Source organism: Cryptomeria japonica, chromosome 10, assembly GCF_030272615.1.
Source record: "Cryptomeria japonica chromosome 10, Sugi_1.0, whole genome shotgun sequence".
Taxonomy (NCBI): domain Eukaryota; kingdom Viridiplantae; phylum Streptophyta; class Pinopsida; order Cupressales; family Cupressaceae; genus Cryptomeria; species Cryptomeria japonica.
Genome location: NC_081414.1, coordinates 424,506,311 through 424,578,399, shown reverse-complemented (window position 1 = coordinate 424,578,399; position 72,089 = coordinate 424,506,311). Strand labels below are relative to the sequence as shown.

The window sequence follows — 72,089 nt, the reverse complement described above, 5'->3', positions numbered from 1 at the left end:
AAAGTTCCGGGGTTGCTAAACAAGTGACCTCGGAACTCCGAAGTTTCAAAACTCTAGAATAAAATGAAACAAACACAAAACCCAGAGTGTGAGACTTCGGGGCTCCAAAGAGAAGGGGAGCCTTGGAGTTTTGGAAACCCAAAATCTTGAGGCAAAGGCAAGACAAACAATAAGACTTCGGAACTCCGGAGTTCTAAAATCAAATGAACAAAACAAGGAGAAACTAGGATTCTGGACATCCAAGATCCCAGGGCTCCAACAAAGAAACAAGACAAGGATTAAAGGTTCCGAGAACCTGGAATATCGAAGGGTACAAAAAGGGAAAAGAGAAAGCTTTGAGGTTTCAAAAACCCGAAATCCTGGAGTAGAGAAAACAAAAAGAATAAAGAAAAGAAGAGAAGAGACCCTGGGATTTTGGGAACTCGAAATCCTAAAGAAACAAAACAAAAAGAGAACAAAGAACTTTGGGGTTCCAGGAACCCGAAATCCCGAAGGAGGTAGAACAAAAAGGAGGAAAAGAAAAGAAAAACAAGAGAAAACAAAAAAGAAATAAAAAGGGGGGACCCACATTTTTGAACAACAAAGAAAATGATGGGGGAGGATATGCAGAGCATAACAATAACTTAACAAGAACTTGTACTAAATCCTTGGCACACAGATATAAGAATTAATAAAACAATAAAAGTATTTCAAGTCAACAAAGGAACACCACTACATCACATAAATTGGCAAGTACAACTCATAAATCAATAACACACGGCATAATATTCCTAGCTTGTAATTTTAGCAAAAAAATCAAATGAAATCTATTATGTAAAGGGCTCTCACTATGCAATAAGAAATTTGCTTATAGAATGCTAATGGGGATATAAATTGGAAGTGCAACCATAATTGGGAAACCTTAAGGAATAAATAAAGAGTATATAATTATTGGTAAACAAAAGTTAAGGGCTAGTAAAATGATGATACACATGGGAACCAAACTATAAACTTGAGTGAATGAACTTGGAAAACCAATCAATGTTAACATCTTCATCACATAACACTTATCATAAGACTTAGAAACTTTCAAACTTATATGATTCATAATCTCAAGTGACATATTACATGAAGCTCCTAAATATAACATACAATTATGTACCAACCATCCTCTTATTAGCAACATGTAGAAAGGCCATACATCTATTTGACTATTCATATATCCAATACCAAGGTAAACCTTAGATGTCTCTTGGGTTTAAGTCTTAGCACTCACATCATTCTAGGGATTATTGGAGGATTACGTAGATTGATCAAACATAGTGAAGGGCACACAAAATAATGATGGAGGGGGGTGAAGTAGTATATGCAATTTTCACCCATTCTTGAATATTAATTGCCTTAATTAACTTCTTCATATAATTATCAAATCTACCTATCTTATGTATATCAATGATGTAACACACAAAGAATGTAAATCAGCTCACATTCACACAAATAACACCATATATATGTGGAAACCAATGATGGGAAAAATCATGATGAGAATAGCTTCTTGGATCTACTGCCCAAATCTAGTCTCACAAATACTGAATCATTTAAATAAATTTATAGGAAGCAACCTATTAGAGACGCTAATCCACTTGAGCATAATGAGAACCAACCCACTAGAGACACCAATATCAAATGCCTATGTCTGAGTAGCAACTCAGGAGGCAAGACCTCAATCTCAACAATATAGAAGATATATAATTTTGACTTTCAAAATACAACTTTCTTTTGATTTGCAAGATCTCCTTTGTCACTTATGATATTCTGATAATGGTACACGTGAATCAAGAAATCTCCATCTAACTCATTCTCCAACTCGCATTATATGAACTTGTAACCTTAGAAGTACTACATCATCAAGAACACCCCACACAATGAATCTAGGACACTCATATATGTGAGTCCTATCTATAATCACAAGCATCAGTTAGTCACAGACATAATTAAACAATTTACAAGTCAGCGTCACAAATTACTTTACCAAACGTGTGGTAGACTAGGTCCTAATTGGCCCATACACACATCAATACAAAAGGACATGAAACATGTTTCACAAGAAATCTTAATTAGGTTCAAAATTTTATCCTTGTGTATTCTTTGGTAGATGCACACGCAACACAACTTTCATGGGTTGGTCGTATCAAACATGCAATAGGTCTGACCCAAAACTTACACATGGCTCCACATAAGGAAGATTGTCATCCAGATCCATTTGAGGATCAAACTAATCATAAGGAACATCCATCCTTATTTTTTGGCATCCCACACTCAAATAAACTATCACATAATTCTAGAACACACATTGGGTTTGTCAACAACATAGTAATAAACTAGTAAAATGAATGCGTTCTTCCACTACACAAGAGATTTGGAAACACAATATATAGATAGAACATATGTAGGCACACTCTTCTTCCAAAATAAAAGTCATAATTCTTAATCAATGACAAATATGGGTCTCTGAAAGTTACCAAAGAGAGCATTATGACTGGGTAACGACAACCAACTTTATGGAACATACTTTCAGAGTACACCTAACACCATGAATAGATTTACCATGATAGAACATGCATGTATTGATCAATTTGTAGTCACATCAATAAATGAGACTGCACCACCACAACTCAAAATTAATTGACACATGACAATGCTAGTAACACAATTATCCAACTATTCAGATACATAAAAAGTAGGTAGTAAGACTACAACAAAATCTTTCTTCATCAACAGAAACTTCTATCCAATACTTTTCCATCGATGAAAACTTTTGTTCAACAATCTCCTTTGTCATTGATGGTAAACAACAAAATGTTCAACATATATTAGAGAAATCTAATATGTCAAGACCGAGTGACTCCCACTATCTGTTGTAACTTATCTCCATTCTTTTTAGCATTTGAGTTCATTTCTCCCGCTTTGACATAAATAAAAAAGTTGAACACACAATTGGGGAATAATACATGATAAGGGTTTCTTCTTGTGTTTGGGGTTTGAAAAAATTATCCCACTAGTACTTGAACCTTGAGTTGGATCAATACAAGGGCCATGCCAATGGAAACATATATTGGTAAAGGGGTGGACAAAGGTATAATTATGATATGAATTTTAGAGATAAATGGCATAACTTGACCACTATTAGTGAGGTTCTTTTCATTGATAATATTGCTCCTTTTGTGGTATCGTGTCTTTCTTGTGATATCACCTTTCATTTAATTTGACACTTGCATCCTTTTCTTTATAAGTCTTATGATTTCCTGTTGGTATGTTTGCCGACTTAATGTTTAGGACATACTTTTTCTGCATTGTAGGCTCTTGTATGGAAATTTATTTCTTATCCCCTATCTTTTTTAACAACCATATTCAGTCTTTTTTTATCGTACACTTATTATTATCCTCAATATTGATCCTTTATTTTTCTTTTTCTACATATATGTCTAATAAAATTAGCCTAATGGTTATGCCAATGTCATTTCTAACAACCACCTTCTTGTTTGTAAGTTGATATCCACTTTACACATGTGTGATAGTTGCATCAAGAAGAGATTTAATGGCTTAACAAGAAGTCCATATAGTTAATAAGTAGGATCAAAATAGTTCATAATATCATCATTGTAGTACACACTAAAATTATCAAATTTTTCCTATGCATAGAGGACCTCATTTTTAGCTTCTTCAAAGTCTTCCACAAAATGTAACATTTTATTTTCTCTTTGTAATTGGACTAATTTTCCATTTAGTACTATAGTAGAATATGATGGGTCCATTTGATTTTTGCCACTCATTGAAGCTACCAATAACATGTCACACTTCATAGGACAATTCATATTGATTATGTTCACCATGAATGACTTGCTAGGGTATGCAACAAGTCGCACTTCTACACCAATTCCAATAACTTACCTTCCAAAAAATCATTGCCTCACACTTATCATAAGACTTAGAAACCTTCAAACCTATTTGATTCATAATCTCAAGTGACATAACATTACTTGGAGCTCCTGAATCTTGCATACTATTATGCACCAACCATCCTCTTATTACAAATGTGTAGAAAGGCCATACATTTGTTTAACTATTCATAGATTCAATACCAATGTAAACCTTATATGTCTCTTAGGTTTAAGCCTTAGAAATTTCATCATTCTAGGGATTATTGAAGGATTACGTAGATTGATCAAACATAGTTGTGGCAATAATGCATGATAAGGGTCTCTCCTTGTGTTTGGGATTCGAAACTATTCTCACACTAGCACTTAGACCTTGAGTCAGATCAAGACAAGGGCCATGTCAATGGATACATATATTTGTAAAGGGGTGGACAAGGTTACAATTATGATATGAATGTTAGAGATGAATGACATAACTTGGCCACTAACAATGATGTTCTTTTCATTGATGATATTGCTCCTTTTGTGGTATCATGCCTTTCTTGTAATATTGTGTTTCATTTAATTTGACACTTACATCGTTTCCTTTATAAGTCTTATAATTTCTTATTAGTATGTGTAGCATCGTAAATTGTCACTGAGCCAATTTACACCTCATGTTTGTGCCCCTACTTTAGCCTGCCATATCCTCATCACCTTTCTAGGTCTGTTTGTGCCTATTCTCCAACTTTGAGGCCATGAACAACCTTTTGTGGGTCCTACCATGGGATGACCACTCTATTTAAACATTGTTTTGATCCTGATTGAGACAAGACCAGAGCGTGGAATGCCCTAGTCTGGACCATGGCACCCCAAAATGCCATTGTCCCACTTAATCAGGCCCCAATTTAAAATGGGGTTGAGGCTATATCTCAACGGTGATCGGTAATTTACCTAGAACCCCTTATATAAAGAGATTTGATCAACCTAATTTCATCTAAGCATCATAAGTTGACATATCCTAGCACTCTTGCATCCATGAAGCATTCATTTTCAAGCATTTTCAAAGATCTTCAAGGCTGCATATTCATCATCAACCATTGTGGAGCAAAATTAGTTCAATCTTATGCAAGCATGTGTGTGTGATTAGGGTTTTGAGTTTGTCATGAAATTTCATACAACATTTGTGATTACATTCAAAGAGAAAAGCATCATCATCAACAAGTATAGATATAAGGTATATCTAGCTAGCATTTATTTCAGTATTTTCATTATCTAGTCAAGGTTAATTCCTAAACCGAGGTTTGAATTAGGCAAACCCCTAAAACCAACAATTTCCTCTTTCTTTCTATGTGCAAGAAATAGGTACAAAGCTTCTTTTGGGAGGATTAACAAGATTTGGAGAGATGAACAAGTTCATCTTTTGATGGTGAGAAATTTAGAGGACCATGGTGAATTGATGAGCCTTGGTCCCAAAAAATCAAGCCGAACTTCTCGAAACAAATCTGAAACATCCTATTTTGCCTAGATCTAGGTTGGTGTCTCTATACAACAAATGTAGCTCATTGTTTATACTCGATCTCTTCAATAATCACCTATTTTACCCTAATTTCAACATTTTCATAGTTCAAATTAGAAAGAGGAACTAAACCCCAACCAAGGTGAACCTAATGAGAATTTTAGAATTTTTCCCATTGGGATTAGGCCTAGATCTATTAGGTTGAGCCTTTTTTCAATGTAATGTTTAATTAAGCAAAAATAGTGGTTTTGTTACCTTAATTGGTGAAACCCTAATTTTCATCATTACATTTTGGTGAACCTGACTCCTTACACCACTATTTCCAATTTATGTTCTCAGATATGATTTGTAGGCATTTTAATTTCCAAATTTTCACTCAGATTATATTTTTAATCAAATTACATAAATTTAGAAGTTAAATTCATAAAAACCCTAATTTATTTTGGTTAATTTGATTTGTGGGTTGCAGATTTTGTAACTTTTTTTTTTCAGATATGATCTTAGACATTCACAATGTCACTTAATAGATCTTATTTATTTACCATTTCATTTTTATTACATTTCTTTTCACTTATATTTCTCATAATCATGTGTTGTATAATGGTTTCTTTCACTTTACATTGTTTCTTTTCATTCATAACACTTTGGCATATTGTATTTTTAGAATTTACAAAATGCTTCCTATCAATCAATTAAATTGTAAAGCTTTTATCCATGATGCATGTCGTTTTATGGTGATATTTTTAGGAAAATGCATTACATATGTAGATCACATAAAATATTTGTAGATAATAATCCTAGAGATGCTATTGAGAAACCTAATACGTGTACCTCTTCTAGGGTATCTCATGTGAATGAAGAAAGAGCCAATACTCCTATCAATGATCTCTCTAATGGAGAGAAAGTATTCAAGAGAAACATGACACCATCTTCTTCTCATGCACATACCCTAGCACAAGGGGGGGCAAGATCATAATGTTGGTGATGCTCTGCAAAAAGGATTAGAAAATTAAGTGGACAGATTTATGTGACTACAGTTGGTATATCAATCTCTCTAGATCCCCCTTATTCTCCTAGATCTTATCTTAACCATCAAAACATTTGTAGAGAAGATGTTGTTATGAATTTCATCCATGATCTATTTCCCATATAACATTAAGTAAAGATGAGGCCTTAGATGATAAGGATCTTCCTTCCCAACCTATCAAAGAGGATATGCACGATGATAGAAAGGAAAAAATTCTTACAAAGGATATTAATTCTTCATCTATTTCTCCCTTTGTTCCTTCTAGATATACTTACACTAATTTTTTAAAGGAAATTAATTATAATACTCCTTCTTCTCAATTAAAAATATCTTATAGGAGTGGCTATAACATAATATCAAAACAAGGTTAGATAGGACAAGGACTTGGAAAATTTGAACAAGGAATCAAAATCCCTATAAACCCTCCTACACAAGCTAGTATCGAAGGTATAGGACATCCTCATCATTCACCTATTGATGATCTCCTTAGGATTCAAAACTTTAAGGAATATCTTGCAATACATAGAAAGTATCATCCATCTAAAGGTGCTTCTTCCTCAAACACTCCTTTTTTCTTACATCATCAATTAAACTAATGACCATGATACTAATGATTGTCCGGATTTTCAAAATGGAATGCAAGGACTCATTGATAATGGCATAGTCAAAATCATAGAAAAAAATCCATCTTCTTCTAACTACCCTTGTCCTACATCTCAAGAGACAACACCTACTCCTATTGATGACCAAGAGAAATTAGCTACTAGAATATTTTGGATATTGAAGTTTGATAAGAATGTTGTTTTTCCTTTCATTAAAATTAATCACAATCATAAGCACAAGGAAGGTGATGAACATTGTCCTTTTCATAGTAGTTATTCTCATTATCTTGGAAAATGTAAAGCATTTAAAACATTTGTTCAAAACCTATTTGATAGAGCTCACATGGCTCTTACAACCGATCTTGCACTCTTCCTTGGTGAAGAGGTAGTGCCTTAACATTCCATCCACCCTTCATGTTGCTCCTCACCCTCTGAAACTAGTGGTTAACTTCATTGGGGGCTCTTTGTCATAAGAGGTGATGATTTTTCAATTACAATCATCTTGGGGCAGCAACAAAATTCATTTTTTCCTCTATGCTTGGGGGCAAGAATATTATCCTATTCTTTCTCTCTAAGGTTTCATTATTTCCTTTAGGGGTTGCATTTTTTGTACTTTGATGTCCTTTCTTGCATGGAATGGTATGTATCTTATGATTAATTTCTCCTTAGGGGACTGTGTGATCCTTCATCTTAATCTTTCCTTCTTTCAAAATTACCTCTTCTTTAGAGTTGCATTTTGCATATTTTGACGTCTTTCTTGCATTGAATATTCCTTCATGCGAGTACATGTGTGTTCCTTGTTTAGGACCTTTCTTTGCTTGGAATAGTGCATTCTCTTATTTATAGTCTCTCCTTAGAGGTTGTATAATTATTCTCATTGTCCCTACACTTTGGGGGGCATTGATCTTTCTTATACATCCTGAGGATCCTCCTTTCCTCTGTTGAGTGGTGTTTGCTTATGATTTGATGTCTTTCCTTGTGTGAAGTTGTTGTTTTCTCAAGGATTATCTCTTATGCAAGAGGTGTGTATCCTTGACTACAACCTCTTTTACACTTGGAAATGTATATCTATTATAAACAAACCCTTCACTTTGGGTCAAAAGTGTGTCATCCTTCATCTAGAATCCCTTTACCTAGCAATAGGAGGAAGGTAGGCATTCTTGTTCCCTTTCATTTCTTTGGTAGAAGATATGTTTTTTCAAGAAACTCCTCTTGGAGGTATATGTATTTTTAGAGAATATATATTTTCCTCCAAGGATCCTCTTTACACTTGTTACAAGATATCTCTTTTTTTCAACCATCTTATCCTTGCTTGTAAGAGTATTGCCTCTTTAGCCTGGATTTATGAACATAGTTGCCTAAAAGGATATCCTTGGTGTTGAAGGTGGGTATCCTTGTTTATAGCTTACTTAAGACATCAACATAGGGCTATGTTGACAACTTAAGGGGGGGTAAAGCATATCATCCTCTTTGTACTATATTTTTGCAATGTCTTAAATGGGGTGTTCATTCTCAAAACCAGAGAAAACAAACTCTTACACAAGATGCTTCATACATGAAACCAGAAACAACATTGATATATTTCTTATATGGGGTGCACATTCTCAAAACCGGAGCAAACAAACTCTTACACAAGATGTCCTCAAAACTAGGCATATATTTGTCTTACACGAGATTATACATTCTCAAAACTAGAGAAAACAAACTTTTACACGATATTTTCCCGATACCAGACACACATTTACATTTGCATTTCATGTCTTACACATGTTGTTTCATGCTTGAAACTAGAGAAAAAAAACTCTTATACGAGGTGCTTAATGCTTAAAACTAGACAATTGCATACACAACAGGATGAGTGGAACTAGCATAACATAGCTAGAATATTCCTACTCTCCTCCACAACATGAATCACCTAGAAAATCACAACTAGAATTTGTATCCATGTCTTCTCTCATTATTCTTCTCATGGATCACTTAGAAAAACACAATTAGAATGTGTATCCATATCTCCTCTCTTGTCTTCTCCACAAGAGCTCATAGCTTTGCTATTTGTAGTTCATGGATGATGCGTGCTCTTGCTCTTTTTATGTGATCGCTTGTATTCTTGAGATGACATTTTGAAGAATGATATTAGTGGTTGAGACATTTTGATATTGAGGTCTCTTCAGCTAGTTGACTTGAGGTCTTGCTTTTGGTTTTTATCTTTTCTATTGTGTGTCTTTTTCCTTTTGTCTTTGTTTGCCTTTTTTGTTTTTATCTTGTTTTGTTTGCCCTTGCATGCAATTGTGCGAGTTAATATTTTTAAGTTTGGGGGCTTGGTTCGTTGAAATTAGTGATGTCTTATGCTCCTTGTGATTGTGCTCCTAATTTCTCCTCTCTCATCTTTCATCTACTTTACCGTGAGTATTTGTATAGGCTCATACTCTCGTTAAAGTGGGAGCTAAATGTAATGTCGTGAATTGTCAGTGGGCTAATTTACACCTCATGTTTGTGCCCCTACTTTAGCGTGTCCTATCCTTATCACCTTTTTGGGTCTGTTTGTGCCTATTCTCTAGGTTTGAGGTCATGAACAAACTTTTGTGGGTCCTATCATGGGATGACCACTCTATTTTAACATTTTTTGGGTCTTGATTGAGGCAAGACCAAGGTGTGGAATTCACTGGTTTGGACCATAGCATCCCAAAATGCTATGGTCTTTCTTAATTAGGCTCAAATTTAAAATGTGGTTGGGGCTATATCTCAACAGTAAGTTTTGATCTTCATGGCTTCGCATGACCGTTGGAGGTCGGCCTAATCGGTAATTTACATAGAATCCCCTATATAAAGACATTTGATCAACCTAATTTTATCTAAGCATCATAAGTTGACATATCCTAGCACTCTTGCATCTGTGAAGCATTCATTATCAAGCATTTTTAGAGATCTTCAAGGTTGCATATTCATCATCACCCATTGTGGGGCAAAATTACTTCAAAATTATGCAACCATGTGTGTGTGTGATTAGGGTTTTAACTTTTTTATGCCATTTCATACAACATTTGTGATTACATTCAAAGAGAAAAGCATAATCATCAAGAAGTGTAGATCTAAGGTATATCTATCTAGTATTTATTTTAGTATTTGTATTATTTCATTCAAGGTTAATTCCTAAACCAAGGATTGACTTGCAAACCCATATTCCCAACAATTTCTCCTTTCTTTCTGTATACAGGAAACAGGTACAGAGCTATGTTTGGGAGGATCGACGGGATTCACAGAGACAAATAGGTTCACCTTTTGACAACGAGAAATTTGGAGGACCATGGCGAATTGATGAGCCTTGGTCTCAAAAAATTAGGTTACACTTCTGGGAATAGATCTGAAACATCCTATTTTGCCTAGATCCAGGTTGGTGTCTTTGTACCATGACTGTACCTCACTATTTATGCTCGATCTCTTCATTAATCACCTATTTTACCCTAATTTCAACATTTTCACAATTCAACTTATAAAGAAGAACTAAACCCCAACCAAGGCGAACCTAATCGAAATTTCAGATTTTTTTCCCATTGGGAATAGGCCTAGATCTATTAGGTTGACCCCTCTTTGAATGTAATGGTTAATTAAACAAAATTAGTGGTTTTGTTACCTTAATTGGTGAAACCCTAATTTTCACCATTGCAGTATGTTTGCCAACTTAATGTTTGGGACATTCATTTTTTGCATTGTAGGCTCTTGCATGGTGTTTTCTTTCTTATCCCCTATCTTTTTTGCAACCTTATTCACTATTTTTTGTTGTACACTTATTCTCGGATTTTATATTCATGCTTTATTTTCCTTTATCTACATATATGACTAATAAAATTGGCCTAAATTGTTATGCCAATGCAATTTCTAACAACCACATTGTTGTTTGTAAGTTGATATCCACTTTGCACATGTGTGATAGTTTCTCAAGAAGAGCTTTAATGGCTTAACCTAAAGGATTTTTTCTTTTGTATTATTGTTGTATGAGTTCTTTAGGATGTTGAAAATAATGTTTTGGTAACATACTAAGTTATAATGCAATCATGATCACATTGAAACAATTGTTAGGCAAATGGTGTCTCGACCTAACAATAATAATGAAAATTATATTGGTGTGTTTAGAGTGTTTAGAGTGATGGATAAGAAATGCTCGATTTTTCTTACTAGTGCATTATGTGTGCCAAAGAAGTGCTTCTAGAGTGCTTGATAGTTGATAAAACCACTCTTTATGCATAACTTATCATTATAAATATTGACCATTTATCGTTAGGTCATAGATCTAACGGTGGATATCTTGTGTCTTTGTTTTCCCTAGAAGACAACCCTATATTATAGGGGCATTGTATTATGGCTATGTAGTGTGATGCATTATCAGAGTCTGATAGCTGTTGAGTTACCTCTAGATCTTCATTGGTGATACTCCTGTGAGAAGATTGTTCTACAAGTATATTGTAATGTGTTGTTTATTTTTGAGTAATATATTGGGCGACTTTTGGAGTCTGGGGTTTTTCTCCCAAAAGGGATTTTTTCATGTAAATCATTGTGGTGTGGTATGCATGCTATTATGTTTATTTCTGTTAATTTTATCTAATTATCATAAAGATCTATAAGAGTTTTTCATTACCTGCCTCTCAAGGTTAGTGTAGGAAGTTGTTCCACTACTTAAAATAATTAATCACATTCATATGCATCAAGTTAATCTATATCATTATCCTCATAATATTTAGGGCCCAATCTTCATTGGGAATTATCTCTTTTAAAGTGTAATGACAACAACACACTTCATTAGATTATGTGGTAAATAGCATGCCCCGCTCCAAAATGAATCTCCTTGGATATTCACATGATCTTTCCTTAAAGGATCAAGAGTATCCTTGTTTTGGTGACTTGAATTTAATTTGTTAAAAATTATTTGTTTATCATTCAACTGAAGTTTACTAGACTAGTCAGTAAATCAAGGCATATTATGTAACATGTGGACTTCATTGATACATGTAGTAGTGTTGTTAAGAGGTAATACTTCCCATTTATTACTATTGGCAATTTGGAGGAATTGATTATGTGTTGCATTGATGTTTGTCATTGATGTCAACACTAGCTTCTTTGGTTATCTATCGGGTTCCAGTAGAGTGGTTGGTCTTTGATGATGATCAAGAGATTTGTCTCTGGTATATTCTAATTGGTGGAATTGGTTTGGTTCGGTTATTCATGTCATTCATATGCGTGTCACATTTAGTTGGTTCAGGATTTGGTGATTCAGAATCTATCATATGTTCTAGTAAGCCTTTTGGTTACCGGTAAGGGTTCTACAGGCAACGCTTTGTTGAAGATCTTTTGATGGATTTGATAAGTGGTGTTGGTGCAGCTTCTAGAAGGTTTTTGGGATGCTGATGGTTATTGTGTTCGTGTTCCATTTGATTGGTGGTATTGCATTTAGTTTATGGTGACCTATTTTAGGTCCTGACTAAATGCTATTCTGTTAGATTATGGAACAGTTTATGTAACGTGTTGGTGGATGCTCTCGATGCGTTACCAGTTGGATTTAATGTTTGGTTAATGTTGTTTCGGTCTTAGGCCGACCCAGATTATCATTGGTTTACGGGTTTATGTAATGGATTTATTGTATTATCTTGTAGGTGGCCGACCTAATTGTTTAGGTCCTAGGTTGGTATAAATATGATGTAAGATCTCTTTGTAGATCATTGGTCGTGGTTATGGGATTATCAGTGTGTGAATAAAGTTGTAATCATATGTAGAGGTTTTGGTTGATCATAGGTGATCGAATTGGGTTTGTGTAAGAGGTTTAAGATATCCAGCATTGAGCTTAACCAGAATTGTACTCAGGCATATGAGATGTTATTCTTGAAGTTCATTCTTATTTCTGGATTGTAGTCTGGATATCTTTGGTAGTCCATGACGCTCCTTTGTGATGAGAAGTGCGCTCTAGGCTATTGGCCTTCCTGCATGTGCATGCCCCTTATTATAATCACATACTTGCTGCAAAAGTATCATCTGACTATGGGTAGGCTTCCCACTGTGGTTTTTCCCTTTACCGGGTTTCCCGCATACAAATCTTGGTGTTATGTGTTGTGGATGCATGGTATTTGGTTTATGATTTATGTTTGCACTTAATTGATATATCTGCTATTTTGGTATTTAGTTTATGCATTCTGGTAAAAGGTTTTATGTGCTTAAAGTTTCATAATCTGTTAAGCCCCGTGGTAAATTAGGACGTAAACCAATTCTTCTAGTCATTATATTTTGAGGATTAGGTAAACTCAATTTTTAAACATGTGCATCATAAGGCATATTTATCTCTTCCATCACATGCATTGTATCTCTTTGTACACTACAATCATACCTATGAATTCTCTAGCTAGTCTTTGTAATGTCATTTATTGAATCATCTCAAATATGCTAATATTGGTCTTTCAAATCAACAAATATGTCATCTCTGAGGAGGTGGTTTAGTAACTAGAGGAGGTCTAGTAACCATACCTATATTACTAGATTTCCAAGTGATACTTTACTTTCCTACTTATGCTAACATTGAGTGTCTTTGTCTTTCCATCATAAATTTCTCACTATAGCCCTCGGTTGGTTTTAGTTTAGTAGAGTTGCCACTCTTCATTGGGAGAGAGAAAATAATCCTTTCAATGATCAATAAATCAACCAACTCTTGATATGGTCAGTAGACAAGACATCAAATATCACAAATATTCAAGGGGTCCTTGCTAATAGTGCCATTATGTTGGTTCTCAAAGTTGTAGATTCCTAGATCCCTAAAACCAAATTATTCCTAGGTTCTAAGGGTGTCAAACTTGGGACAAATAGCCAAAACTTATAATTATACATTGACAACAATTGACAAATTGATAAGGATGGGTAATTATATTTTTTACTATAGGCTTTGTTAAGCCAAGGGGAGTATTACCTATAGTGTATTATTTAATATATTCAAAGAGAAATAAAATGAGAATGAACCTTGAGACAAGCCATACCCGTTGCATAAACACCAACTTGACTATCACTAAGCATACATATGTTGATTTGTTAATATAAGGACTTCATAATTTATTATGTAGATCCACAACCATGTAAGGAGCCCAAAGATATTTCATTGTTAACTATTAATGGTATTCACCTCTTGTTGTACACTAATACATGGCTGCAAAAAGAACAACAATGTAGATCTCACTTAAGATAAATCTCATAAACATACTTGAGATTATAAACTGTCGGTACACTAATCACGCTATGTTAAGATTTTATTTTTATTTTTTTAAAGTGTGAAGGTATGATGAAATCTTGAACATGTAGAAGATGGTGTCTTTATCTAGTAAGGGGAACACAATCTATGTTTCAAAACTAGAGGATAACATGAATATAACCCAATAGAAGACACGTTAATGAAGATGACACAAGAGTTATGTCTTTTAATCACAAACACAAGCTCAGTGTTATGCATGTATACCGAGAAGAACATGAAATCGCAATATATCTATTTGAACACACCTTATTAATCCATAAATAAACACACAAACTTCAAATATTTCTTTGATAAAATACCTTATTAAACCTTTGCAAGGAATTTTATAGTCATCTAGATTACAAACTAGTTAAGAACAACATTTAAATTAGTAAATGTGACCAAGAAGATCAACAAAACCATCAAAAGTTCATATAACTCTCATGGAGAAATTCAAACAGATATCAAATCTTCACATTAAATTTGTCCCTTAAAGATAGTCATTTACACCATAGGAGAGAAACCTAGAAAAAATAACTAAAATGTTTGCGGCTTACTAAAGAAACAAAAAAACAACAATCTGCAACCTCTTTTCTTCCCTTTAATCCCCAACCTTGTCACCAACACCTTACACAACTGAAAATAACATATTGAGAATAAATGTGTGTGTGTGTGTGTGTGTGTGTGTGTGTGTGTGTGTGTGTGTACATACACATACACATACACATACACATACACATATGTATGTATATATGTCTATATACATATATACATAAATACACACACACACACATACGTACACACATCCATACATACATATAATATAACAATATCTTCAAGTGGTCATGGGGAGTAACAGGTCTTCTACAAGTGTACATAGCCCATATATGTTAGCATCATCTTCACATGAAACCATATACATGAATCGTGCCCTCTACATCACCAAACATGTACATTTGTTCATGCACAATCTTAGTGGGGCCCACAGGTGTTGAGAGTTGTTTAAAAGTCATCCTTCGTTTTATCACATTCATCCAAGGGCATTAACGATTCCTTGCTCATCTAGGGAGGTAGGTGAAAGCCTAGGTTCAAACAATAGAGGTCTCAGGAATTTCTTCTCATAGAGGTGAATAAAGAAAAAAATATTCTGAAGCAAGAGTTCAAAATTTTTCATGCGGAAAAAGGGGGACCGGGAAATAGGGTTTAGGGATGCTAAGATGCTAAGGAAAAAAAATTGTAAGAGGGAAGGATGGCAAGGAAAATCTCAAAGATATGAGTGTTGAAGGCATAACGAGGGATGGGAGTTAAGAATACAAGATACCAAGTACCACAGGGGAAGATACTATAGGAGCATTTGTGCTCACAAGCAATCTTTTATCACGAATGAAGGTATCTTATTTTCAAGCTTAATTTTTTCATTTTTGGTGTAGGTTTGAACTTTAATGGCATATTTTGGAGTGTTAAAAGATACAATATTTTCTTTATCAATACTTGGCTTCCATTTCAAAAATTAGAGGCAAACAATGTGATTTTAAAAGTATTTTATTGCACAATTTCAAGGTTTCAAGGGTTGAAGGGATCCATTGATATATTATAGGTTGGAAAAAAAAATTTAATCAATTTGGATGCCTACAAACATTTTCATAAAGAAAGTAATCTTTGGCATTTCATTCTTGTCTTATTCTTTCAATTTGGGCACTTGAATGGAGGGAAAAGGTAGTGAATTTTGAAAAGATAATTAATGATCTTCAAATTTCAAAGGAGCATGAATTGATTGATGATTTTATCCATTTTCATAGACATCTACAACAACAAGGTGTTGGATATGATATAGCAACTTTGGAAGCAAAACTATGTTTCTATTTCATCCTTTGTGAAGGAATTTCAAAGGTCATGGGAAATGAAAGAAAATTTTTGGGGGCCTCTTTTTGATGCATCACAAAGTTTTCAACTCTATAAAATGCAAACCTTAATGGTGTAGCAAACAACATCAGCAAGCTTGGAGAAAGAACTTGCAGGTTGTTCTAAAGAATTGCATAAGGAAGAGTGTAGGCAATTGGCTTGCCATGAGGAGAAAAATAGAAAAGAAAGAAGAATTTGTAGGAGTATTTGTTGGGTTCAAGGCAACCATGAGAGTTGTAGGATGAAGTTAATATTAGATTTCAAAAAAATAGTGAAGCCAAGAAGGTGCAAAGGCTTGAAGTTTTGAAGACTTGTAGGCATGAAGTGCCTAGAAACATTCTAAACTTTCTTAATTTTGTCACTCATTGAAATTCTTCATAGATTTCATTATTCTTTAGGAATTTAATTGTATGAATGTATATATGAAGGTTCAAATAAAGATAAGTTTCAGATTTTGTTTCCATATAGTGCTTTGGATGGGATATTAAGACAACAAGATTGAGCAGTTTGATGAGACCCTCCAATCTTGTTTGCATCAAAAAAGAAAAGAGGAAAGGGAAATCTCAAAGTCTGAAGAAAGGAATGACAAAGCAGTAGGATCTAAGATTTCAAGATACCTAGCACTAGCAAGGACAAAACTTTGACATATGACATATCCAATGCCAATAGGGAAAGAGATTTATGATAGAGACTAGAGAATACTTAATGTGAGAGATATAACAATAAATTTGGGAGCAAGAAGGCATGGATTAGACTTCCAAGATACTCCATACCAGAGGAGATTGAGTATCAAAGATATGGCATACCTAATACCAAAAAATGAGGAAGTGGGGATTATGGAAACAAGATGCTTTTTCCTATCCGCAGTATGGGAAAGGAAGAGGAAGCATTGTCAATGTTCAAGGTTAGGGAACACCCAAAACAACCACCCCCAAGGTAAGGTGGTACATAAAAGTTGAATTTATAATAGGATTGATGCTCAAGGAAGACAAAAACTCCAAGATTAGGGTAAAGGAAAGCTTGAAGGTCTAGGAAGGGATGCACAACACCAAAGTTTGGAGTTCAAGATTACAACTTAGTACAAAATTAATTACATCCCCAAAGGTCCAAAGCACAAAGGCATAGGAAATAGTGGTTTGACAAAAAGGGAGAAAGGGATACAACATGGATAATCTAAAAACTTCACGAATAAAGAGATGTAAGAGTTTTGAGGATTGGGTAATAGAGTGAAATAGTACCAAGGTAAGCAAAAACTTGAAAATCCATCTGAAGCTAGAAAATTAATCCCAATGCCTTAGAAATTTACCTTTTGTAATATTTTGGCACATGAGAAGAGCATGAGGGGAAGCAAGCCACATCACCAAGCGCAATTTTCACCAAAGGGGACAACTTATGATTTCTTAGATCCATTATCAATAATGGGTAAAGTGAGGCTAAGGCATCAAAGGGACCACCATACTTAGAAATTCTTGAACTTTTAAAATATTTTGGCACATGAGATGAGCATGGGAGAAGCAAGCCACATCACCAAGCAGAATTTTCACCAAAGGGGATCACTTATGATTTCTTGGACCCATTATCAACAATGGGTAAAGTGAGGCCAAGGCATCAAATGGAGCATCATGCTTAGAAATTCTTGCTTTTTTGAGGTAGGTACCAACAAGATGCATGCACAACTACTACTTTCAATTATTCTACCTTTTTTCACTCTATCATTGCATTTAATTCTCTTAGGCCAAGGTGTTTATTTTTTCTATTATTTTACCTTCAAAGTTTGTGCAAATTGTGTCAAAGGACAATATTTGTAAAATTCTCATTTTTATACTAGCCAAAAATTATTACTAAATCTCCTATTTGCATTAAGCACTACAAGAATGCACAATGAAAATTTGAACTCCATCACCACCCCGAACAAGAATTATGTATCATCCAACAAGTTACATTAACAACATATTCAATATGGCCTTAGTAGTGGAGCTCTATAAGGAAGTTGAATATATTCTTCAAATTAGACTCCAAATTTCTAACTATGCATATGTATGTGGTGGTCAAGTTTATACTTTCCCAATTTTGATCAAATAATCCTCAATGTATTTCCCATCGAATCATAAGGAAATTTAATTGTATGCATGGCAAATAAATTATCATATATTATAATTGCTAACTTCTTACTATAGAATAGCACAATTAACATTAAGACGATCTAAGGATAAGACTCGACCTTCACAACTATACCAAGAATCAAATCTTTAAAAAACTTTCATATAAGACCTACATTCTATTTGATTGCCACTGAAGAATAAAATGTAGTGCTTATAGTTTCATTAAAGGAACTAATTTTGTTTCAAATGCCACTTTTATTGGGGAAATTTGATAAAAAAACTAATATACCTCATATTTGTGCACAAAAAACTTTAATGATGATCCTCACTTGTCTTTTCCTAACATACCCATTTGCATATATTAACAGAGCAAACGTTCGTTATTCGTTTTTCTTGACAGAAAGACCCAAAGAGTCCACATTCACCGCAATCACAACTCACCAGTGAGCTTTCGCTCCACTATCTCAATTCGATGACCCATGCTGATCAAATTGGCTACTTGTTGCTTCAAGTTTTTTATATGCTTTTCGATGAGTTGTAAACCTTGATTCAGCAAATTCAAGATGATCCAGAGAAGATTGAGGATTAAAGGAATAGCATCCCTGGTACCAAGAAACGATGAAGAGAGAATTAGGGAAATGTGATGCTTGATACTATCTGCACTAAGGGGAAGGAAGAGGGAAGGCATGTCAAGGATCAAGGCTAGTAAGTACCCAAAACAACATCCCCCAAGGTAAGCCGGTAGATAAAAGTCTGAGGTTTGTAGTAGAGATCAAGACTCAAGGATTAGGGTTAAAGGAAGTTTGAAGGTTTCGGAAGGGATGCAGGCCACAAAAATTTGGACCTCAAGCTTACGGCTTACTTGGTACAAAATTAATTACATCCCCAAAGATCCAAAGCACTAAGGTGTGAGGAGGAATAGTGGTTTGATGGAAAGGGAGAAAAAGGCACATAAATATGTAAGGCTTTTATAGCATTTAGTTTCCTTGGAGATAAAGCTCATAATAGATTGCCACCAGGTATTTTCTATTTCACCATTGGGCCTGGGCAAAACCTCATAGCATCTGCAACCTTAAATTTCCTGACAGGAGGACCCCTCCAAACCCCCAACAAAACCACTTTCATACTTGTACACAAATTATCTTGTCTTTGCAAAAGCCCTACATTATGATTATATCATTATCTATTAACCATACAAATACCAGGTTAGAACAGAACTAAACCAACTCAAAATTGACCCCTGCTCTGAGCTTTAAATCATACAAGTATTCTGTCAGATATGCCCCTCAACATTTGTGTCGTAAGGAAAAGTATCAATAAAAAATTTTGTTTCTCCAAGTTTCTGGCACAGGAGGACAAAAGACATGATTTTGGGGACAACAAAAATTCCTGAATTTTGCAGACAGCTATTAAAATAACTAAAACAAACTAAAAGCAGCTGAAGTATTAATAAGTAAATACAATGTGCTGAATTTGCAATGACAATCCTCCCCTTTTTATCTTTTTAGGGATTTTTAGCATTTTTTTCCTTAAAAGATTTACCCTTTTAAAAAAAAAAAAAAAAAACTATGCACGAAATGGAGCGAGTAGTCGAGTCCTGAAAAATGGAGACATCCCCCCCAAGTTCCCAAGTCCTTGGGAAATCCAAGTCACCATGTCCTCAGGATGTAACCCAGACTTTGGGGATGCTTCTCCAGTAACACTGAATTGAAAACACTCCTAGTAAAAATGATACCAAAACAATCACTATTGCTGTGAATCTCCGCTTGTATCACCCCATCTAACATTGTATTTAGCTGCCAGGTAATGTGCTCCTACTGGGCCCCGACTGCCATAGGGATAAAGTTCAGGTGCAACCTTCTTTGATTCTATTTCTTTCAACAATGGTGTGAATAAAGACCATGCAGCATCAAGTTCATCACTTCTGATGAACAGACGCCGCTCCCCTTCAATTGCATCTAGAAGCAGTCGCTCATAAGCATCAGGAATTTCTTTAGAATACCTGAGAAAGTGAATGATAAAAATAGAAATAAAATTTAAAAAAAAAAAATAGCACCCTTCAGAATAGTTGCAACTATAACAAAGCAAATATATTACTATTACAGAAATTGACAAGCCATTGATTAATCAGTCCTCACTTTGCTGCATAGTGCAGATTTAAATTACTTCTGTCCAGCCTCATGCCCAAACCAGGAATCTTATTATTAATTTTCAGGTAGATAGCTTCATCAGGTTGGACGCGAATGACAAGTTCATTAGTGGCTCGGTCCAAGTCTGTCCCAAAATTTCTTTTGTATAAATTCCCTGGAACATGTCTGAACTGCACCCTAATTTCTGCACTGTAAAGTTGCAAAAACATAAAAACAGAAAAGCCGATGGCCATTTACAAAATGTCCACCAGTATGTAAGAGAGTAAAAATTGTTCATCATCAATAGTATAGTCCCATTACAGATTTGCAAAATGTGTAAAGGATGCAATCATACCCTCTATTATGTAAAGCCTTTCCAGCCTTCATAAGGAAAGGTACACCATCCCATCTAGAATTGTCAATGAAAAGAGCCGCTGCTGCAAATGTTGGGGTGAGGCTGTTTTTGGGTACTGTCTTATCATCTGTATAGCCAGGATATGTCACACCTCCTTTAACATGGGCCTTGTATTGACCAATTACTACATTTTCAAGTTGTAATGGCCTCATTGAACGCAACACTTTGACCTGAAAATACAATACAAATTTTTTTTGGTCCAATAAAACATCACTTTTCGTGGATTAGAATGAAATATGAGAATTCAACAAAACAGTAGTCTCTAATACAAAGTAATACAAATATTATAACCCAAGGGGAATGAATTAAAAAATAGCATATCTAACTCTGCTGAGGCTCAAAACCAAGTTTCAACTTTCAATCAACCTTTTCATTCCGTATGTCTTCTCCATCTAAAGTCACAGGTGTTTCCATTGCAAAAAGAGCTAATATTTGAAGAAGGTGGTTCTGCATTATATCCCGAATAATCCCATAGCTATCAAAGTACCTATACATATCCATAAGAAAGAAATCCCATTCCTATACAATCAATGATCAGTTCAATATCATCAAGAGTTGGTTATAGAAGTACTTGAGATATAGCATGCCACATTCAATCCTTACCCTCCTCGACCTTCAGTTCCAAAGTCCTCTGAAAAAATCAGTTGTACATTTCTTATATATTGCCTTGACCAAAGTGGCTCAAAAACAAGATTGGAAAACCTAAGAACGGAAAGATTTTCAACAAGTTCCTTTCCAAGATAATGATCAATCCTGTTAGACAAAGATACACAAATTAGCATAGCAACCAAACTAAAGTATTGCATCTAGAAATTTCCCATTTAAAAGGAAACATTTCAAAAGTAAAATAAGGAAAAATGTGAAAGTTTCCAAGATATGCATTTCTGGGGTATAAATTTAAGCACTTGGAATAATGGTATGTACCGGAAGATCTGCTCCTCAGTTAAGTGTTGTTTCAGAATCCTCGTGAGTTCAGCAGATGACTCAGAATCACGACCAAAAGGCTTTTCAACAATTACTCTAGTCCATCCATTAGCAGAAGATGAAGAATGGCTGGCACATCTTGCCGCATCCACAAAAACATTTGGAGGAACAGACAGGTAAAACAATCGATTTGCCAGCTTTCCTGCCTGTCACGCCAACTCATGCCAGACAAATAAAATCTAACTTTATCAGTAAAATTTCTGCTTGTATCCATTTTTGCCAAAATTTAAAATCATATCCAAAAACACTTCATAAACTAAGCACAAAGATACTGTTCCCACAGGCAAAAGCTCATTAAAATCAAGGAAACACAACAAGGAGGAACTATATATCAAAACATTTAACCCATAAAGAACTGGGAAAATACTACTGTATTGCAGCATATTCTTAATCATGACAATACATAAACCAAAAGAACGAGGGCAAGCTCACCAACCAAAAAAACATGTGTTTTCAGATAAAACATGCCACAATTTGATATTTTCATGATTTTATGCATAGATATATGAATGCATATAATTTTGTGACATGTTCACTTATATACATGTTCCATGGGGATGCTTCCCCACCATTTGGCCCCCGTTCCCATTCCCATCTCCACACCCTTCTCTGAATTCCCATCTAGTTTCCTATTTCAATTTCGTTTCTAAGATTTTAGGGGTAATTCTAGGCATCCACTTTTCATGTCCCTTCCAAAAGGGTACTTCAGAAAGAGCAAGTTACAATCTCTCTCTATGGTGATCTGAGATGAAAATAAAGTCCCATTGCCGTGTCAGATATATAAAGGGATATGAGCTATTTCCAGAAATCATTCTTCTTTCTCAAGAGCATTTGATTTCAATCCAATATATAATTCAGGAAGATGTGGGAGTTCAGGGTAGGACAAACAATGCCACGAATATCCAGGAAGTTATATATAATAAGAGCTTTTTTGTCTTTTCCAATAGTGTATACCCTTATTAGTTATTTCATATCAACAGTACCATGTGCCTATGCTTCTCACCACAAATAGTTCAGCTCAACAATAACTTCACCGAAGTTAAAACATAATATTTACAAAATTTTGGTCTAAAGAAGTTCCCTTGTCACAATAATAATGAATAATACATAATTCAAAGTCCGTAACTTGTATTCTTCACAGTATTTTGCAAAATCAAGTTTTCAATATTGTAAGCTTTCAATGATAGCTAAGTCGCCGGTCCAGGGATGGGTTCAGCCGGTATGGTAATTTTTTCCTTTGGGCATGGGTACAGGTTTGTATATATATTAAAAATTTCAAAATTATAAAAACAGTAATAATCATAATAGCCAATAAATGAAATATTTCATATTGTTATGATCCTCCGCCTCTAGATTGGATTGTTCATAGAGGAAAGAAACAAGCCATAATTGACACATTGGAGGAAATTCAAATGTCCAACATTGTTTAAGGGGAATTTGACAGTTAGTGTAAGTTAAATGAAACAATAGGCCAACCAACATAGGATGGAGTGCCAATTTGAAGTGGGTAGCATCATGCTTTTTCAATATTCAACCATATAAGAAATTGACATCAAAGAAGCATGGCAAGCAAAAGCTGTAGGTGAATGGAAAGGTAGGCAAAACAGCCTATGCACTAAACATCCCCAACAAGGGAAGGATCCACAATGAGATTCATGTCTCTTGTTTGAACGTGGGGTGTTACATTGCTGTTATATACAAGGAAGGGAAGTTTGTGTTGGAACTAGAGGGAATTATTGGGTAAGAGGTGAAAACTCTTCAAGATAGAGTAATCAGAATAGCAAGTTAAACTAGCATGGCTTTCATGTAAAAGATGCAACCCTAGAGAGTATCCAAAACTGCCACCAATAGGTAAATGAAAAGAACAAAACATCCATGTGCCAACCTCCAAGAAGTCCATGACAGCAAGGAACCTAGGACAACATGAGACGGTGGAGTAAAAAGCATTAAAGAAACCCCATTCTAGTGTATGGATTTGTGGGTTCACTTAGGTTACATTTTGCCACTTTATGGTAGAGAGTTCCATTCTTAGAATCTAGTCCACTGTTGGATATTGCTGAAGAGTTTGCTGGAATGATGTGTTGTCATTGATGTCAACATATTCTTCTGTGTATTCCAGTGTTGCAAATAGATTGGATGAGTTGGTTTGGCCAGTGTGTTGCAATTGAGTTGTTGCGGTTTAATGGGTTTAGAGATACTTATCTCTAGTTGATTCAGCAGAAGTTTCAGAGGTTCGCATGATGTTTTGATCGAGTTATGTGATCCAGTATTATGGTTTGTTCTTCAGTTGTTCGTGCCATTTGGTATTCTGGTTTGTGCTCTGCATTGCTCCGGAATTGCAATATCTTGGTTTGTGGATTTGGCAGTGTTTGGGACGTTCATATGTGTCCTCAATTCAGATGATTCGTGATTTGGAAGTCCGCAAGTGAATCATTCAATTTGATAGTCAATTCAGCATGCGTTCTTGAGGTTCGGTATAATGATGATGATGATTCTAGTAAGTGGTGATGTTGCAGTTGTTTCTGGTGCGATTCACGTTGCTTGTGGATGTTTCTAGATCGAGTCCTATCCATGTTGATGGTCCGCATTGATCGTTGTGCGCGTTATTGATCATTTTCTTGATCCGATGGTGTTCTTCGTGTTATGCGACATTCTTGGTGATTGTAGCGTGTTGCGGATGATTGAGGCATAATTCTTGGTGGTGTTTCTTGGTTGCGGTATTAATTTGGGTCCAGAATATGTCTTAGCCGACATTGTTTTGGTCCGCATGTGTTGTTGTAGCGTGAGGTCATTATTTTGTAATTTGTGTTGAGGGTTTAGCCGACTTTGAAATATAGGTTGATGATTTTGTATAAATATATGTAATATTCATTTGTGAGATGTATTTGCGTGTGCGAACATTGAATTAATCTTTCGGTAGCAGAAAAGTGCAAAAGAGTGCGAAAAAGCGTGAAGAAGTGTGAAGAGCAGAGTTTGAGTATCTGTGCTTAACCGGAACTGTAAACAGGCATTGGGAGATGCTATTTTCACAGTTCATGTAATCTAGATTGTTGTCCGAATCTTGTAAGACAGTGAGTCTTCCTCAAGGTTGTAGTCCTTCTTGTATTTGAGTAGTGAGCTCTAGGCAGTGTGCCTGAATGCATGTGCATTCCCCATTGCACCATTTACACTTACTCCTAACATGGTATTATTTCATTGTGGGTAGGTTCCCACCGTGGTTTTTCCCTTAACCGGGTTTTCCACATAAAAAATCTTGGTGTTATGTGTGTTATTGATGTGGTGTTGATCTGTGCTTTTACTGTTAATTATTATATCTGAATTTAAGTTTGAGTTGTGTAGAGTTTGTGAGCAAATTGATTCACACCCCCCCCCTCTCAGTTTGCTGCATTGTTGCCAACAATTGGTATCAAAGCTAGATCCTTTGGAAGAAGCTTGACCGCTTGAGGAGATCCGAGATGGCAACCTTTGCTTTTAAGAAGGATAGTCCGAGATTTGATGGAACGAATTACACTCTCTGGAAGAACCGGATGGAATGTCATTTAAGATGCATCAGTGACGACTATTGGAAGATTACTAAGAATGTGTATAATGCCCCTTAGAATGGTCCTACCACTCCAGATGAGATTAAGGAAGCTGAATCCAATATTAGAGCTAAGGAAGCATTGTTGAGTGCCTTGTCTGATTCTGAGGTGACTAATGTGATGGATTTGCAGATTGCTCATGAGAACTGGAAGAAGCTAGAGACTTTGTATGAAGGTGATAACCATGTGAAAGTTGCTAAGTTGCAGAGCTTGAAAGGAAAGTATGAAATGCTGAAGATGAGCGAAGATGAGAACATTACCTCCTTCATGCAGAAAGTGAACGAGCTTGTGTTAAACATCAGATGTGCCAGTGGAGTATTGGAAGAATCTGAGATTGTTGCTAAAGTGTTGAGATCCTTGCCTCCTGCTTACAAGCACAAGGCTGCTGCTATTGAAGAGATCTGGACTCTGATAGATGTGACTAAAGATATGCTGATTGGAAAGCTTGTTGCTTTGGAGTTGAGCAAGTTTGGTGAAGTCCCTCCTAAATCAGAATCTACATTTAAAGCTACTGTATCCGGGAAGCAGAAATATGATCCAGGAGAAAGTTCTACAAGAGTATCCAAATATGAGAAGGAAATGAGAGAGCTTGAAGAAGAAGAGAGAGAGCTTGAAGAGCTTGAAGCCCTGATTGCTAGAAGATTGCCTAAAGGTGCCGGTAAGTATGAAGGAATGTTGTCTCTTAAATGTTTTTCATGCAATAAGATAGGACATTTTGCCTCAAGGTGTCTGAAAAGAGTTTCTAAGAAGCCATATAAGCCATATAAGTCTAAGTATCAAAAGAAGTGTTACTTTGTTGCTGATGAAGGTGTGACAGATGACGAGTCTGAGAAGGGAAATTCAAGAGATAAATGGGTGTTCATTGCTATCAAGGAAGATGATCTGGTGATTGCCGATTCTACTAGTTGTATTGTTGAAGAGAAAGCTTTGCCTGCTAAAGTTGAAGAGAAAGATGAATGTGTTATTGATAGTGGTTGCTATCATCATACGACAGGTGATAAGAGTAAGTTTGTGAGTATGGAAAAAGTATGATGGTGGTGTAGTGAGATTTGGAGATGACAAAGCTGGTATAATCCATGGTAGAGGTTCTATTTCTCTTGATGGTAAGCATAACACTGATGATTGCTTGTATGTTGAAGGTCTAAAGTATAATCCTTTGAGTGTTGGACAAATGGTTGATAAGGGATATGATCTGCAATTCAAGAATGGCAAATGCAAGATCTTGAGTAGCTCCGGAATTGAAATTGCATCAGGTACAAAGATTAAAGGTAATATCTTTCACTTGAATGATGGTGATAAAAGTTGTTTGATTGCTCAGATTGATGAAAGTTGGTTATGGCAATGAAGGATGTGTCATGTAAATTTTGACTGCATGGTTAAGATAAGTTCTACTCAAGTTGTAAGAGATCTGCCTAAGATTGTAAAGCCTACTAATCCGGTATGTAAGGAATGTTAGTTAGGGAAGCAAACAAGAGTTTCTTTTAAAAGAAAACAGTATACTTCTAATGGGATATTGGATCTTGTGCATACTGATTTGTGTGGTCCCTCTAGAGTAAGAAGTTTGTAGGGTGACAGATATTTCATGATGCTGATTGATGACTATTCAAGGATGATGTGGGTTACTTTCTTAAGGGAGAAGTCTGAAGCATTGGAGAAGTTCAAGATTTTCAAAGCTATGGTTGAGACAAAATTTGGTCAGAAGATGAAGTATCTGAGATTTGACAGAGGTGGTGAATTTACTTCTGGTGAGTTCAATTCTTTTTGTGATGAGCATCGGGTGAAGAGATAGTTATCTACTCCGCGGACCCCTCAGTAGAATGGTATTGTGAGAGGAAGAATAGGACAGTTCAAGAAGCTGTTAGAACCATGATGATTGAAGGAAATGTTCCACATATCTATTGGAGAGAAGTTGTGAGTACTGCAGTGTACACCTTGAACCAGGTGCATATCAAAGGTGATTCCGGTAAATTCCTTATGCATTATGGTTTGGTCATGTTCCTATGGTTAGATATTTCAGAATTTTTGGTAGTAAATGCTATATCAAAAGAAATGAAGATCTAGGGAAATTTGATGCTAGAAGTGATGAAGGAATCTTTCTTGGTTATTCTACTAAAAGTAAGGCCTACTGGTGTGTTGTGACATATTCACACATCGCCCCATTGCAAATGGGGACCCCTGCTTTTTGCTTTCTGGGGTTTGCTTTCTAGGTGTTTAGGGTTTGTCTATTAGCCTTTGCATTTTGAGTGTCGCCAGGAGATCAATAGGATGGTAGGCTTTGCTTGAGCCAGGGGAGTCAGCAGGTGCTCTAGGTTAGGGTTTCTTTGAGAATCTTCTTTAGGGCCTGGTTTTGCGCTTATTGCTAATTGTGTTTTGCTTTGTGAGTGGGTATCATCATTGAAGGTCTGAGTTAGGTCGAGTTGGTGAGTGATGAAGTCTGGAATGTCATCCTGATCTTCAAATGCCCTGAAATTTGGCTAAGTCTGGAATGCCCTGACCCTGAAATTTGGCTAAGTCTGGAATGCCCTGCCCTGAAATTTGGCTAAGTTTGGAATGTCCTAATCCTAAAATTTGACTAAGTCTGGAAAACTGATGAATCCTCCAAAAACTAGATTTTGCAATATAACTCCTGGAGGTCCGAAACCACTCTCAAACATCCTGAAAGTATATATGGAATATAACTTAAAGTATAACTTATACTTAAATGTTATATTCCATAAAATGATCCTGACGGAGAGTTCAAAAAGTCAAATTTCGCTCCTGACCCTTCCAAAGGGTCCAGAGCGAAATTCTCCATAAGACATTCTAGTTTGACCCAAACTTAGAACCAACTCGTTCCCAGGCATTTTTGAGGGCAAAACACTTGTTTGGATGGAGAAATGTGAAAATGAAGTCAGGATCTTGGCCAAAAATAGTGAATTTCGCTCCTGACCCTTCCAAAGGGTCCAGAGCGAAAATCCTCAAAGTCATCCTTTCTTCCAAATTTTGGACTAAACCAAGCTTAGACATGGGTGTGAGAAGGCATTTGGATTGCCTTAGAGTGGAAATGGATTGCCAAGAATGCAAGTTTTGAAGCCAAGAAAGAAATTCGCTCCTGACCCTTCCAAAGGGTCCAGGGCGAAAATCTCAGAATCCCCTATTTTGCCTTGCAAGAACAAACCAAACTTGGGTGGAGTGAATGAAGAAGACTATTGCCTAGCCTTGAGGGGTGGATTGAAGTTAAAATGATGGAGTAAGCCCAACCAAGGAAAATTGCTCCTGACCCTTCCAAAGGGTCCAAGGCGAAAAACATCAAAGTCACCTTTACCTCCAAAATTTGAGTAAAACTAGGCCTGGACTACAGTGAAAGAAGCCATTTGGAATGCCTTGGAAAGATTTGGATTTTCAAAAAATGAGAATTTTGAGCTCAGGAGAGAATTTCACTCCTGACCCTTCCAAAAGGTCCAGAGCGAAATTCCCAAAAAGGTGGTATTTCCTTCAAAATCCCGTTGAGCTAACTTATTGGTTGAGATGAATAGACCTTGGAGATTGCTTTGGAGGAATTTAATGATCAAGCAAAGATGAATTTTGACCTAAAAAGAGAAAATCGCTCCTGACCCTTCCAAAGGGTCCAGAGCGAATTTTCTCAAAACCTATCTTTTCCCTCAAATTTATGCCAAGTCTAGTGTGGGTCAAGATTAGAGGTGCCTCTGGGCATGTCCTTGAATGGTCAACAATTATCAAGTTTGAAGGAATTGAGCCAAATGATGAAAATCGCTCTTGACCCTTCCAAAGGGTCCAGAGCGAAATACCTATTTTCACCCAATTTACTCATGTGAAGAGCTAAAAGTTGAAATCCAAGACTTTGTTAGGCCAAAACAAGCGTAAGTTCGCCTTCCGGAGGATTTATAAGTGAAGAAAATATGGTATTCATGGCCTAGTCACCGAAATCGCTCCTGACCCTTCCAAAGGGTCCAGGCCGAAATTCTTATAGGGTCTGTTCCTGGAGAAAATCTTGGGCAAGTTTCATGTTAATATCTTTTTGTTGATGATTTAAGTTGAAAATGCTATTTTGAAATGAATTTATCATGTGTCCTTAATCATCTTTTGGTTTGTTTTGGCAGATGAAAGAAGACCAGGCCAGGACAAGGACGACCTTCTCCAGCCCAGCATCAACAAGGACAACCTTCTCCAGCCCAGCCTCATCAAGGACGACCTCTTCCAGTCCAACATTTGAAGGAAAGACAAGGTGGCATCCCAGTCATCACTCCTCCAGTCGGGTTGGTCCACTTCAGCATGTCCAGATTCAATTTACCTGACTCATCAAAGATGGCACTAACTTTGATGTACCTACCCCGGCTATCCATTGGTTGAATATTCCAAAGAAGACGTGTGTCCAAATAATGCAATTATTTCATTGGTCAGAATTAAGTTTGTTGTAACAAACCCTAATTAGGGTTTTCATTGTAAAATCTCGGCCATTGATCTCAAATTGATCTGAGCCATCGAATTGTATTGAGGGCACTATATAAGCCCTGGCTCCTCATTTGTAAAGGCTAATAGTTAGTCATTAATAGTTAGAAGGTGAATAGTTAGTTCATAGAGGTTAGAATAGCTAATGATTAATAGCAAATAGAATAGTAGTTAGAGTAGAATAGGAGGACAAGGCAAGAAATTGTTGCCATTGATTGTAAATAAACTCCATTTTCATTGAAGTTATGGTGAAGTGTGTCGTTTCTTGCAATATGCATGGGTTCTTGTTGAATCTTCAATTCTAGATGGTAGATGATTAGATTGAATGAAGAAAATTGTTGAATGCACTTGTGTGGAATCCGTCTAATCCAAACCACTAGCCTCTTGCTGATGGTAAGTGCACCTTGCGTGGTCAACTGGAATAAAATGAGCTTAATCTTAAGTCGTTACACGTCTATTGTTCATGCATTATCTTGAATGGTGATCAGTGTCTGATGGCGTACAATTTGAACATATTGGAAGCACTCCTTAGAAGATCGCATTGAGCTGGTGTCGAATTGTTCAAGCCTGATGGTGAGACCCAGCCCAGTAGGACTCCACCTAGTCATTCATCCATCTTCTCGCATTCTAGGTAGTAGAGTAGACTTCCTGAACCCTGCATCTTTTGCCATTTGTTTGTCTTCCAGTTAGTAAATAGGACTTGTGATTCCAGCAAATCAAACGTTTAGTCATCAAGTGTAAGTCCCCTTGTGATTCCAGCAAAATCACATCATACCACAAAGAGCTTATCCACGAGTAGATAACCTACATACAAGAACCTTGGAGTTGCCTCGACTGATCCTTCGGCGAGATCTTCAGCAGTCGGGAAACTTTGCTCAAGAGAGGATAAGGTACCTTTAGGTATTTTATTCTGTGTTCGCATGTGTATGAAAAACACATCAACATGGTGTTATAACAAGAGATTGAGAAAGATTGTTGAAAGTGCTAATGTGAAGGTTGATGAAGGAAATGAGTATCAGCCCAGATGCTTCGGATATGATTCAGATGATCAGATTAGCAGTGCAAATAGAGGAAAGCAAGTGTAGACCCAAAACCAAATGCAGATTGCTCTGGAAAAGCCCGAGAATGAAGGAGAAGCTAGTGCAGAAGAAAGAGTTCAAGAGTCTGAAAATCATGAAAATCCTTAGACTCCCATGTATGTAAGGTTAAATCATTCAGAGAATCAAATTATAGGAGATAAGAATAGAGGTGTGATGACTAGGAGAAGAGTTGCTGAAGAGTATTGCTTGATTTCTAAGATTGAACCTAAAGATGTTGATGAAGCTTGTAAAGATGAAAATTGGGTTAAAGCTATGGAAGAAGAACTGAATTAGATTGAGAAGAACAATACATGGATTTTAGTTCCCAGACCTAAGGATAAAAATGTAATTGGAACTAAGTGGGTGTTTCGGAATAAATTGAATGAGCAAGGTGAAGTTGTTAGAAATAAAGCAAGAATTGTTTGTAAGGGTTATTCTCAGATGGAAGGTATTGATTTTGAGGAGACTTTTGCTCCGGTAGCTAGGATTCAAGCTGTTAGATTATTTCTTGCTTATGCTGCTTATGAAGATTTCAAGGTTTATCAAATGGATGTCAAGTCAGCCTTTCTTAATGGTGAGCTGGAAAAAGAAGTCTGCATTGAGCAACTGGATGGATTTCAATTGATAGATGAGAAGGAAGTCAGATTGGAGTATGTATCTACAAAGGAATAGATTGCAGATATCTTCACGAAGCCTTTGCCTAAAGATATGTTTGAGTATCTCAGAGAGAAGCTAGGGGTGATTGCCCCTCCTGAAGAGAACTAAGATGCATGGAGTTGTATTAGTCCAGTGGACTTCACAGAGATATCTTGTGATCCGGATTGATGAGTGTGGCTGCTACTCAGGGGGAGTAGTCAGTGTATGGTTTAGATGTTTAGAATTGTTAGAGTGTGTTTATCTAAGGGGGAGAGATTACCTAGTAAGTGTGAGAGAATCAAGATTGGTGTTGTATATGCCCTTTGTCATTGATGTCAAAGAGGGAGAGAAGCTTGTGAAAAACCCTATGAGGGAGAGAAGCATGAGAAAAACTGCTATATCCTGTGCTGATCTCAAGGGGAGATTGTTGGTTGTTGATTTCTTTCTTTGCATTGATTTTTTTCACATTCATATGTTGCCATCAATGCCAAAGGGGGAGATTGTTGGATATTGCTGGAATGATGTGTTGTCATTGCTGTCAACATATTCTTTTGTGTATTCCAGTGTTGCAAATAGATTGGATGAGTTGGTTTGGCCAGTGTGTTGCAGTTGAGTTGTTGCGGTTTAATGGGTTTAGAGATACTTATCTCTAGTTGATTCAGCAGATGTTTCAGAGTTTCACATGATGTTTTGATCGAGTTATATGATCCGATATTATGGTTTGTTCTTCAATTGTTCGTGTTATTTGGTATGCTGGTTTGTGCTCCGCATTGCTCCGGAATTGCATTATCTTGGTTTGCGGATTTGGCAGTGTTTGGAACGTTCATATGTGTCCTCAATTCAGATGGTTTGTGATTTGGAAGTCCGCAAGTGAATCTTTCAATTTGACAGTTAGTTCAGTGTGTGTTCTTGAGGTTCGATATAACGATGATGATAATTCTAGTAAGTGGTGATGTTGCAGTTGTTTCTAGATTGGGTCCTATCTGTGTTGATGGTCTGCATTGATCGTTGTGTGTGTTATTGCTCATTTTCTTGGTCTGGTGGTGTTCTTTGTGTTATGCAACATTCTTGATGATTGTAACGTGTTGTGGATGATCGAGGCATAATTCTTGGTGGTGTTTCTTGGTTGCGGTATTGATTTGGGTCCAGACTATGTCTTAGCCGACATTGTTTTGGTCCGCATGTGTTGTTGTAGCGTGAGGTCATTATTTTGTAATTTGTGTTGAGGGTTTAGCCGACCTTGAAATATAGGTTGATGATTTGTATAAATATATGTAATATTCATTTGTGAGATGTATCTACGTGTGTGAACATTGAGAAGTGTGAAAGAGGGATAAAAAGTGTGAAGAGCAGAGTTTGAGTATCTGTGCTTAACCAGAATTGTAAACAAGCATTGGGAGACGCTATTTTCACAATTCATCTAATTCGGATTGTTGTCCGAATCTTGTAAGACAGTGAGTCTTCTTCAGGGTTGTAACCTTTCTTGTATTTGAGTAGTGAGCTCTAGGCAGTGTGCCTAAATGCATGTGCATCCCCCATTGTAATATTTACACTTACTCCTAACAAGGTATTATCTCATTGTGGGTAGGTTCCCACCATGGTTTTTCCCTTAACCGGGTTTCCCATGTCAAAAATCTTGGTGTTATGTGTGTTATTGACGTGGTGTTGATCTGTGCTTTTACTGTTAATTATCAGATCTAAATTTAAGTTTGAGTTGTGTAGAGTTTGTGAGCAAACTAATTCACACCCCCCCTCCTCTCAGTTTGTTGCATTGTTGCCAACAATCCACTAATGTGCAAAACTAACACTCCCAAGTTCTTTTCCTAGTTTTGTCTTTCCTAGGACTTTGCATTTTCCCAATTAGTGTATTTTACTTGTTTTAGAGTCACAAAATTGCCTACTTTGCAATTTCTACTCTATGTTATGCGTTCATTTTGGCATCCACCTGCGTATCATATTTTGTTTACATTTAGCCAAATCCCCAACCTTTGAATAGATTGTGAGGATGCCATGCGACTTTAATGTTTCTAGTTTCTATTTTTGTACATTTCCCACATTTCTTAAAAACTTGTGTCATCTTGGACACTAATACGATTGTGGTAGCATCTGAGTAATGGAATATTTTGAAACAACCAAAAGCCAACCTTTGTGGCATTTTTGCCTTTTTAAAATGGCTATTATTCACACCAACTCATTAAAGAAGCCATTATGACCATCTTCATCTCAAGAAATATATAGAAGTTCTTTTTGTTTATCTCTTAATCTAGAAGCTTTCATTGAATCTTGAGGCTTTTGAAATCTTTAAAAATAAGCATTTTAGAATTTTCTACTAGGTTTTTTTCCTAAAATTTTATTTACCCTTCATTATCAACCCTTTTAATAACTCCTCCATATCCTCTATTACTTCTATTGCCATCTTGATTAATCCTAGACAGACCTATAACCCCACATCCATATACCAAAAAACTCTTGAAGCTTTGGCAAATCTCATAACCCTTACTTCCTTGATCCACCATTAACATTCATAGAAATCTCATAGGGAATCCCTGCAATATTTTATTTACTAAACACTTTGTGCTTGGGCCAGTACACACCCAATCATTTCCAAACTACATGTAGGATTAGAATTCCATAAAAATGATTTGATGGAGATAGATTTTGACATGGTCCCCCAAAAAAATCTTATCCAACTACACAAGTTCAAGCCCATTTTCTAACTATAGGTACATCAAGTTTTAGATCTACAAGCATAACAACAACCTCTAGATCAATGCACGCATTTCCTAAAAATTTGAATTCTATCTAAGCAAGGATCACCATCACTGTGTAGGCTGCCACTTCAATAAAAGTCTACAATATAAGTCTCCACTACAAAATCCAAATTCTCAATCTAGTCTACATTTCTTATAATTTTATATCTAAGGAACGAGATTCTAAATTTCTGGAGTTCCAAATCCCTAATATATACCTTCCAGTATATATTTGAGTTGCACTACATGACAGTTTTTTCTTGAAGTCGTGTCTTCAGTTTCATCTCCTCCTGACTTCCTTCTAGTTTCTTTTCGATGTTCAAAATCGCATATAGCTTCAGTTGTCTTCATAAATATCTATGTAAAATGGTTTTCCAATTGACAGAATCCTTCTTTATTACATATTGAAAGATATCATCACCTTCTATATATACTTCAGGAGCATTAGAGGTACAGAGAAAACTTATCCAGCTCATTTTCTCTAAAAGAGGAAATTTATAGTATAAAAACAAGATAACTACTAGAAAATAGAAGAAAAGAATAAATAATGTTTGATGTAATCTTGACTCTAACATCAAAAAGGACGACACTGAGCACAAGATATAGTGACCTCTCAAGATAAAAATAATTTGATTATGATATTGCTTTCTAAAAGGGAAATGCTTGTTAACAGGACAACAGACATAAGATAGTCAAACTAAAATCTGTTAAGACATATTCAACCCAGCTACCTCTTTTTCCTTTAATTTTATGTCTAGCTCTCTAAAGTTATCCTCGGAGCTGTATTGTCCTGAATGATAAAAGCAACGCTGCAAAAACTCATCCATTTTATCTCCACAGTTTTCCCTGCAGACAGGGCAAAATCTTCAAGAGTTAAAACTTCAATAAACCATGAATTTTCTTGATTGCTAAAATGCCTATTAAAACCTTTCTTGTTCAGTGAATCTAGAAATTGAGTTTTGCTTCTAACAAACCATGGCAATATTAATGTTGAAAACATTAATCAGCAATATTCTAAATTAGGCATGCAGTAAATGAAGTAAAAATTACCTCTTATCAATCCTGCAGGTCAGTGTACCACTAATAATTTTTCGTAATTCTGCATCAGTCATGGTACTCCGTGCATAACCATATATGGTAAAATGCTGCTAGGAAAAGGAAAATAATTAGCAACAAAGGGTGACTAATTCATTGAGTTAGCTGGCTGATCAAACGTGCTCTTTTAAACAGCATTTTCAACTTTCTGTACAGCCACCATTCTTGAAATGGCTTTTATAAAATGTGATTTTGAGGCAAATATATCCATCCAAAGAGTTAAAATTAACCAAAATGCTTTTATTGACACCCACAGGATCAAATAGAACATACATTAATATTTGATTACAACATATATTTATAGGAAAAACAAAGATGGATGCTAACTACTGGCTAAATCAAAGACCATCCAATCTACATCAACAATAAACACTTGAACACTAGATGATTTCAAGAAGAAAATATTTGAACTGCAATCAAAGCTACAATTCAAATAGATGAATTACATTAAGGCAAAGTGTGACACAAAACAATCTACTCTTGGTTTACTTCAATAAATTACAAATATAGATTTAACAATTACTAGATAATGGCTTCTATGGTATAAATGTCACTTCGTTTATTTTATGTGAAAATACAACAACTTGACCAACAATCTCTATAGCATAAGTCCACTATAAAATATCATTACAAATTATGTGCTCAAAGCACTTATTTACTTTTAGGGATAAAATAATAATTATAATATTCCCCATACAAAGTGCCATATTCAAGTAACTCTATTCCTATCTTTTGAAAAGAGGAAATAAAAGAACTTTAAAGCAATTTAATCCTTAAAAAATTATCAAATGCAAAGACCTAAAAATAGGCTCATCTCTATCCCCTCTAGAAAAATAGGAACTTTTGTCATTTACGTCATTTTCGAAAATCTGAAATTACTTCGACAACGAACTTAGTAAAATCTTCTGAAGCCTGAAATATGGCCAACTTTTTCTATAGCCTATGAAAATTGTTAAAATCCTATCCATTATATTATGCCCAACAGTTGAATTTGATTTCTTGTGCTTGGGAAAGATTTATCTAGGCAAAGCCAACAAAAAAGTGCAAATGTCATAACTTTTAGGTGACAAAGCCAGCTAGAAAGTGCAACTTGTTGTCTTAATTGTTGTCAAAGAATTTGAGCAGCAAAGCCACATTAAATGTATTACTTTTAAAGGTTCATCTTGATTAAACCCTATCATAGAGTCACCATCAAGTTGATCCCGAAGACATCCCAAGAACCTTTAATTGTTTGACCTAGAAGCTGTCAAGAGCTACATCATATGATGCATCTCCAGACGATGTTAAGCATAATAATCTTCTATTGCATGGAAGGAACAAAAGGTGTTCAAGAGGGCTTAAAGAGAAGATGGCTCCAATGCAAGATGTTCAAGTGGAGGTTATTTAAGATGATTATTTTCGTTATTCCTTTGAAGTTGCCCTTGCTATGAGTGGGATGGACTATTTTGCTGAAATTGCCTTTTCATGTTGGTCACCGTAGTTTCCACTTGTTGTAGAAGGGGAGCTGTCGAATTAGGGAACATCTACCTAATTGAGTCTTTTTTAGTTTTGCCAATAGTGATCATGTCATCTTTGAGTTTGACCATTCAGTCCTCAACTTCTTTGAGCTCATCAATTTCTATGATTATGAAAGCAATTTCTGATGGGAGAGTGTTTATAAAACAGCTCAAAAAAATTTGTGGAGGCCTTAAAGAATTGTTGATTCTCCCAACAAGTTGGTTGAATCTTGTGACAAACTCTCTCGTGGGTTCATTACTGTCCTTCTTTGCATTAGAAAGTTAGGCAAAAAGAAAGTGACCATCCTCAAACAATTTAAAGTGTGATAAGCACTTCACGTGCATGGTCTTCAAGTTGGTGATGCAACCTACAATAAAATGATGGAACCATTTTGCTACTCTAACCAAACTTTCAACAAAAAAATTGACCACAACATCTTCATGTGCCATTCCTAGGATGTTGCAAGCAATGATGAATGCTAAGATATGTTCATTGAGATGTTGTGTGCCATCACCATGGAATTTTGGGAAAAAAACCTTTGAGGCTGGTGGAAAATTATAGTGAGCTACAGCTGCTAAGGGACCAATATTGGTTCCACACAGTAATGCAAGTGGTGATAGGTCACCATCATGGGCATTGTCACTTATTGCCTAAAGTGGCTCTTTGTCAAGATCTAGATTTCTCACCAAAATATTAGTGAGATCTCTAACAAATGTTGTAGATGAAGTTATAGGACTCTACGAGTTTGGCCTAGACTCTGCAAGTCCAGAGGCGGGTCAACTCTGTAGAGTCCAAAGGACTCTAGACTCAAACTCGGCTGAGTCTGGCCGGGTCTGCTCAGAGTCTATCAGACTTGGCAAACTCACCGAGTCTTGAGCCTAAGACTTTGCGCCCAACAAGACCCATAAAGCAAAAAAAAATAAAAATTGTTTGTTTTAATAAATTATTGTTGTATCCTTGTGTGTGAAAGCAATAAAATGTTATTATGATGTAAACAAATTTCAAATCATTTAGGTTTATGAGCAAGCATTTCCAATCAGAAAATACCTTGTAAGAAGAACTAGAAAACCATTTGATAAATTGCCTAATCAATTATATAGTTGAGTTGGAGCATAGAGTTGGGTCAAAATTTGGTAGGCTCTTTACAGTGATATTAGGGCAGAGTATCTTGCCAGACTGTTTAAATTGTAAGCATGGCATCATTTAGTGAAGAAGAGCTGGCCAATAAATTTTTTAATGCGAAAGGTAAACTCAAACATTTAATTCAGCCAAAAGATGTAGTTATTAGCACCATAGAGGAAGGTAGAGGGTTGTTTGCACAAGGAGACCCATTGGAGGACCCCGAGCCTGAGGATGATGTGGATGAGGATGTTGACGCCACTGCGGCTAAGCCTGAGACACAGGCATATATCATGGCTGCAGAACGTTCTAGGACCTATCTTAGGCACACACATAGGACAATTGCAGGGTCGAGTGATCATTGATATTGGCTCCTTTGAGCCTTAGACTTCTAGGCTCTAGTTTAAATGTTGATATATGTTTTGAACTTTTGATGCCATGGATTTTATATTCCATGAATTTTGTAGACATTTGACACTATTTATATTTCTAATGTGTTATTTAGTTTAGCTTATTTCCTTCAGCTCAAGCCTAAAATTTGCATTTATGCTTATGTGATCGATGTAAACTTGTGTATGTGTTCAAAGTAGCTTCTATTTGATGAGATTATTGTGTCTTTAAGGTTTATTTAATTATAGGATGCATGAAACAGGTTTTAAATCCTTAAAAATCTTCAAATTTCTTGGTTTTTCAATTTGTCGAGTCTTGGCCAAATTTTTGCCAAGTCCGAGTCTTGTAACTATGAGATGAACCCTCACTTGAATGGGCATCTAAAAAATAGGATCAAGAAGCTCTACCTTCCTTCATTATCTAATGTATACCTTATTAGCTAGGATGAAAAGATCTTAATCTATGATGATAAGAGTTCTTGCTTGCAAGCTCAACTTATTGATCTCATTCCCTTAAGAGTTGTCAAAAACTTTTAACGTTTTAATTTGTCTTTTTTGAGACAACACAAAGTGGAACAATGTGTACAATAAAACCATTCTTCAACTTTAAGGGGAAGCTCCCTAAAATCAAACTAAACCTAAAACTAAGAATTTACACATACACAAATTGTACAAGATTTCATGGGGGGTTTTGCATTTAGTGTAGATATTTGATTGATTATGTTTTTACCTTGGATGCAAGTGCAAGACTATTGATAGTCAAGCCTTGCAACGAGATTTTCCGATTTAAGGATAATAAATTATCAAGCATGAACAATGAATTCAACTTTGCATTGGCTATAGCATAGAATACTATTTGATTGCAACACAAATTTGAAGGAAAAACAAAGATGGATGCTGACTATAGGCTAAATTAATGACCAACCAATCTACATCAGCAAGGTACGCTTAAACACCTAAACACCACAAGATTTCATGAAGGAAATAGTTAAACTGCATTCAAAGCTACAATTCAAATAGAAGAATTTCGTGAATGCAAAGTGTAACTCAAAACAATCTATTTTCAATTTACACATAGATTCAACAATAAATGTGACTTCCACCAACATTCACTAACAATCTTGTGGCATAAATCTACTATCAATCATCATTACAAATTATGTGCTCAAAGCACTTATTTATAAGCTCTCAAGTAAAAGCTTCTTAAAATAAATAATAATATAATATTCCCATAAAAGCATTTCTTTAAAGCATAGTTACAAGACTCGGACTCGGCAAGCTGATTTTTGACTCGGACTCGGACTCGGTGCCCAAACTCGGCCAAGACTCGGCAAATTGAAAAACCCAAGAAATCCAATTTTTTTTGAGGATTTAAAACCTGTTTCATGCATGCTTTAATAAATAAACATTAAAAACACAATAATCTCGTCAAATAGAAGCACATACACAAGTTTACATTGATCACATAAGTATAAATGCAAATTTTAGGCTTGAGTTGAAGGAAATAAGCTAAACTAAATAACACATTAGAAATATAAATAGTGTCAAATGTCTACAAAATTCATGGAATATGAAATCCATGTCATCAAAAGTTCAAAACATATATCAAGTTCAACATAAAAGCTAGAGCCTAGAAGTCTAAGGCTCAGAGGAGCCAATATCATTGATCACTTGACCTCGCAATTGTCCTATGTGTGCGCCTAAGATAGGTCCTGGAATGTTCTGTAGCCATGATCTCTGCCTGTGTTTGAGGCTCAGGCTTAGCCTCAGTGACATCCACATCATCCTTGGTCTTCGGGTCCTCCAATGGGTCTCCTCGTGCTCTAGCCTCCTCCTTTGCTATCGCTACTGCCTCTGCCTCTCAATCCACTTGATTAACCCATTATAAGTATTCATCACTAAAGACAGGATCATCAACCTTAGTGTTCCACTCTGCCTGTGGATCAACCTCCTCTAAAGTGATAAGAGATGTGTCAGTGCCCAAGATCTGTCTGTGATGGAGACGAAGGTTGTAATGAACACAAGATCATTCAACCTTTGCGCCGCCAACCTATTACGCTTTTTGGAGTGAATATGCTCGAACATGCTCCAATTGCGCTCACATCTGGAAGCACTACATGGCTGACTCAAGATACAAATTGCAATCTTCTGTAGATTTGGCACCTTATTGCCAAACATCTCCCACCATGCATCTGAAACCAAAAAAAAAAAAATCATTTCTATTCTATAACTTTGAGCTTATGATAATGGTAATAGAATCATAGATAGAAAAGTTTAAGATTTAAATTTTAAACTATGCCTTGAATAGATTTTTACTTGGCATCGTTTGTGTCTGGTTATGTTTGCATATATCTCGTGAGAAAAAGTCTCCTTGTGCATTCCTAAACATCTCTACCTCACAGACTATGTGTGCTCCAACTGATAAATTAGGTGACATTCGTTCTACAACTTCGTAGAGCCCACTCGACACCTCATAATCGGCCTTGAAATACGGGCGAAATTGGAATGCTGGATGAAGGTAGTAGGCAACTGCATGTATAGGCTGTGAAGCATATTGTGCCAACGTCGATCAATGACCTCCCATATGGGACCATACTTGGCCTGATTCCCTGAATAAATGGCTCTAATGGCCTCCTTCACCCTATCCATGCTCTCATAAATGTAGCCCATTGCAGGCTTCTCTCCATCAGCAACTCATAGGAGAACAACAAGAGGCTCTATGAACTGTGATCGCAAGTTGAAACTTGAAACATTAAGCTTTAAGTTTTAAGTTTTACACAAACAAGTGTGAATAAAAATAAGGAAATGAAATGGAAATGAGAACAAAAATATAATAGTTAATTACCCACAAAATTTCCTTGGTTAGTTGCCAAAAACTATGCTCATCAAAAACCTGATCATCCATCTCAATCCCTACAGTGGTCTTTGCATATGATGATGTTGTCCACTCCTCACTTACAAACATGCATTTCAATCCGGCCTTGGACTGAAGCAAGGATTGCAACGTGATAAAATTTGTTGCAAATAGGGTAATTCTTGGACGAGCCAACTCTTTATTGTTTGCCCTCTCAGGTAAACGGTTAAATGCAAAAAGTAAATGCACAGAACATAATGGAAATATATTAAATAACCAACCTCTATATTAATTCCACAGTCCATGTACAATAAGTGCTTATAACATTACATCTGACACGACTAACATGATCCTACTTCGAAGAAAAGGTACACAATATATAATACCCGAAGGGTTACGACACAACCGTCGCGACTCCAACTACCTACCTGTCGGCTAACTAACTGACCGCCGTAACTCATTATTACCGACGACAACATAAACATAATATGACAACATAACATAATGATTATTCCCGACAACATTTATTTATTTGTGGAATTTCTCATAAGGTTGAGGACCCAAGTATGATTGTATATGTATTTACAAATATTCCTACTAGTCTCTACACATGTTTTAATCCATGGAATTTTGCCAAGATCCTCCAATATGAGGTCAATGCAATGAGCAGCACAAGGGGTCCAAAACAAGGTGGGATGCCTCTCCATAAGAAGTTAACCTGCAGCAACATAATTTGCTGCATTATCTGTTACTATTTGCACCACATTCTCCTCACCTACGTCCTCCAACACTTCCTCCATCACCCCACAGAGATAACATTTTTTATATTCCCTAAAGCATCAATTGACTTCAAGAACACCGTGCTACCTAAGAAAGAAAAAAAACGATTTAGTAAAATAAAAATTAAAAAACTTAATCACTAAATCAATAACAAATACACTTTACAAAATACAAAGTACAATTACCAGATGAGGAAACAAGAAAATTCAGCAGTGTTCTATTTCTTCTGTTAGTCCAACCATCAGTCATGATGGTGCAACCCTTCCTCCTCCATATCTCACGCTGCTCGGCAATTTTGGCTTTAACATCAACCACCTTTTGAATCAAAATAGGGCCTTTTATCTCCTCATCATTAGGGGCTTTGAACCCCTGACCACAAGCAGTAATGACATCTACCATAATTTGCCAGTATGGAGACCTAAAACAAATTAAATAAACGGAATAAGTATTTACTATTAACTATTAAGTTTTACTTGTAACTTTAAAAATTAAAATAATGAATGTGGCATACTATTAAATTTTCAATTTCTTAAAAGAAAAAAAATTTAAGACAGAGAAATCAAAATACTAATGAATACATCGCTGCATGAAATGGAACGTTGTTGTAGAGCCAAAAGTCTCCAATTGCTACTTTCACAGCATCATGCTTCTCCTTATTCCAACCCATGCTCTCAAGCGATGGTTAGGCACCCGGAGTCATGCGTGGAACAGAAAGTGAGTCTAATGTAGATTTATTTTTACAAATATGAGGCCCAATGCTCACACTTGCACTACCACTACTTGTAGATGCAGGAAATGGAGGCCGAGGATTTGAAGAAGCCTCTCCACCAATGGCTGCCATTTCTTCCATTTGCTTCCTTTTTAATTCTTTTTTCTCTTCAAATTCCTCTAATTGAGCTTGCACTTTATGTATAGCCTCAGGGGGTGCTAGTTTGCATGGTTTGACATCATGGCATTCTATTTGTGCAATGTGATATTTCAACCGGTTAATACCTCCCCCATTATATTTTGTTTTGCAATGAATACATGTTACTTCTCCTTTTTTGAACCGGGGATGCCATGTTTCCAAGCCTTTCTAACCGGGGCTGCCTTTGGGGCACCATTTCTACTACCGAAAGGCTGAGACATTATGCTGTAATATATTATAAATGAAAAAAATCAGCATGATGTCTCTTATTCTAAATAAATTAAAACTTAAAAATAAATAATAGAAAGAAAAAACAAAACTAGGGTTTCAACTTTCATATTTTTTCCATCAATATAAAATAAAACAAAAATAAAACAAATGTACAAAAAAAAGGAAATATGTAAATAAGAAAATAAAAAAATAACAAAAAAAGGTAACTTACCTCTATAAATTTGCTACAAACCTCTTCCAAATCCTTCTTTAACACCTTTAAATGCAAGCTACAAACTTGCACAAACAATCAACAATTGCAAACTCCTCTTCAATCTATTTGCTGGTCTGCTCTTCAATGCCTATATTTTTTTGCTCAAAACCCTCTTTTTCTCTCCTCTTTGTGTCAAAACTATTTACCTCTTGTTTCATTTAAAACAAACACATTTTAAATTCTTTTGCTTTTTTTTTTTTGCTTGGGCAGCAGAGTCCAGGGTTCGGGCCTCGGCGAGTCTGCCAAGACTCGGCCAGACTCGGCTGAGTCCGAGTCCGGGGTCGCCTGGCCTCGGCAGAGGCGACCCACCTCGGGACTCGGCGAGTCTTGCCAAGACTCGCAGAGTCTTGTAACTATGCCTTAAAGTAACCCTATCCCTAGCTTCTAAAAAGAGGAGATAAACAATCCTCAAAGCAATTTAATCGTAAAACAAATATTTAACGAAGACCTAAATATAAGTTAATCTTTATCCCCTCTAGAAAAACAGAAACCTTTGTGACTAAATCATTTTCAATAATCTAAAATGACTTTGACTCACAACTTAGTCAAATCTTTTGTCTTTGAAATATGGCATTCTTTTTCTACAGCCTATGAAAGGTGTTGAAGCCTTATCCATGAGATTATGCACAACACTTGAATTTGGATGTTCTTGCACTTGGGGAAGTTTTGTAATGGCAAAGCCAAATGGAAACTGTGATTGTAGGAAATTTCAAGTGGCAATGGTAGCTGAAATGTGCGCACCACTATTAAGTTGTTTTACTCCCTTCTGTTGGAAATGTTATCATTGATGTCACGGGTCAATTGGAAATTGTCATTGATGTCAAAGGTAAAAAGATAATGTTTGTCATTGATATCAAAAAGCCACTTGCATCAAAGGAGATATATATATATATATATATATATATATATATTGATGACAGAAAAAGATTAGAGCAACATTATTTATGGCAACCTACTTAGAGAAGATCTATAGAAAGCCATCATTATCAGATCATATGTTGAAGCTGTTCTTATTTGTGATGCACAAAGCATTCATTTTTTTAATGGCCAACTTCAAGATGGCAGCCCTGAGTAAAGTCTTATGAAAAGAAAAACACATTAAGTATTGTCCTGGCCAACCTATACCGGTCAATTATACCTTGGCATCCACAAGATGTATGAATGCAGAACAATGGTATTTTAAAGGAAACAGTGATGTCAAATGTGAATATGGGGTTTATGTTAATATGGACAGTGATATATATAATACAGAGCAATATTGATATTAATAAGACAGTGGTGTTTGATAATAGTTGAATAAGCAGTGATTATAGTGTCACACAGAGATTACACTTCAGCAATTAAGAATTAAGCAGCAGATTCAGAGATTAATAAGGAAGCGATTTACTTTGAAGAGCAGTGATGAACATTCAAGGAGCAATGATTGTCTTTAAAAGGCAGATAGAAGATTTACAAAAGCATCGATTAAGTTTCATATAAAGATAGCATATAAAACAAAGTCAAATAAGACAAAAAATAAATAAATCAAATAAGACAAATTTGTCTTATTCACTTTGTATTATTCTTGTCTTATTCACAAGAAATATGGCAGCGGCTAAGTTTATAAGACAGCTTCTACAAAAGGACAAATACTTGAGTTTATTAATAAAGTAAGACAAATAAAGTCAGCGATTATAGGAATAAGAATAAACAGCGATTACATTAATCACAAGAGTTACAAATTCTAAAAATACAGATGCGATTTTACATGTTAAGGTGCAGTCAATAAAAGGTACACTTAAAAGATGAATTGGTGCAATATAGAAAAACATCCAAAAAATATGTTATAAACAAACAAGTAATTGATTTAAAAGCTAGTAATTTGTTAAGGGTAAGACAAAATATATATTGGTCAAAGAAGTGCGATCAGGTCAAGGATATTAAATTTGATTATATTTGAATGAAAGAGTATTTATTTGTAAGAGACGCCTATCTTGAGAAACATGATGTCCCTTAAAGAGAGTCGCATTCTTTCAGAAGAATATGAAGATATGTATAGTAATTAAAAATGGAATTTGAGTCTTGTGTAAGTGTGAAGATAAGATAGAGATACACACCAAGTTGAGAGCAGGCATTAAATAAGATAACTTCTGATATAGAGAAGACACGGCAGATAATTATGAAGACTGCATCAGACTTGTATTGAAGAATATATGTAGATTTGATAAGGAATACATGCAGATCTAAAAGGAGAAGTGTGAGTGTTGATTGATAGAGAAGAATCATATAAATATATACCAGAAAGTCTATATATATATATGGAAAGTATATAAAAATTATTTAAAGGTAGATTTATGAAGTGAGCATATGAAGAATTGAGAAGACCATCTTATGCAGATTAAAGAAGAAAAGTAAAGGCAAATCTGTGAGAAGATCATCATCCATTGAAGGAGTAAAATACAAGAAGGAAGGTCTAAGAGTTGAAGAAATTGAATTGTTCACCATCTATTGTAGAAGCAACGTTCAAAGGTGGAAACTTGATTAGGAAGTTGGTGCTTCCTAAAGGAGAGATTGGTGTCTCTTGCTAAGTTGGTGCTTAGCAATAGGGGTTGGTGCCTACAAATTCAGAAATGGGAGTTGGTGCTTCCAGTGGGGTGGTGCTTACAAACTAAGTTAGGGGTTGGTGCCTACAATCTTTGTAAAAGAAGAATTGTATAAAAGCATTAATTTATTGTGGTTTTCTCCCATTAGGGTTTCCATGTAAATATTGTGTTCTTCTCATTTGCATGATTATTGGAATTTAGTGATTGATGCTATTGTGATTGATAAAGTTTAAATGCATGTTTCTTCATATTTTAATCTGTCACATTTTCATAAGTCGATTTGCACCTCTTTGTCACGTTTATAAGGTGACTTTGCCACTTAAAAAGCACATTTTCTTTATTTTCTTTTACCTACATGCCTATCACAATTACATAACATTCTTGCCACCTCTTTGTCATGGTTTTCTATTGGCATAGCCACCTAAAAAGTGCAACACTTAAACGCTTTTCACTTAACATGTTGTTTACTGCTCTATTTGATAAAATGAATACATGAGTTAATAATAAAGATGACAATGAACACCAAATACCTATGTTACCAAAAATTGTGCCTACATTGTTGGGTCCGGGTATGGGTGTGAAACGGGTTCGAGCACAAGCTAGATTTGTTTAGGGTCCAACCCAAGCACCCAGATTCACTGGGGGCTTCGGTTGGGCCGAACTCGAGCATACCCAGCCGTTTCCAACCCCATGGATGCCCAAAAATGGGTCCCACTTAAAAAAAAACACTTTAAAAATATAAAAAAGCATGCTAAAGCCTAATTTTTCCCTGTGTATGCTTCCATTTGCTCATTTCACTCTTTTTTCATCACAATACTTGCATCTTTCACCACGTTTTTCCTCCAACCTTATTTTGAAGGTGAATTTTACGAGTGAAACACACACCAAAGGGTTGGGAATCATTGGAGAAGGAATATTTAGCCATCAAAGGTGAGTGAATCTTCATTTTTTCAAGATTTTTAAAGTTCTTTTATTTTTATTTTTAAGAAGTTTTGAATATTTTTTTTACACTTTGTAGTTTGCATGCATTATAAGGGGTTATAATGCCAAATGTTTTTCAATTTTTTTCAATAATGTTTTGAGTTTTCCATTTTAGGTTCATTATTCATACATAATGGATGCAAGTGGAAGTTCTAGTTTAGTTGCTTGGGGCTGAAATGAAGAGAGCCCTTTTAGAATTGATGCAGGTTTGCCACTTTGGCGTTATACAACAATGATTAAGAAAATGTATGTGTTGATGTGTATTTTGTACACTATCAAACACAGAATAAAATACCCAAGGGTACCTTATCCTCTCTTGAATAAAGCCTCTGAATGCTGAAGATGTCGCGAAAAGGTTCAATCGGGATGACTTCAAGGTTCTTGTATGTAGGGTCTCTACGTGTGGATAAGCTCTCTGTGGTATGATGTGATTTGCTGGAATCACAAGGGGACTTACATTCGATGATTGAACGTCTGATCTGCTTTGAATATTGCTGGAACACAAGCTCTTACTAGCTTTGACTTGAAAAAAAAAAGGAAAAAAGATGAGGGCGAGGAAAGAATCTAATCCTAATACTAAGGAATGTAGGAGCAATGATTGATCTTTGATGAAATTCTAACTAAGTCTTGTTTTGACATCCCAGGACCATCTCCACAAGGTTAGTGCGATCTTCGAAGGAAAGCTTATGATGTTCAAATCATCACTGCAGGCATAGACACCATCAGGTTGATGCATATCAATGAAGAAGCGACAATTGAAGTTAAGCTTAAGCTGAACGATTCCAGTTGACTACACAAGGCAAGTCTGCAATCAACAAACTGCTAGTAGGATGGATATACGAATTCCACCATCAATCAAGCACATTTCTTCCACTCATCTAATAACATGAAATCAAATATGAGAAGTATAAAGACCATGCAAATTGTCGAATCGACCCATAAATTTCACCATTTCTTCAATGAAGTTACAAGTCTTTTACAACAACATCTTGGCAACAATCTTTGCCTTCTCTCTCTACTCTACTCTAATTGCTATTCTATCAACTAGCTAATCACCTTCTAACTACTCTCTATCTATCTTCTATTAACTGCTTCTATATATTTCCTTTACAAATGAAATGCCAGGGCTTATATAGTGCCCTTAATATAATTTGATGGCTAAGATCAATTTGAGATCAATGGCCAAGATTCAACAATGAAAACCCTTAATTAGGGTTTGTTACAACCATTACATAACATTTAATGCTTGACCAATGAAATAATTGTATTGCTTGGACACATGTCCTCTCTGGAAAATTCCACCAATGGATAGCTGGGGTAGGTACATAGAAGTTTGTGCCACCTCCCATGAGTTGGGTACATTGAATCTGGACATTGTTGAGGTGGATCAATCCGACTGGAGGAGTGATGACTAGGATGCCACCTCGTCTGACACTTGTAACTTGGTAGATATTCAATTTGATGTTGTTGAGAAGCTAGCTTTAATTAATTCATCTGGAACTATCTGCTTCTTCAACGAACCCTTTGCTCTGACTTCTTGTGTCCTTGATTTGCATGATGATGATGTACCTCGCCTTGGAATGCTGGATTGGAGAAGTCGCCCTTGATGACGCTTGACTGAAGAAGGCCGTCCTTGTCAATGCTAGACTGGAGGAGGTCGCCCTTGATCTGGCTTGATTTTCCAACTCCGGGATCTCCATTTGATGCCTACACAAAATATTAATGTTAGTCTTTTGAGCATCAAACCTCAAAGCATGAAATTTAAGACCTTTCAAAGGTAAAACTTAAGATATTAGTTTGAAAAAGTCATGATAAATCAAGAACTATACATTTTCAAATTAATAATGAATGGAAATTGGATTTTCAAGACTTAGATTCAATAGGATCACAATAAGTCTTGAATAAGAACTTCAAAAAAGTAACTCTTCATACCTTCTCTTGAGTATTAAACTCTAAGAAATGATGCAAAAAAAATAGATGAATTTCGCTAGGCAAAGTGTAGATCATAGCCTCCTCTAGCTTCAAAAGAATTTCACCTTCCACTAGCTTCTCCACATTTAGTAGAAATTCGCTCCACTCCTCTGGAATTTGCTCCTCAAATTGCTCTCCAAATTCGCACTTGAAAGGATGATTGAATGGTTTGAATTGTGAAACAACACCTCCAATATATAGAGTCCTCACCTTCCACTTACCCATGAGGCCGACCTTGCAAATAAAAGGTGAAATAATAAATAAAACCTCAAAAGGAGTAGGCCGACTTGTCAAATAAAGGCAAATAATGCCTTGTGCGCTCCACATTTAATTTTTTAATTTAAAAAAAATTAATTTTAAATGCCTTCACAATAAAAGTTCGATTTTTTAAGGCCTAAAATCAATTTATTAAATGCCAATTTAATTAATTTTTTCAAATATTCCAAAGTTAGCAATTTGCAATCTAATGCAATTTGGAGGATAGTAATGTTGGGATATGGCAAAAAAATAATGAATGCCAATGACTTCGCTCTGGTCCCTTGGAGAGGGACAGGAGCACTTTTCTCAATCTAGGCCTTGCATTCCTCATTTTCACGTTCAAAACTTCATCTAGGCATTTTAAAATGGCATTTTAATTGGAGTCTTGAGTTTAATTCACTTGATTTTTAGGAGGACGGTGCCTTTAGGACATTTTCGCCCTGGACCCTGGGTGAGGGACGGGAGCACTTTTGCCAGTTGTCGTCAAAATTTGCAACTCTCGCATCTCAATTCCACTTCAAGGCATTTTAAACACTTTTTCAAACTTGCGCCTTGGCCTCAATTTGTCCAAAATTGGCGAGAAAGGCGAGATAACATGTTAAGTGCTCTGGTCCTTCAGTGAGGGACGGGAGCACTTCGCCTTGGTCCCTTGGTGAGGGACGGGAGCACTTTTTCAATTTCAAGCTTATCCGTCCTTTGCTAGCTTCCCAAATTATCTTCAATGGGCTAATCATGTCCTCTTCCATTCATTTCAATCACAAACTTGCCTTGGCCTTGCAGGAGATTTACACTTTTTTGGAAAATCGCTCTAGTCCCTTGGAGAGGGACGGGAGCACTTTTTGCATCTTGGTGTATTTCTTTGTTCTTTAAACCTCTCAATTGCGTCCAAGGCATAAAACATCATTCGTCCTTCCCATCCAAGTCAAGTTTTGCCATAAAATATCAAACAAAGAAGAGAAACTTGAAAAAGTGGCATGGTCCTTCAGTGAGGGACGGGAGCACTTTTTGTCATTTGGGTTGATTTACTCCTTCGTGAACTGCTTAAATTATATTCAATGGACAAAACATGCTTCTCTTAACTTCTTCAAATCATAAAATCACTTTAATCTTGCAAAGATAGTGCGAATTTGAAATTCAGTGCTCCGGTCCTTCAATGAGGGACGGAAGCACTTTTTGCCCTCTAAGCCAAATTGTCTCACTTTTCACCTCGAAATTCCTTTGCTAGGGAAGATTTCATTTTACTTCATGCTATGAATAGAAGTTAATGTCCAATAAAGGTCTAAAATTGTGCATATAAAGAAAAGTGCTCTGGTCCTTCAGTGAGGGACGGGAGCACTTTTTACCTTCTAGGCAAAAACTTCATCATTTTATTGTTTTCAATCAAGTCTGGATGCTTTATCATGTTCGTTTCGTCCTTCACCATGCCTTTGATGTTTCGATTTGACCAAACAAGGCCAAGAATGGCTCAAATAAGTCTTTTCGCCCTGGTCCCTCAATGAGGGACGGGAGCACTTTGCCTTGGTCCCTTGGAGAGGGAAGGGAGCACTAACCTTCAAAATTCACCATTTTCATGCCTTCAAAATCTTCAAAAGTATCAAGTCATGTCCAATTATCATTCCGGAAGACCTTGCACAAAACAAAATAGAAAAGTCAGTGACAAATATGCATAAAATAACATTTGTGCTCTGGTCCCTTGGAGAGGGACGGGAGCACTTTTGTCCTTTCTGGCTAAAATATTCAAAATTTAAGTCTCCAAACATTTCACAAGGCGGAGTTAGGTCATCTTCAAGGCCAGGAATCAGTTAGCAAGCCCTCGCAAAACAAGAAATTGCACTTAGAATGAAATTCGCCCTGGTCCCTTGGAGAGGGACAGGAGCACTTTTTCTGTTTCAGGAATCATCCTGCCTCTGAAATTTGATCAAAATTTACCTAGGCAAGAATATACAATTTCATCTTCAAAATGCTAACACTTAAACAAAATTTGAATTTTCCCTCAAAAAAAAACCCTAACTAGACCTAACCTGAGACATATCTGACTTCCTGACAGACTCATCTTATTGAGTCAATCTCAATCCTCGGGAGGACGCTTAATAACTTTCAAAATCTGACTGGACTCAGCTTGAAAAATATCTAAAAGAAACCCCTAAGGTTTAGCCTTAGCCCAGACAACTCACTCACTCACTCAAAACCCTAAAAGCAGAGAGAAGAACAGGCAAAACAAAAGCGAAAAAAGGGGGTCCCCATTTTAATGGGGCGATGTGTGAAAACGTCACAACAGTATGGTGGTGGGAGTTTTCTTTGGCAGTGTAATCATTGTAGCATGAAATATATGAGCTCATACTATCGAGTGAAATGTCACTTAAGTGTCATCCATGGACACAAAATAAAATCTTGTATGGGGTTAGATGGCAAAGGGCTGCCACAAGGTCTAATCCTGGATTATATTAGAGAACAAGAAGAAGCTGACATGAAAAGACAAATCAAAGTCTAATCATCTTCTTGCCGAGACAAGCTCAAAGAGGCCTCCTAGTGGCTTCACAAAATCGGTTGGCCCACATCCTTTCATGCCAATGCCACCACCTTCTGAACTAGAGAATGTTGCAAATCAAAGCGTTGCTCGTTGCATTTATGGCAAACGGCTTCCTTTCAGCATTGTTAGAACACCTTATTGGTAGAAGATGGTGAATACCCTTTGCAATACACCTCCTAATTATGTTAGTCCCAGGTACGAAAAGGTGCGAATCACCTTATTGGCAAAGGAGAAAACTTTAGTAGAGACAAAATTGAGAGCGAACAAAGATACATGGTCGGAAACAGTGTGTCTATCATTTCTTATGGATGTAAAGATTGCAAAAATAGGCCATTGATCAATGTTATAGTAGTATCCCCTAAAGGGGCGATGTTTTTGAAGGAAATGGATTGTGAGGAGCAAGTAAAAGATGCAAGTTTCATTGCCAATATCCTCATAGAATCCATTGAGATGGTGGGGCCTCAAAATGTTGTCCAAGTCATAACGGACAATGCTAAAAATTGTAGGGCAATTGGGTCTATAGTGGAGGCTACATATAATCACATTTTTTGGACACCATGTGCAGTCCACTCACTCAATTTAATCATGCAAAAGATTGGCACACAAATTGATTGGGCTAAACAAGTTTACACAAAGGCCGAGGAGATTTAAATGTTTGTGACTAATCATCACATGTCACAAGCCATATTCAGGACCTTCTCCAAGTTGGATTTGTTGAAGGTAATTGAAATTTTATTTCTTAATTTTTTTGTTTTTATTTTTTTATAATTGATAAATGAGGTGTATTTTTTTATGCCATGTTAGGTTGCCAAAACACGATTTGCATCTCACACAATCATCTAACGATGACTTGTGAAGGTGCGAGAGGCCTTGAGTGCAATGGTTATCAACACCTTATGGAGTGTATGGAAGCAGTCAAACACAGAAAAAGACTAGAAAGTAAGAGCAACGAATCCTTGATGATGAGTGGTGGTATCATGTGTAATATGTTTTGAGTTTCACTGAGCCCATCATGAGCATGATTAGGTATACTCATATTGATCGCCTATGTTTCGGTAAAGTTTATGATGGCATGGAATCCATGGTGAAGAAAATAAGAGCAATAATAGAGACCAAGGAACATGACCTAATGGATACATTTTTCAAAGTTGTGCAACAAATTATTATTGACCGTGGAACAAGATGACTACCCTCTTACATCTCTTAGCATTTTCTTTGTCACCAAGGTATTATAGTAAAGAGATACTTGCATTGCCAAAGAGGGTGGCACCATATAGAGATGCAAATGGTGTTGCTAGCTATAAGGCTACATTTAGAAAGATGCATTCAAATGATGAAACTCGAAATATTGTCTTGAGTGAGTTTGGCCAATTCGTGTCTTCAAAAAATCATGATGTTTCTGCTCTTCATGCCAAATATATGATTAGTGGTGGAATGTACATGGTCAAGACTCCATTTTTTTGCAGCCTCTTGCAATTAAAATTCTCTCCCAAGTATGTATCATTTTTATTTTTTTGTTTTTCATTCGATATCATATTTAAATATTTTTATTTTATAATTTATGTTTTAACTAAATGTTGTATGCAAACTCAACAAATTGCAAGTTCTTCAGCTGAGTGGAATTGGAGTGCATACTCCTCCATTCACTTGGTCAAGCACAATTGTTTGGGTGCAAAAAAGTAGAGGATTTTGTCTAACTCTACATACACTCCAACCTCTATCTATTGTCACATAAGCAACCAGAATACAATGAGGGTGTGACAAGGAATTGGAATCTAGCCCCTGAGTGTGCTGATTTAGATGCTATAGTTGCATGGCTTGCCCAAGTCTCTAAAGATGAGCATGAGGCAGCTCTTGCACATAACATACACGTAGCTAGTGGGAGTGGCAATCTAATGGATTGTGGTTCAGATGAAGTTGAACCAAATGTTGACCTTGATGCTTCTGATGAAGATGAATATGGATATTAAATATGGCTTGTAATTTGAATTTTCATGGTGTAATGACATGAGACTTGAATATTATCATTTTTGTGAATGATGAATATGATATTATGAGGTATTTAAACATTTTATTTATTGGCAATTATGGATTTATGAGTATCACTCTTCTTATAGTTAATACAGTTTTAGTTAAATTTTATAATTGTGATGTTTGATATGCATAATATATGTATGTGTGTGTACGGACGCACCTGTACCCGTACCCAAGGAAAAAAAGAAGTGTCGTACCCACATACCCAAATCTGAATCTCGTACCCATACCCATACTCAAATTGACAACTTAGCCAAATACAAGAGTAAAGTATATCTTTATTCACAAATGAAATTATTACAAAAGAAAACTAGAGATGATCAGGCAAGGATCAAAGGCCCAACAATCTATTTAAAAGACCCAACGGTTGCCAAGAGGAACACAACCATTGACCAACTAACACTTATAACTACCCGAAGCCAACAAAAAATAATACATGGTCAGATAAACCATATTATCGAACATAATAATAGTCATGAATGAATGAATAAATGAAGGTTTTTAATGACGTCCACAAGCCCAAGCAATTTATGGTACCCAAAACTGAGAACAAAACAATGACCACAAAAGAACCATCCAACCAACAAAGCCCAAAATGTATCCCTTCCAAAAGGAAAGTTCGTCTTCCAAACGACAAGGAAAACAAGTATATATCAAGTAACATTAGGGAAGAGTATCCAAACTAATGACAATATTGTAGATGAAGACTTATAGACAAACTCGGAAGTGTATGTTGCAAACTCAAACTTTGAGAGTACTTGGCAAATCAAATAAGTTCAATGGGTTTTTGGGAGTAGCACCCCGAGCACACTCCCTATCACGATACAGGGCAAGTTCGAGTGTCGAAGCCCTTGTTACCAAGCCCAAAGTAAGACCTTCAAAACCACATAGACCTTCATGGCACACATCATTTTCTTCGTTTTTTAAGAGGCAAAAAACAACACAAACAAAGCCAAAAAAAACATAGATTTTGGAGTGTTTAACTAACATATTTCAATATGTTTCGAACCAATCAACCAAAGGACCTCATCTATAATCACATTGAAGGCTAAGAGTACTACAACCAACCAATCATTGAGACAATATATACTATAGTAGTGTATTTTGTCTATGCCCGACTACACACAATATTGGAAGCACTAAGAATGGACTAGAATGTTGTTGAGAATGCCTCCCTAGAATAAACTTTTGTTGGGAAAATTTGAAGGCCATTGAAGGCCATACAATGCTGAAGATATTGATCACCAGGTCATACAGTTGAATTTGTATGCTGGACAATAAAACATGCAAACTATACAATGAATGAATGAAAGTTTTTAATAATATCCACGAGGCCAAACAGCCTATGGGACCAACAGATAGCCACCCAACAAATAAGCATGCAAAGCCCAAAACACCACGCCAACTAAGTCTCTTTTTCCTTCTACATCTTGGATCTTCTACTGTGTATCTTGATGAGGAAATCAGCAACCCTTGTTATCTATTCTTCTTCAAATAGTTTAGAGTCTCAACACAATTGATCTTAATATCCTTGTAGGCTGAACAATCCATGATGTAATGCCATTCTATCTCCACCACTTCTTGAGTGCAATAGCAACATCTTCTTTCTACCCACTCTTCTTTAGGTATAATCCATCTTTCCCCAATAGGAGTATATTGTTGTCATACAATGAAACAATCAGCCCATATAATAGAAAAGGATTGTCGTCATACAATGGAAAAATCAACACATACAATTGAAATATATTTTCATCATTCAATGAAAAAAAGACAACTTATAACTTGACCATACAATGGAAAATTCATGTTGTAAAATAGAAGTATATTGTGCCATCATAAAAAGGGAAAATTGCACCATACAAATGGAAAGTCACACCATACAAGTGAAAAGTTACACCGTGTAAATGGCTGTACAATGTGGAAAGCCAGTTAATAAGGTTGTATAATGGAAAAACTAACTAGTGGTTCGTACAATGGAAAAGCTAACTAGTGGTCGTACAATGGAAAAAAATAACTACCAGCCATACAATATTTTTAGGAGATCGTGAAAACATAAGACTTTCCTTTTTATCATTATTTTCAACTTCCTCATATTTTTGCTTTTCAATTTTCCATTTTTCCTTATTTTCTAATTTTCTTTTTCTTTTTCTATAAATTTTATGTGAAATTGTTTGACTTGACGACAAGTATTTGTATGATCTAGGTTAAATATTTTAGTCTTGGTATTCTAAGACGTACCATCAATAATTTTGCATTCTTTTACAAAATAAATACCTCTGCTGGAAATATCGCCTTTTGCAAACTGTGGATAGCATTCAGTGTTGAGACATGGACCAACTAGGACTCGAACCTAGGACCTTCCATACGCTGCTGGAGTGCTCTACCATTGAGCTACTGGCCCCTCTTGGACCAGTCCATCGTCGGTCCGAGTGTGGCTTATTTCCAACACCAACACCCCCCCTTAAGCCACACCTCTCGTGTGCTTGGGGCTCCTAGCCTGGACCTGGCTCTGATACCATGTAAATGTTTTCAATTTTCTATTTTGAAAAACACCCTTAGTATTTTTACCTAGGGCACATCCCTTGCATGCCCCTGAATGATATTGCTTTAACTTAGGTAGACCTGTGACAAGGTTTCCCATTGATGATAAAGTTCTAAAATTCAGGTGACCTAGTCTTCTATGCCAAACTTCATTAGCATCTGTAGCTTCATGGATTAGGGCTAGGTTGGGCTCTGTGCACAGCTCATACAAGTAGCCTTGTCTTTGACCAATGGTTTTAGCTTTCTTGATAGATGAATTTTTTGGCCAAGCCAACACTCTGTTGTCCATGAAGGTCACTTTGTACCCATTATCCTCTACTGCTGATATAGAGACTAGATTTCTCTTGATGCCTGGGACATATAGTACTCCTTTAAGTTGCAATGATATGCCTGACTTCAGTTTGATGGTGCAGGTTCCAACTCCTCTGACTGGATGTGTGGAGTCATCTCCGATAGTCACTTCCTCATCATTCTCCTCTATCATGGAGTCTAGCACTTCTCTAAACCCTGTAATGTGTCTGGATGAGCCACTGTCGATCACCCAGGAGTTAACCTTGTTTGATGCTTGGTTTGTAAGTGCTGAGTAGAGTACATACTTCTCAGAGTCATCTTCCCCTTTAGATTTTCCTGCTTTGGCAAATGTGGCTTGTTGTTTGGCTCTTTCCAGACATTTGGCAACATAGTGTCCGCATTTATCACATCTGTAACATTGGATATGAGAGAGATCCTTCTGGGAGATATTCTTGCCTTGACGACCTTTCCTTTTCCTAAATTGTTTCTTCTTGCTTTTCTTATTGGAGTTTGTATTTAGGACTTGGAGATCTTCATCTATATTCTTTTGTTTGATCCCTTTCTTATTTAACCTTGATTCTTCTTGGAGACAGTCTGCCCTTAATCTTTCAAACTTTGGAAATTTTGCCCTTGCATTGATGCCTTGGACGAATGTTTCCTATATACTAGGCAACCCATCTAGATCAATGAGTGTTAATTCTTTGCTTTGGATCTCATATCCAAGGGTTGCTACCTCATCCCTTAGGGCTGATATCCGCATGAAGTAGGCATTGACTGTCTCCCCTTTGATCATAGCTATATGATTTATTTCTCTCTTTAAAGCCAAGGTTCTACTTGCATTGGATATCTTGAATGCATCTTCAAGTGCTTTGAACATGTTGTAGGCCGTTTCATGTTTCCTTATGATAGGCATAATATTATTCCTCACCCCATCAACTATGATTTTGATGGCCTTCCATGTCGCTTTGTCAGGTTCAGTCTCAGGTTCTGTGGTTTCAACTTTATTTTCTCTTAGAATCATCTTGATTCTGAACTTCCATGCTGAGAAATCATCGCCTCCTCCGAGTCTATCTTCGAATCTAATAGTGCTTGCCATTTGGAGAAATGTGATGTTGGATATATTCTTGACTTGAATTTAACACAAAATTGAAAAGCCACAAGTTCGATTTTAACTTGGCTTTGATACCATGTAAATGTTTTCAATTTTCTATTCAATGAGCAAGATATATAATGTTATTGTATCTTTCATGTAATTGTCCATTCACTATATAATAAATCTGATTATTATATGGTATGTTGCAGATGGAGAAAGAGCATTAATAAATTTTGATGATCTTCCAACATTCACCGATCGATATATATATATATGCAAATAAAGGAGATCAAGCAATACCTTGACCGGTCATGTCTATTAGACATGACCGATCAAGATATTACTTGATCGCGCCTCTTCAAACCATAATCGTGTTAACCGATACCAATCGGCGTGTATGCAATTAACAAATATAACCGATACCAATCGGTATTCTGTGCATTACGATTTGTAACCGATGTTAATCGGTAGTTAGGCATTGGTTAAGAACCCGATGTTAATCGAGATTTATATGCAAGGTTATATATATATAAATCGAAGAATACGATCACAGCAAGATCGTATATATGTGAATATCTACATAAGTTTGAGTTATCATGCATATGATTATTGGTATAAGAAAAACCGAAAATAACATATCGAAGAGTAATTATAATAATCATCAAACAAAGGAATGATAACTGAAGTCTTATCATGGTCTATCGATGAGATAGATGATTGAATGAGAGACTTCATTTCCTGTCAGTTACACTTCCAGCCCAATCTAAATCTGTAAATCCGTGTAAATCTAGTTCAACTCTCTCATATTTGAGACCAAGTTTTAGGGTACCTTGTAGATATCTCATGATATGTCTTACTGCTACTAGGTGTATCTCCTTTGGTTCACACATAAACTGACTCAAGGCATTAACTGCATAACAGATATCTGGTTGCGTATTTACAAGATACATCAGGGACCCAATCATTTGCCTATATAGAGTAGGATCTGAGGGTTGTGATTCTGCTGCTGCTTCCTTAAGTTTATGAAGGTTTGTTTCCATTGGAGATGTCATGGGTCTGCAGTTTAGCATTCCAAATCTCTTCAAAATGTCCAAGGTATATTTACCCTGGTTTAGTATAATGCCATCAGAATTCTGCCATACTTCCAAACCTAGGAAGTAATGAAGGAGTCCCAAGTCCTTCATGTCAAATTCTTTAGCAAGGTCTTTCTTACACTGATCTATGAGGTGATCTTTTCCTGTGATTAACAAATCATCAACATATAAAATTAATATCAGCATATCACCTTTGTCTTGCTTATAGTAGAGATTTGGATCTACATCATTCTTTGAGAAAACTAGCCCTGAGAGATAAGTGTCAATTCTTTCATACCAAGCCCTAGGAGCCTGTTTAAGCCCATAAAGAGCTTTCTTGAGTTTACATACATGAGATTCTACATCATGAATCTCAAACCCTTTAGGTTGCTCTAGGTATACTTCTTGTGCAATCTCTCCATTAAAAAATGCTGTCTTTACATCCATCTGATGTACTTTCCATCCTTTTGCTGCTGCAATGGCTAAGACTGTTCTTACAAAGGTATATCTGGCTATAGGTGCAAAGGTTTCTTCATATTCAATTCCTTCCTTTTGTGAGAACCCTCTAGCTACAAATCTAGCCTTGTGTTTCTCAATGCTGCCATCTGCAACATGTTTGATTTTGAAGAGCCATTTGGAGGTGACAACAAATTTTCCAATTGGCCTAGAAACAATCTCCCAAACATCATTTTTCATAATGGATTGATATTCCTCAGACATGGCATTCTTCCATACTTGATGTTTAAGTGCATCTGATACATTAGTAGGTTCAGCTTTTGAAAGATCATTCATGAGGGCAACGTAGTTGGTAAGTTTGTTAGGCCTTTTGCTTTCTCTGAAGGTTCCTGAAGGGGCAGCATACTTCTGAGCTTCTTCCACAGTTTTGGTGGCCCATAGTGGTCTTTTCTTGAAATTTTCTCTAGGTGGGTTTTGAGTTTCACCTTCATTTTCCTCAAGACTCTCCCTCTGAAGCTCAGGAGCAGGGTCTTCATCTATGCTAGGGGTAGGGATATAGGCTTCAGGTTCTATTGAGCTTTGGGCTCTTTTGAAGGCTAAGTCTTCTTCAAAGATTACATCCCTACTCAGTTCAATATTCCTCTGACCAGGTATATAGATTCTATAGGCCTTGGAGGTTTCACTATATCCTACAAGTATTCCCCTTTTTCCAGAAGGCTCTAATTTTAATCGTTTCTCCTTAGGTACATGAATATAGACAAGGCACCCAAATATCCTAAGGTCGCTGATATCTGGCTTTGTTTTAGTAAAGACTTCCTCAGGGGTTTTATCTTCAAGATGGGAGTGAGGACATCTATTTTGTATATATACAGCAGTGTTGGTTGTTTCTGCCCAAAGATTGGTATTTAGATTTTGATCAAGAATCATGGCTTTGGCACCTTCTACAATTGTCCTATTTTTCCTCTCAGCTACCCCATTTTGTTGAAGATTATAAGGTATAGTAAGCTCCCTCTTAATCCCAACATTTTTACAAAAATCTTTAAACAAATCCGAGGTGTATTCCCCCCCATTGTCAGTTCTTAAGGTTTTAATTTTATTTCCTAAGTAGTTTTCTGTTAGTGATTTAAATTCCTTAAACCTATTAAGGATCTCTTCTGATTCTTTACATTTCAAAAAGTAGATCCAAGTTTTCCTAGAGTACTCATCAACAAATATTACATAATACAAAAATCCCCCTAAAGAAGGTACGGACATAGGTCCACATACATCAGAATGAATTAACTCTAAAACTTTGCTTGTTTTCCTAGTACTATTTTGATGTTTTATGTGTAAACTTCTTTGTCATGTTAGGACTTTTATGGGTTAAACCCCATGTGTTCATGTCTAAGAGATGACAATCTCTCAGATAATGAACACTTGTATGTAGACATTATAAGGTGACGATCTTATGATGTTCAAACCAGTTATCATGTTGGATCTCTGGTATGCTATGGATGTGCCATGATTGTGTTGTGGTAAAACATTTGGATAAAATGTTAGTGCACATACCACAACTTGGATAAGTTGAGAATTTAACTATTCTCATGTGCTTATTCTTAAAGTATTGCGTGTTTAGGCAATACTGATATCACGTGCTTAGGTGATATCTTGTCATCACAAGTTGATGTGATGAACTTTTGTATCACGCGTTAAGGTGATACTTCATGTCACGTGCTTAGGTGATGTGATTTCTTGTATCATATGATTGATGATACTTCATGTCACATGTCTAGGTGATATGATCCCCTAGAGAGTAAGATTATAAGACTACATAAGGAATACTGACCATCATGAGAAATGTGATGCTAGATATGTTGTCTTTCATTTATCTTCCCTAGCTAAGAGGGAGTGTTGATACATGATAGCCTCGGTAAGATAAATGATTGAATGAGAGATAAATGAAGTCTCTCATTCAATCATCTATCTCATCGATAGACTATGATAAGACTTCAATTATCATTCCTTTGTCTGATGATTATTATAATTACTCTTCGATATGTTATTTTCGGTTTTTCTTATACCAATAATCATATGCATGATAACTCAAACTTATGTAGATATTCACATATATATGATCTTGCTATGATCGTATTCTTCGATTTATATATATATAACCTTGCATATAAATCTCGATTAACATCGGGTTCTTAACCAATGCCTAACTACCGATTAACATCGGTTACAAATCGTAATGCACAGAATACTGATTGGTATCGGTTATATTTGTTAATTGCATACACACTGATTGGTATCGGTTAACACGATTATGGTTTGAAGAGGCGCGATCAAGTAATATCTTGATCGGTCATGTCTAATAGACATGACCGGTCAAGGTATTGCTTGATCTCCTTTATTTGCATATATATATATATTGATCGGTGAATGTTGGAAGATCATCGAAATTTATTAATGCTCTTTCTCCATCTGCAACATACCATATAATAATCAGATTTATTATATAGTGAATTGACAATTACATGAAAGATACAATAACATTATATATCTTGCTCATTGAATAGAAAATTGAAAACATTTACATTCGGCACATGTGAACTATCCATTTTTCCAAGTCATTCTTTCTTGGTTGCTTATCATCACACAATCCTTGTTGGCCTTCATTAATCTCTACAGCTTCAATGAATTACAATTTGATGAAAATAATTCATAATCCTTCATTTGCCAATGAAATAGGCCAAAACAAGAATTTGTTTCATCCTTTGAATATGACTATAACTCCAAAATTACTTCGTCGTTTGGTTCCATCAAACCATGATTCTTTGTCCATTCTTCTCCGGAGTTCAAATCCGATAACTTCAAGGAAGTTGCTTCCTCATTGACTGCTTGATTCTTCAAATCAATTATATATTTCCAACCCTTATTCTCAATAGAAATTGTATTCTTTTTCCAATTGTGATGGACTTCGGTTGCTACTAACCAACCCTAACCCAACAATGCATCATATGCTTTCTTCCTTAATAAAATGACCACAAAGTTCAACACAAATGTTTGGGTTTTGATAATTACATTTTGTCCCATCAAAACTCCAATTACCTTAATGCCTTGTTGATCTGCACCCACCAATTGAAAAGTTGGGGCCCAAATAGTCATCTTGCCTAAACTTCTCCAAGTGTCTTCTAGAAGTATATTCACACCAAACCCGCCATCAGCAATTATATTGGTGAGATTCCTTCCAAAGAAACTCCAAATTCACTGCTGCTAGTTTCTTTGTCGTGTTAACTATCAATAGCATTGGATCAATCACTCTGTCACCTAACAATAGAGGTTCAATTATTGGATCTTCATTTTTGCCAAAGTCCAATTTGGCCATAGCATGCATCCTCTCATTCTCCCCTGATAAAGTATTAATCAAAACATTTCGAAGTTTAGAAATACTTTGGAATAAATCTACTACTTTAATTGGTGTGCTAGCTGGAAGTACTTGCCTTGTAATATTTGAACTGAATGGTAATTGATGTGTTACTATACTTGCATTTGCATTTGAGTGGCATTCATTATCCATAGCATTCTCCACTTTGGCCCTTGCTTCACAAAGCCTTTCATTTTTTAATTGTGGGCCTAGGTATATAGCCTTCTTTACTTGGGCACAAGTAATGGCTAGTACTTCATTTTGCATGTCAACATCAATCAAGTTGATACTAGCCATTTGCTTCAAACATCCAATGTCTTCATGATCTCCAAGGCCATAGCATTTGTACAATAATTGCACTTTGTCTTGCTTTTTTTGGAAGTCTCTTGTAAAGTGCCCCAATTCATTACACTTTCGACATTGTAAGATCGAACATCCTTTGGGGTTATATTGTATATGATTCGCCCTCTTTGATTTTGATAACCACTAGGAGATGCATTCTAGGGCTTCGATGGAGTGGATTTCTCTCCCTATGTAAAGAGTACTTGTGTATTCTTGGTCTTCAAATTATATGGGCACTCTTTTATTGAATAGCCCATAACCTAGCAAATCTCACAAAGCATTTTTCTAAGACAGTTACCTTTGTTGTGACCTTCACTTTTGCACTTAGTAAACCATTGTTTGTTAATTTCTTTGCTGGTTTCTTTCTTTGGCTTCCATTATTTCATTATTCGGAGCATGTCCTCAATGCATTGTCACTTTTGTCATCCAAACTCCCATCTTCCTCTGTTTTTCTTTTAATATGGGAGGACGTTTTATCTTCACTTTCTATGTCCATTGCCCGATTGTAGGCTTCAAAATTGGAAGAGGGTGGTGCTACATTCATCTTTTTTCTGGATGATGGAAGTAGGATTTTGCAATTTGAGCTCTCAATCTACGTCTAACAAAGATTTTTTATAAAATGCAAAAGCATGAGGGTTTAGAAGTTCTATTCTAATCCTACCTAACCTAGAATGCAAGACATAATGAATAATTCAATGAAATTCAACTAGGCTAGGTTTCGCCATCAAAGAACAATTCAACACAAGCTTAGTGCAATCATCTAAGGTAGATTTATAGATGTTTAAATTTATACCAAACAACATAGATACCATCAATTGGATGCATATCATTGAGCAAGCACAAATTGAAGTTAAGTTTGATCCAAATTCCAGTTGACCACACAAGGCAAACTTACAATCAGCAAGAAGCTAGTGGTATGGATTAAATGAATTTCATTCAAATGCATTCAACACTTCTTTCATTCAACTAAAATACTTGAAACAAATTCTAATCTAAATTTTGGAGGCAATGAGAACCACACAATGCTTCAAATCTCAACAAAATCCCCAAACTTCAATGATTAAATTTAAACTTGCAGCATATAGGCGACAATTCTCAAAAATCTCTCTTATAAATGAGAGGAATGGGGCTTATATAGAGTCTCAAAATGAAATGAGGGGCCGAGATTCATTTTAGAATCAAGGGTCGAGATCATGCCAACATTGCCCTAATTAGGGTTTACATCAAAAAGTGAAATCAAAAAAGGCAGTCCAATGGGATGACACCTAGTCATCAAGTAGGGAATTGTTGACGGGTGTTTTGTGACCACACCAACACAGAATAAAGTTTCCAACGGTCACTTTATCCTCTCTTAATCAAAATCATACGTATGATAAGATTGTAGGAAGATCATACATTGACTCCAAGGTTCCAACTGTGTACTAGAGACTTTGTGGTGGATATAGACTTGTTTGGTTTATGTTGCTAGTAATCCAAGGGGACTTACGTTTTTATCATTCTTTCACTTCTTTGTTGTGGCTAGAACTTCATCATCGGATATAGCAATTTTGTGATGCTTCTGCTTCAAATGAACTAAACTGGAATGAACTGAAATTTAAAGGGGAAAGGGGTTAGGAGGACTAAGCTAAATCTAAGAACTTGATAGATAACAATGATTCAGGCAAGATTGACCACACTTAAATTCGCCACTAGTAGACAACTACATAAAGAGGGTGCAAGCTTCAAAGGTTGTGTTTGTGGGATTTTAAACCAATGATGAACACCATCAGAGAACAATGTTCATCCAACAATTTAGATTAAGCACACACATACAAGAGCTCGGTCCAACCTTGCATTGTGGATGGAAATCATCTATCAACAAAAGGTATGAGAGTATTGATCTCACCACAAAGCAATGCAATCTATCTCATTCATCTAAATGCTTGAAACAAATCTAAACTAAGTGAGGAAGGTGAAACCATGCAAGTTAAGAAATAACAAATATGAACACCATCAAAGAACAATGTATCACTGCTTATTACTTCAATAACTTATCGCAACAATTTCATACAAATCTCCTTGCTTTACAAATGAAGGGGTGACCCCCTTTTATAGGCCTCCAAGAGGAAAATGGACGACCGAGATTACAAACCAATCAATGGCTGAGATTAAACATGCAAAACCCTAATTAGGGTTTGACCAAAGATTCTCAACCATGACGCCAAGTAGTGAGAATAAACATTAATGAGGAATCATGCCACTATCTATTAATTACCCTTTGTTCCCAAAAATGGCGTCCATAATGCATTAAATGCACAACTACATTCAAAATCGCCCATCATACACTAAATGAGCCACTACTTCTTTGAATATGCTAGCCGCCATGCAATTAATCAGCCACAACTTGGTCAAATATTCTCCACCAATGAATGTACTACCATGCCTTCATGCAATCAATAGATTCTTGTCCAAAAATGGACGACTATTATCTTGTTCATTTATGGCGAATGTGATGAACCTAGCAATTACGGCCTCCAGCCCTCCTACGGAGACACATGGCAGCATTTCCATTTTGAATTCCAACATTGAAATGTCCTAGTCACTTGAAAGATTTTCTCGCCTTGGAAGAATTTTAACAATTTTTTCCACTTCTGAAGGAATCCTGTATGTCTAGAATTCTAGGAGAGAAAATGTTTCTAGAGAGATTTTTGTCCTAAAGGAATTTTCTTGTGTTCTCGTGCATACCTAGCCCTGGAGAAAGAATTTTTCTCAACTGACCATTTTTTCCATGTCTGAGAACTTTTGTCCTGTCTGGAGTTCTGGAGAGAAAAAATCTTCATACTTAGCCAATTTTCTATTGTTCAAAGAATTTTGTCCTGAAGGAAGGAATTTCCAACACACAACCAATTTTTCGTTGTTTCCAAGAATTTTGTCTTGAAGGAATTTCCAACACTTAGCCAATTTTTCACTCTTTCCAAGAATTTTTACCTGAAGGAAGGAATTTCAAATGCCTAGCCAATTTTTCATTGTTTCCAAGAATTTTGTCCTAAAGGAAGGAATTTCCAACACTTGGCCAATTTTTCATTGTTTCCAAGAATTTTGTCTTGAAGAAAGGAATTTCCAACACCTAGCCAATTTTTCATGTTTTTTCTTTGTCCAATTTCTTCCTTCGGCGTATTTTCATCTTGGAAAGAGGATTTTTTTGAAATCGTGAAAATTGCCTCCTTGATGCCATCCTAGCACTATCCTTCTTGCTTAAGCACTATTTCACTATAAAGGAGGGATTTTTTGAAAAACTTGGAAATTCCTCATTGGCCTCTGTTTGGCACCCAATACTCCTTGAGCGGATTTCTCTTGTGGTGAAGGAATTTTGAATTGAAAGAGAAATTCCTCCTTGACCCCATTTTGGCGCTCTAGCTCAACCTTGGGCAAAATTTCACTAGGAATAAGGATATCTGTGCTTGGGGGAAATTTTGAGTTTTCCTCCACTTCATCATTTTGGTGCCCTGACTTCTTCTTGAGCGGATTTCATCTAGGAAGGAGGATTTTTTGACTTGGAAGTAAATTCCTCCCCCACGTCATTTTGGCACTCCATCCCTTCCTAGAGCGCATCTCTTGGGGAGGAGGAAACTTAGACTTTTTGGAATTCCTCCTCAATGTCATTTTAGCGCCCAACTCCTTTCATGAGTGCCATTCTTGGGTGGAGGAATTTTAAGGAATTTGAGAAATTCCCCCTGTTCATGCTTCTAGCACCCTAGCTCCTACTTGGGTGCCATTTGACCATGGTGAAGGATTTTTGGTCAAAATGGAAATTCCTCTTCGCCTTATACATTTTGTGTTCATCACCTAGATTTGGATGCCATTTTTGGATTGAAGAGAATTTCCAATGAGGGGGAAAATTTTCCATGCCTTAGAGTAATTTTTCATGCCTTTTCATTTCTGGAAAGAATTCCATACTTAGCCATTTTTCTGATCATCTGCCTTCCTTTTCAACTTTTCAGATTTGGACTTGGATTTTTAGGAATGCTCTGCCATCAATTCCTGCCAACTGCTCGAGATAGACTTGCCAAAAATAGACTTACTAACAATAGTAAGTACTTCAAAACATCAAATTAGGGCAAACCGGGACAGGGTGACACTAAAAATAGAAACCACTAAAAATAGAAAGTTTGTTTAAAGGCAAAATTAGGCCAATCCGAGACGCAGTGAAACTTAATAAAAATAGAAATTGTTAAAAATAGTAAGTGCTCAAAATTCGTTCAAATTTCACTGGTAGCTTCCTTGAAGGGTTCTGACTTCATTGCAATGTTCAAATTTTCCAAAACCCTAAGAAAATGACCTCAAATCTAAGTATAAAGGGCAAAAACCCTAAAATAGACAAAACAAGCTCCAGACTTAGCCAAATTTACTCAAAACACTTGCACACTTAATCAGAATTTGTCAAAATATTTGCAAACCTAGGGAGACCGAAGGGATTGCTACAAAAAGACCCAAAGAACCACAACCAAAAGACCAAGAGGACCAAAAAAAGCAGGCGGTCCTCATTTGCAATGGGGCGATGTTTGAAAAGGTCACAACAGGAATCTTCTAGAAGATTCCGGCCTGCATCCCTCTCTCTAGCTGCATACTCAACGAATCTAGCTAAGATTGAGTTGAGTTCCTCCATCATAATACAAGGTAGACCTTCCTATTGCAAATCGATCACATCCAAGGCATCTAAGCAAGCATCGAAAATGCTTTCCCAATGCGGCATTAGCTTCTGCAAGTTGTTGATGTGAATCATGAGAGAAACCAAGTCGTCCAGCTAATTCTTCCTTAAAGATTCCAATTGCTTGAAGTAAATAAACTTCATCTTTTCTTTCAATTCTTCCAAGTTCAAACTGCTGGAAGCGTGGACATCTTGTCCCAATAACTCTTCAATAGATGTAAGGATCTTAGATTGTATCTCTTGGATTGATCCTTCCATCTCCTTGCACTCTTGCTTTGCATGATCATACACTGATTTCCTCATGGCCAAAGAACAATACCAACCACGAAAATCATAAACATTGCCTGACTGAACAACTCCCTCTTGAATCAATGTGGACAGAGGAATTCGCTTCAACACCTTGAGGCAAGGAATAGTCTTCTCTTGCACTAATTGGAACTCTTCCCAAATTCCTTCCAAGTACTACATCCTAAATATGAGCATTGTTGTCTTATCAAATGCTTGGACAAACTGAGCTAGGAAATCATCTACTTGTTTTGAAACATCCTCTATCCATTTTCCAACCTCCTGATATGTATTCCTCGTAGCCTCATGATCAAAGGGGGATCCATGAGCAATAGCAATGGGTGAGACAAAGGTAGGTGTAGCGTCGTAAATTGTATGCACTTGCTAGGGTGGTACAATTTCGCACCTAGTTTAGCACCCGCCTTAGCGCATTTTGTATTTTGCATTGCATTTCCCCTTTAGCACTTAATTAATTAAATTAATTAGGTCTAAGGTCCTATTTTATCATCTCCCATATCATAAAGTTGGGCCCTTTCATTAAAGTGTGCCCCTTTCATTTTATTCTTCCAATACATCATTTAATCAAAAACCCTAATTAGGTCCTATTTCGAACTTGGGGGCTTGATTTCGGGGGTCAAAACATCTCGAAATCAGCTGTAACTTCGGGATTCTCTCTAAAATCATCATATCCGACGGCCCTGAAAATTTGGTGAAAAGTTGTCGGGACCATGGCGCCCGGCGTGCACATGGTCCCGAACATTTTTCCCGAAATTTTAGGAGCGCGATCCAATCATAAAATAAAGCTTAACCCCAAGAAATTGGCGGGAGATTCAATCTCTAGGTCGGCCAAAAGTTGAAATTAAGACCTAGGGTTTCATATATAAGAGCTCTCTTTCTTCATTTGAAGGGATCGAGATTTTTTGGTTTTCAGGAACCTCATATGCAGCGAAAGAGCAGATCTTTGAAGACTTCAACAACATTCAACATCCCTCTATCAAGCATTTATCAATTTCATTCATCCATTTAGGGCTTGGAAGACATTGAAGAACAATAGGAGATTACCGACTGAAGATTGGCTTGTACCTCTCCCTTGGGGGTTGGGTATGATTTCATGTTGTTTTCATGTCTTTGCATAAGCTTCATTATATCATTTGTATTCATGCTTTAGATCACTTTGCATCTTGATTTAGAGCATTTACATTATCATTTACAAGTAATTAGGGTTTACTTTCTAGGTTGCTCTAGTTTGCTTGCTTGCATTTTAGGATCTTGCACACACACAAGGTCTGCACACACATTACTTTTACAATACAACTTGGCTATTCGCGGAGGTGGAAATCACCAAAGCGGGGGTTTGACTAAGGCAAAACCCTATATAGCCGCCCACCATACCCTTTTCAGATATAAGTGCAGGTTTCGGAATTCGGACGACGCCGCAAATTGCAGATCCGGGAAAAGCAGGCTGAGACAACACTCCACACCAAATTGCAGAGTAAAAGACTAGGACAGGGGCGTGGGGCGCCCTAGTCCCTGGGACAGGGGCGCTGGGTGCCCTGGTCCCTCTGTCAGACAGCAACTTTCAGCAACTTTCTGACAGCTTTTCAGGTTGCAAAACAGCAGTTTCAGGAGCAGAATCAGAACAGTGGCGCCTGCGCCCCCGTCCCGAACATTTTCACTCAGATTTTGACTCCGGGTACGCATTTGCATTCTTGTCTTGTCCTTGTGTTTACAGCTTTCCATTGTTTAAGTTCAATTCTGCAATCTTGTTATTAGTTCATACTTGCACTTTGGGGTTAGGAATTGAACTTGCATCATTTCATCTTTCTATTACAACAAAGGAATAGAAATCCTAATAGGTAGCCCGTGGCTCTCTCTTCCACAAAAAGAAGTAGCCAATTGTGTGATACCTCTAGGCTCTTTCGTATTCCACAAGTGTGTGATTGAAAGTGAGATTAGGGCATGTTTGCTTGGTGTCACTTTTTCCCCCACACAGTAGGATCCTCACTCCTTAGGGAATTCATCCCTTCAATGTATTCCTTGAGTCTCTTGTTCTCACTCTCAAGCATCTCTTTCTTTTTAATAGTCCTATCCACTCGTGCCTCAATTGCCTTGACTGTATCATCTAGCTCTTGGCACTCTTGCATCTTTGTGGTAGGTCCAAGGTCAATTGTGGTAACCTGATATTCCATAGCAGTGACCACATCTCTAGTCTTATCACCTGTTGGGACAGCCACTTGTGCAATGCATGCTCCTGTATCATCTCTAGTAATCCTAGAGAACATCTTCGCTTTCTTCTACTCCTTTTACTTGCCAACCTTGGCTAGGAAGTCGTCATTATCTTCTGCGGGTTGCGCCTCTATCACTTTCTTCTTCTCCATGCTACTCAGCAACCAATTGAGAATTGTAGAGAATTCCATCTCGTCTTCAAGGTGTTGATCTTCATCAAGTCCTCTCAAGACTGAAATAACATCATCATTTGCCTCTTTCTCCTTAGTTAAATCTACCACATTGTTGCCCAAATCAACCTCAAACTGAATCATGGGAGATCCTGGCTTCTCTTCATCATCTTCATGTGGTGTCGACTATGTTGTAGCATGTAAATCTTGATCATTATCCGATAGGATCTCCGTGTCGAAACCCTATTCGGACTCATTGTCTTTCTTTGTCATATCATTCTCCTTCACGGATGAGGAACTCATGGTAGATTGAGGAGCATTGGACTTGTGTTTCTTGTACCTCAACTCCTAGCTAACAATCTCCTTGCCTTTTGTTTGTGAACCTCCAAGCATACCTTTCCTTCTTTTGGGAGCCTGACTCTCCTCATCATTGTGTGTTCTAGCATTGCTTATTGTCCTTTCATCATCATTGAGAGAGGACTCCTCATTTCTCATCTTATCATAGGTAAAGGTGACCTTTAGTTTTCTCAGCTCAGTAATGTATTTGTTTACCCATTCCTTGGAGTAATCATTCACATCTCTCATCAAAATACTCAAATCTACCAACTTAGGTTGTGTCTAGCTAGGCAACGAGATAGGCTTGTCTTTCTTCTTTGCTAACTGCGGATGGATGTGATCCCCATCATCCTGCACCTGATCTGGAATGGAGAAGAAGTTACACTTTTTCATGAAGTTCACTGACATACGAGACCACATCTTCCTTCTAACTGCAAATTCATCCATGAGATTGGCCCAATAGTTTTCGATGTCAATTTTGTGTATAAACTTCCCCCCCTTAATTGTTACGATTCTCTGAAATGGATCGAATTGATCCCTACCTCTATAGATTCCAAGATGATAGAATTCCAATTCCTCATTAACTATCTTTGTTGTGGATGCAATGTGGCATACCTCCATCATTTTCCCAAGTGTGATAGGAAAAGTTATCCCCATTTTGTGTTTTGCCTTCTGGAGGAAATCATACTCCAAAAGTTGCCTCACTACCTCAAGTAATACCATCTTATTTGTTGGATACTGTTGCCAAAGAAGAAGAAAAGGGAAGACAAATAGAGACTGTGATCAAAGAAAATCTAGAGAGACCAAGGATTTCTATCCTTCACAAGCAAGTTCTGAAAGAAATCCTACAATTTTCTTCCCAATCCACTAACATGGTAAGAGATGGGTCTGCCCATCGATCCTCCTGAACCAGGAAGAGACCCCGAACCAGTGATACAACCAGATTTGAGCTTCAACGACGAACAAGAAGACATCATCATTGAGTTATATAGCTTAGCCTGGTCTGTGAAAAGAAATTATCTTGACTGGTGTCGAATGTGCTTCGTCCTAGAAGAAGAAGAAGAGATTGCTAACCGCATCAACGCACAAAATCAGAGAGAGCAAGAGGAAGCTAACCTAGCCCCTGAACCTGCTCCTGCACTGCCTCAGCAAGAATAAATGCTACGCTGGATCGCATAAGTTCTTTCTCCCCGGATAAGTTTCAGAGGATCCTCAGATCAGCACAAGGTTCATCCAAAGAGTTCGTAGAATTGGAACGACCCACCAAATCTAGACAAAAGAGAGAAGATTCGCCAGAGAAAGGAGAGAATCAAGTAGAAGAAGATAGACCAGAGGTGGGAGACATTTCCAATTTATTCCAAACCCCCTCCCCT

At 36.5% G+C, this 72,089-nt stretch overlaps 1 protein-coding gene across 1 annotated transcript; it reads right to left on the bottom strand.

Annotated features, from left to right (window-relative positions):
- Positions 1 to 19,552: 19,552 nt before the first annotated feature.
- LOC131034096 (glucose-6-phosphate 1-dehydrogenase, chloroplastic) lies at positions 19,553 to 70,266 on the bottom strand. Its single transcript, XM_057965467.1, has 10 exons — positions 70,041 to 70,266; positions 48,587 to 48,720; positions 35,380 to 35,474; positions 35,061 to 35,175; positions 21,775 to 21,980; positions 21,454 to 21,603; positions 21,217 to 21,337; positions 20,791 to 21,020; positions 20,445 to 20,645; positions 19,553 to 20,308 (listed from the first exon to the last, which is right to left on the bottom strand). The coding sequence occupies exons 1-10, from the start codon at positions 70,264 to 70,266 to the stop codon at positions 20,053 to 20,055; spliced, it is 1,734 nt and encodes a 577-aa protein (XP_057821450.1). The 3' UTR covers positions 19,553 to 20,052.
- Between the last annotated feature and the right edge of the window lie 1,823 nt (positions 70,267 to 72,089).

What these genes read in the sequence shown, in the direction of transcription:
- LOC131034096 (XM_057965467.1), bottom strand. Translation starts at nt 70,266, where the DNA reads ATGTTCTCTAGGATTACTAGAGATGATACAGGAGCATGCATTGCACAA. An exon ending in TAAAATTAAAGGAAAAAGAG is followed by an intron (nt 21,981 to 35,060) that starts GTAGCTGGGTTG and finishes TTGGCGTGACAG; the next exon opens with GCAGGAAAGCTGGCAAATCG. An exon ending in AAGGCTTTACATAATAGAGG is followed by an intron (nt 20,646 to 20,790) that starts GTATGATTGCAT and finishes GCAACTTTACAG; the next exon opens with TGCAGAAATTAGGGTGCAGT.